At 40.4% G+C, this 72,089-nt stretch overlaps 2 protein-coding genes and 1 long non-coding RNA gene across 3 annotated transcripts; 2 read left to right on the top strand and 1 right to left on the bottom strand.

Annotated features, from left to right (window-relative positions):
* The first annotated feature begins 19,673 nt into the window (after window positions 1–19,673).
* On the top strand, window positions 19,674–35,369 carry Ifngr1 (interferon gamma receptor 1). Its single transcript, XM_005389280.2, has 7 exons — window positions 19,674–19,853; window positions 23,399–23,513; window positions 24,349–24,509; window positions 26,466–26,626; window positions 29,102–29,282; window positions 32,575–32,699; window positions 34,099–35,369. Exons 1-7 carry the CDS (start codon window positions 19,769–19,771, stop codon window positions 34,645–34,647), a joined length of 1,377 nt encoding a protein of 458 aa, XP_005389337.1. The 5' UTR covers window positions 19,674–19,768; the 3' UTR covers window positions 34,648–35,369.
* Window positions 35,370–36,781: 1,412 nt separating this feature from the next.
* On the bottom strand, window positions 36,782–46,199 carry LOC102020283. Its single transcript, XR_261808.2, has 3 exons — window positions 45,650–46,199; window positions 44,617–44,771; window positions 36,782–39,765 (listed from the first exon to the last, which is right to left on the bottom strand). It is a non-coding gene; the product is annotated as an uncharacterized LOC102020283 (long non-coding RNA).
* Window positions 44,623–56,023, top strand: Il22ra2 (interleukin 22 receptor, alpha 2). Its single transcript, XM_005389281.2, has 5 exons — window positions 44,623–44,755; window positions 47,601–47,736; window positions 49,984–50,162; window positions 53,877–54,046; window positions 55,175–56,023. The coding sequence occupies exons 1-5, from the start codon at window positions 44,647–44,649 to the stop codon at window positions 55,322–55,324; spliced, it is 744 nt and encodes a 247-aa protein (XP_005389338.1). The 5' UTR covers window positions 44,623–44,646; the 3' UTR covers window positions 55,325–56,023.
* The last annotated feature ends 16,066 nt before the right edge of the window (window positions 56,024–72,089 follow it).

A 72,089-nucleotide genomic window follows, 5' to 3' on the forward strand; every position in this document is an offset into this window, starting at 1 on the left:
TAACAATGAGTATCTTTTAGAATTTTCATATAATATTTTTGGTTGACACAATAATTACACATATTTATGAAATTACAGTACAATGTTTTGATTCATGTAGATATTGAGCAGTGACCAACTCGGGGTAATTAGCGTTCATTTTTAATTAATCTTTTAGAAATCTTTAAGACCCTGTTTAAGAAAAAGTTATTAAAATTGATAGTGTTACAGCAAAAATTCAGGCTGTATTCCGCAAGAGACCAAAGAGAACAGACAAAGTTTTTAATTTAGACCAGTCACCACTCATCCTGACTTGCAAGTCCGGGAAGTGGGCGTGGACCTGTCTTTGTTCCCAGGTTATATACATTTTTGGTTTCCATGGTAACAGAAAGGCATGTTGTAGCCCTGGCTACATGTTGTTTTCCTTGTGCCATGTAACCGGGTCAGGCTCCGGTCATGAGCCCAACCACAATGATATATACTTTCTGTACTCTGTTCTATATGTCCCCCTGTAGATAACCACACATTTACTTTATGGTTATAGTGTTTACCTAGGGCCAGGAGATGGCACTGCCCAGGCAGGGTCATGGAGGGTCAGCTAGGCCTAGGTGCCCCCTTATCTTGGGGAGACATTCCTGGGCAGTGTTGATCTGGGGAATTAGCTCTTACACTGTCCCGGGAGGCTTCCCAAGGCACCTGTAGGCTTTTTCCAAAACTATTTTATTCAAAATAATATGCTAAGATTCATTGCCCCCTACAATAGGAAATGTAATAAATGAAATATGTAGTAGGAAAATATCCACCAAAAGGAAGAGAAAAGCAAAAACTTGAGTCTCTTTTCCTATATTTACCTGTTCTTACCATCAAGAAACACAATCCTCTTCCTGAAAAGTCCCCAAGATATGAATTTTTGCTTCTTTAACCTTGGAACAGTGACTCATGTATTTAACCCAGCTGGCCATTTTTCTGTCCCCAGGTCCGAATAAATGCCTTTTTTTCTGCCTTTGATAGAAAGCCAGTCGAAAACTAGGTTTGTTCTTAGTCACAAAGCTGAGAAGGAATTAGAACTTGAAGAAACAAACTTTCTTTGAGAATCCACAGCCAAGGGGATTTTCCTGAGGAAATTTGGCAGGAAACGTGCGAGAACAGAAAGAGTCCTGGTGAAATTTCCAGGCTGAAAGATAAATCGTCCACATCACCTGGCTTGGGGCTTTGGGACCTGCCTCTCTATAACCCAAATGATACTCACAAAATGATGATCAGCATTGGTGCTAAGAATCAAATAATATTTTGTAAGGGCTTCTTGTTACTGTATCAGAAGTCAGTATTGATAAATAGCCCATATGGTCAAGCCAGCTGCAATGTGAAGAATTAAAAAGAAGTATTCAGTTCCTGGACCAGAGTATCAATCAGGTTGTATCCGATGTCATTCCCTACATGTACATGAGCAAAAATGAAAGCCATGCAGTGACTTCTTTAACCATGTGCACAAAACAGAAAACAAAGAAATAACTTTTTCCAGCGACCCATGGTACTTATCTCTCTTCTTTCATTAAGATTTATTTTTGTGCCCCTGAGAGGCCCTCATAACCTCCCAGCAAATTGCCTATTTCTACATAAACCAATATACCCAGAGATTAAAAACTACAGTGAATATTTTTTTAAAATTCAAACTTATTACAGTAGATGATACATTGCCAAAAATGGTGGGATAAGTATGTTCAAAGTACAGGTAAATATTTCAAGGGGGACTAATGGCAATATGTCTTTTACTGTAAAAATTTTTTGCCCTTTAATCATTTTGTTCACACCAGGCATAGTAGTGCATGCCTGTAATTCTGCCAGTCAGGAGGCTGAGTTACGAAGACCACGTGAGTTCACTGTCAGCTGGGGCTACATAGTGAGTTCAAGTCCAGCCTGAAATACATAGCAAGACCCTCCCTATCTTGAAAAAAAATTAATTAATTGTTCTGAGCACCCTGCATATAAATTTCAAGGCTTCATAGTGATGCAAAGGAAAGCCAGACAGAGGAGGTTTAGCAGGGTAGAGTTATTGTCGATATTAAGCACAATCTAGAGGCAGAAAAACTCTATCCATCCCTTGATCGTGGCAACTGGCCAGATAATTCATTGACATCTTAGGAGACGGAGTAACAGGAGAGTGATTAAACCAATTAACAAAACAATTGATTGACTTACAAGTTTACACAGCTCAGGAGCCCTCAAAGGAAATGAAGACCAAAAAAGTAGTTGTAGTCAGTTACCTATATACTACTGTACAGAACAAAAATATTGTAAAGAGGCAACAAATCAGGTGAGGGAGCTTGAATGGTAAATTATTTAAATAAGTTCACTACAGAATTCTCTAAATATTGACTTTTCTTGTCTTTGAGAATCAGGATGTCCAATCTTTGTAGTACAGGAAAGGTGTCTTTCAAAGGGAATTTCAGCTTCTGCTTTTAAGAAACAGCACACAGGGCAAAGTGATCGTTCTGTACTTGCTATTTTTTTTTTTCAGTATCTTTAATTTGAACAGTTAAGATGCTGGAACAGCATATTTTAATCCCTTCAAAAGCAATAACATATCGGTGGTGGGAGATCCGACCCATATGAACAGATAACGGAGTTGAGGTGGAAATGAATGTAGGGTCAGATGCCGGGCAGACTGCAGGAGGGTCCAAGACCAGCAGTCACCACAGATACACAGAGAGAAGGAAAGAAATGAAGGGCATCATTTTCTAGGTCAGCAGACTTTAATGTAAGGCATGTGTGTTATGTAAGGTTTTCTACAATCACATTAAATTAAGTATTAAAAAGGCATAAAGTGCCTGGCCCTGGTGGTGTACCCCAGTAATTTCAGTACTCTGGGAGGCTGAGGCAGGAAGATCACAAGTTTGACCCCACCATGGGCAACTTAATGACTTACCAAGACTTAGCAAAATGTTTAAAAAATATTTTAAAAGGGCTGGGGAATGTAGTTCAGTGTAAGACTCTGGGTTCAATCCCCAGTATTGAAAAAAGGTGTAGAAAAAGTGAGACTAATTTGGGTAATATATTTTATTTATTTCAATGTACTAAAAATTAGTCATTTAACATGTAATCAGTAAAATAAAATATTAAGGAAATGTTCTACTTTTAGTCCAAAAACTAGTTATGTGTTTTACATTAACAGCATCTTCCCATTTTTCTTTCTTTTGTAGTACTGGGGATTGAACCAGGGCCTCAGCACCTGGTAGGCAAGTGCTCTGCCACTGAGCTACATCCCCAGCCCTCTCTACTTGGAGTAGCCACATTATAAGTGCTGTTGGCACAGATGAGCAGTGCCAACTTGGACTGAGCAAGTTTAGACTATCAAAACATCTTCAGATATTTTACTTTTTCTTATTTCCTCACCTGCAAACTGAACAGAATTTACTGATTTTTAAATCCAAATACTTTCCTTTTAAAAACAGGTTGAGTCTGGTGGTCTGAGCAACTGATTTGAAGGTAACAATATGCAATAGAATTACAACAGTGAACTCCTACCATCTTGTTTAGTGAAACTCCTTATTATCTCTACTGTTTTATCGAAGAATTATTTTCTTATTCCCTATAATGATTTGAGCAATCTTTCATTCTTACATCTGGTAATCTGAGCAATGTAGTTGAGGATAGCGATATGTAATGTAACAACTACTGTTGATTTGTATTAATTTGTCTTGAGACTCTATCACTTTGAATGTTCTTGCTTTGATTTGTTTATGTTTGTGGTACTGGTATGCACTACTGTTCTATTTCTTTGTTTGTTTACTTCTCATTTACTACTCTCTTCAAAATAATAAATAAATAAATAAATAAATAAAAACAGGTTGAATGTCCAACCCTTTTTTTGTTCCAAAGTCTTTCACTTGGAGAGAAAAGTCCATTCTTGTATATTTGACCTAAATCAATGTTTACAGGTGTTCTGATTGAAAACCACAGGTATAGCTCACAAGATCCCCCAGCAACTCTTTAATATAGACACATTAACACACACATCTCAAACCACAGTGTTGAAAAACCAAATCTTTTGAAATGATAATGAAGCAATGATTAAAACTGAACACCTTCTAAAAAGGAAACTCACTGCTATCATTATGTAAACTTCCAGATTCCTAATTCAAAACCTCCCTAATTTTTTTATTTTTTTTATTTTTTAATTTTTGAGACAGGGTCTTGCTATGCAGTTCAGTTCATATGAGCTCACTTTGTAGCCCAGGCTGGCCTTGAACTCGCAACAATCCTCCTGCCTCAGCCTCCTGAGTGCTGGGATTACAGGCGTGCACCACCACGCCTGGCTTCCCTAATTTTTTTTGACAGAGAAAATGCAAACAATTTCTACCATCCAAACATTAAAATTTCCATAATTTCATTCCCTTTTCTTGAAATAAATATAAAAATAATAAATTTAATATAATCATCAAGGCTGGGGATATAGCTCAATGGCATAAGCACCTACCTGGCAAGCACAAGGACATGACTTTGATTCCTGGTGCCAAAAACAAAACAAAACAAAATAATAATAATATAATCATCAGTTATAATAACCAGTTTGTAATAAGACTACTAAGTAACAAATCATTTTAAGGGAATGGTTAGAGACGAGTACTGTTTCTTATCTGTTTCAGGGAAGTTGGGCATAGGCCATGATGGCTTAGGGCCGGCGCTCTGTCCTCACACTCACCCAACGCGACACTGTGCTGCTGTCCTATGAGGCAAGATCAGGACACACCTCACCTCCCTTCCTAAACCTTTTCAATAATTCCTCTTCCCGTAGGTCCCAGACTTTCAGTCTTCCTAAGGCACCAGGCTTCGGATGTATATCAAAGCTATACTGCACACCAATTATCTTCTTCTTAAAACACATCTAAGAAATTGACTTTTTCAGGATATTTTGTCTCCAAAGGCTGCTGGGACAAGTTCAGCTCTGTGGCTAGATAGTCCAGCCTTCTCTTCAGCTACCAAGCCTCCTTCTGGACGCTTGGCCCTGTGTCAGCCCCTCCCTCCTTCCTCGGCTCACTCAGAGATATAAGGTCCTGGAAACTGTAGTGAGAAATGCAGCAGGAGAAATTCTGCCAGCAGACAGCCTTCAAACTTGGACTGTGACTTCAGCTGTTCCCTGGAGCTCTAGGCCTGAGTCCCTCCATCCACATGTGCCCGGGCCTCCAGTCTGCTGGTCTACCCTGCAGATTTTGGACTTGCCAGCCACCATTATGTGTGGCAATTCCTTAAAATGAGAGAGAGAGAGAGACACAGAGAGAGGGAGACGTAGAAAGAGGATGTTTATTGGTGCTATTTGTTCTGTTTTTCTGGAGAACCCTGATTGGTACAATCATGTTTGATATATCAAAGTTTAGCTGGTGATTTGGTGGACTATGCTGCCAGTTATATCTGATCACACCTAGGAGAGTTTGAGGACCCCCTCTGAACACTTAGGTGGGCTCTGACTACATCCATCCCACCACACAGCCCTCATGAAGTTGGGAGAGAGCAAACCCCACCTTCACACCCAGGGTATCATGATTCAGACCTAAGCTATTTCTTCCTTTTCTGCTCTGTGCACAGAAACTAGTTGGAAACAGCCTGCTTAAATTTGTAGAAAATACCCTCTCTCTCCAACTAAGTGGGGAGGGGGAATCTCGTGGCTCTAGCGCTTCTGCAATCCACCTTGTGACCATGAGGGAAGTCAGCCTTAAGAAGAGGAAGGACCGGACAAGACAAACACAGAAAAGTAGAATTGTGTGAACCAGATCCAAAACTAACCCCACTTTCAGAATGTGTATTTCTGTGACGCAGTGGACCCTCACTGCTAGATGGCAGGGCCTGGTCTCATCTAAGGTCTTGGAAGCCCGTGTCTACTACTGGTGAGTGTGACTGTGGATTTGATACCCTCAGTGTGCTCCCTGCTTTGCCTCCCTCTAGCACTGCTGTGTTTACCCAGTCTTTCAATAATTCTCCATGGAGAGTGACTGGTCCTTAAAACAATCTTCTCTAGCTCATTTGACTTCCTCATTTTCAACAGAACTGCAGCACTGCCCAACACACCTGCCACCTGATAGCACACCTAAATCTTGTGTTCTCTCTCTATTGATGGGAAAATAGCATCTGACTTCCTGAACAACAATATCAAAGAAGAGAGCAACACCCTTCCACTCACTCCTTCCAATTGCTGCCACAGTCCTTTTATTTACTTAGGAGTACACCTGATGATTCCTGAACTAGAGATGCTGCTTGGTCAAACATTGTTTTTCTACCTTCTGAAAAATTTCTTATCTGCCTCAAAGTCGCACCCCTTAACATGTTTCTTTTTCCAGCTAAGGATCCAGCACACTCTGTTAGCTCTTATTTACCAAACTTGTGATACTACTGCCTCTGCCTCAAGACTAGGGCCATCATGTGACTAGAACCATAGCTCATCTTTGCAGTTGCTAAATTACTGGCATATAGGAGTCAGTATGTCTCCCTTGGGGAGGGGAGCGAAGGTGGCCTGTGTGGAGAAGAAAGAACGCAATCCGGATCTGGCAATCTTGGCCACCAACAAAATGGCAGCCTACACCAGCTCCCTTCCAAATGAAGACTTCCACGTATATATTTGAAGACACTTAATCACTTGCCAGTACCCTAGGGAGCCTGGGAAATATAACACTTGTTCATTTTAATTCTACATTAAGCAAGCAAAACCTAAGGAAACATTACACTGTGAAGAGTCGTCAAAATATATGGAAAGGAAGTTGTTAGACCATGGATGAAAATATTATTTGCAGCTGTTATTGAAGTGCACACACACTTAGGATGGGAAGGAAGGTGAATCAATAGAAAGTTGAGTTCAACTTCTCACATTACTATAACCACCTACTTATCCTCAGCATGGATCACCCTGACAGGCCGCTCTCTCGGTGACTTTCTCTCACAGGCCGACTGCTCCTCCGTACCAAACCTTGCATCAGTTTTCATGTTCTAGACTCCCAAGGGCAGGAGAGGTTCAAGGTCATTTCAAGAGGTGTCCAGTCCCCTTTTAACCAAGAGATACAGCTTAGAAAGTATTTAAAGTTCCTGACTACTTCACAAGAGTTAAGAAGCCCCAGAAGTCCATGACCATCAACAGGTATGTGTGTTTTTTGCACTGTAAGGAATTCTAGCAGGTAATCTTACAGAAAACTACAAGTCAGAGTCTCGGGCTCAACTGCATAAAATAACCAGCGTTAAAGTCAAGCATGCCAAAGTAGAGTGGGCGTGGACAGAGAGCTGGAGAACAAGGAGGAAATATGATAAGATGATGCTGAGTAAAGGGAAGCACTACCTGTGATTTATCCAGCACTGTCTATCTCCGGGCTCCTACATAACTCTTACACACATGCAAGTGCTTGTGTCTACTCAAGTGAAGTGAGTACGACTGTGCTCTGCCTTTCACAGCCGAGAAGCATGGCTCACAGGGAGATATAATACTGTGCCCAAGGCTCCAAAGCTATTAAATGAAAGGCTGGGATTGAACCCCGGCTGTCTGGTTTCTTCACCCTTACTGAATTCTTCTGGCGAAGAGACTAGATACACACTCCAGCAGGAAGGGACACCCTTTTCCTTGACCTCTGCTGATGAGACACAGAAAATTTTGCTTCCATGACCTCTACATTTTTACCATATTCATATCCTAAGTATTACTATTCCTTTGATGTAGTTTTGTTTAATGTTTATATCCTCACCTAAATCCCGGTTAAATTGTTCCTCCCTCTTTTGGCCTAAAAGAAGCATTGGTTTCACTTTCTATCTATCTATCTATCTATCTATCTATCTATCTATCTACCATCTATCTATCTATCTACCATCTATCTATCTATCTATCTATCTATCTAGGATTGTTTTCTTGTTTGTGAGACAGGGTCTTGCTATGTGACCCAGTCTGGTCTCTAACTCTTGAGCTCAAGCAATCTTCCTGCTTCAAGCTTCTGAGTAGCTGGGACTGCAGGCAATGCCAGCACACCCAGATCATTGTGTCTTGATTTTCAATAAGCAAGCTCTTTTTACAGACTTCTACCAGACTGTTGGTATATTTAAACCCAAAATGAATAACTAAGGAATGGGATAAAGGCACAAAACGCATGGGATAGGCAAATATAGGAACCAGGAAAGGCAAAACAAGAAGCTCACAAACAGATGGTGATTTATCACTTGCCGTAACTCGAAGAAGTAAGCTTGCTTTTCAAAACTGCAGTCATTGATTACCAGTCTATAGGGAATACAGACACCAAACATTTCTTTTCTCTAGCACTATTTGGGGGTTGCTAGGAGCCCAAAGTAAGAGTTCAAAGTTATTACAAAGAATTTCTTCACCACTTCCCACCCCTTGGAGGAATAGAATGATATTTTTCCACAGTACCAGACCTGTAAGCTACAAGCCAATTTTTAGTTTATAAATTCCTCTCTCTCTCTCTCTCTCTCTCTCTCTCTCTCTCTCTCTCTCTGCTTTGCTCTCACGCTCTCTCTGACTAAGTTCTCTTTAAATCACTGGAAGAGAAGGAGTGAGGAATCTAGCAAATAATGACATACAGCTAATGTTTACCTATTTGTCAGGCAGAAGACTAAGCATTTTTCACAATTATCTCATTTAACCTTCACAAATATCCTATATGGGATCCATTATCCTATCTCCATTTTACAAGACACAGAGTAGTCACAGAAATCAGCTTTCCCGTTACTGGGACAAAGCACCTGACCCACAATTTAAAGGAGAAGAGGTTTACTTGACTTATGGTTTCAGGAGTTTCAGTAAATGGGTTCATTCCAAAGCAGAAATATCATGGCAGAAGAACATGGTACAGGACTGCTACTCAATTCATGAGGGCCACAAGCAGACCCTGGGGAGAAAAGGGACCAGATATACAGACCAAGGCCAGTTCTTCATGATCTACCCATACGTACACACAGAAATGTGCTTTATTCACCCCCTAAGCACCTTCCAAGCCAATCAAGTTGAAATAATGAAGCTTAGCTGTCGCATTAAGTGATGTGCCCAAGATCACATGACTAATCAGTAGTTGAGGGGTACTAAGTCCCAGTGATGCAGCTTCAGCAACTTCCTGCTTGATCACAGCACACCACTGCCTCCCTCACAAAATATCTAACCAGCTAAAGAAAAGACCTCATGGGTCTCACTCCTAACCTACAGCTATTTCTGTGACACAGTTAATACAGATTTCTAGATGATAAGATCCCATATGTAGATAAAATTGTCCTCAACATAATTTGGAGTAGTAAGAGATCACTTTTTCATTTTCTTTTCACTTCTAGTCCAAAAATTCATATTATAAATGCTTTGTTCACACAAACTTAGTGTTTTTTAATTCATTTGAAAGGTCTAGCTGTTAGCACATAGACGTACATTCTTTGATCAAAGTACTGATTACAAATTCTCTCACCCCTAAAAAAAATTTCTCACATTGTCAGTTTCCTGCATAAGGAACCAATAAAAGAGACAGATCAATACTATAAAGCATACAAATTTATTTAATCAACTTTTAAATGACATGGAGACATCATAAGAAAGACCCAAAGAAACAGAAACTTGTGAATTTTTATGGCAAGTTTGTTGAAAAAAAGAAACAGAGGAGAAATATTGAGTAAGATAGAAGAAATATAGACCAGTAGAAAGGAGAAGTAAGTTATAGTTTTAAAATTATAATTTTGAGAAAAATAACAGCTTTAAGACATGATCAAAGCTCCCCAAGTTCACAAAGTGCCCTTCACACCAGGCCTGTTGTTTTGTTCTTGTTTCCTGTCTATGTGCCTAGCCCCGAAATACCTAAAAGTCTTAAATACACAATAAATTCATAAAGTGGGCCTGTGTTTGTCTTCTGATACTATCCACCTATAAATTCTAGAGACCTTCACCCACAAAGATACACTATTAATTGGGTATATCTCTAAATCTCAACACACACAAACCATAACCTAGTTGATAAGCTCAGTTTTTGGTCTAGTCTCTGAGTCATCTCACAAACACTACGTAAATGATATATAACTCAAAGAACAAACATCCTAGATCACCTGTCCTGAGGGTACCATGTAACACCAGGACCATGTAAATACTTGCAACCTCAGACCACAATGCACTCACCCATTCTAGAACCTATGCATTTCCTCTTTGAGTGTGTACCCTTTTTGGTTCTGCCTAATAAATCTGTCTGGGGCTCTCTCTGATACATCTTAGAATACTTTTCTCTCAGGAGAAATCAAGAACCTACCAGGAGTACATTGAGACCAGCATCTTTTCTATAGGGGTATACCCTCAGATCCTGCCCCATCACAGTATTAGACAAAGGGATCTGATCTGCAGTAATAAGTTGGGAGGAGCTTAAAAAAGCCTGTTCCTTCTGATCTACTCTGTGTCTCTGTGGCTACAGATAAAGGACATTGTTTTCCTCCAGGTACACAAAAGGTAAAAAGGTAGAGACTTATTTCAGAAGAAGGTCAGAGAATGCTTTCACAGGCTTACTTTAGAGGAGAAGAGGAGGAGGTCAGAGAGACCTTCCTGTTTCTTCAAATGTCACAGTGCCATGCATTGGAGGTGTGAGTCCTGGGCCCATCAGTGATAAATGCCTACAACAAAAAGCAAGAAAGTAATCCTAAGTCCAGTAGCACCACTGAGCGGTGAGCCTGAACCTGAGACTCAACTGTGGAATACAGAAAAAAAATCCTTTCATTTTTTTTTCATTTTAAAGAGACTATTAAAAAAAAAAAAAAAAAAGAACAGCAGCAAAATACCAACATCACAGACAAAAACAAAACAAAGCCAAAACATTAAAAACGATACGGGATTTCAAAACAAAATGATAGGAATTAGCAGTGGTTGCTATATTACATAGTGTTATCTTCAATGAAGTTGCTCAGATTATCAATCTTGTATGGGATCTGAGCTAAATGGGCAAGCCTGGAATTTAATTGAAGAGTGATTAGCTATGAAACGTCCAGAGAATTTATCTTGCTAAAAGTATGTGTGTGTTCATATCGAAGAGGAGTGGACCCCAGGGTCATGCAGCACCTCCTAGGTATAAAGGAGGGGCTTTGGGCTTAGCTAAACCGGCAGAGAACTTTATTTTCATTCCAAAAGATAAACACTTGGTTCCTTCTTTATATTCCCAAGGAGAATTTGTTTATACTGGCGAACAAGAGATTTGTCTTCAGACCTCAGAGGGAGTGAACATCTCTTTGTCAGATATAAACGCATAGATTCATTTTGGGGGTGTCCTTGCCTGTAGCCAACACCAGCACATGCAGGATGAATCTGGTGCTCAATGCATGGCCGCTGGATAAGAACTGTGACAAAAGGGAGCAGACATAATTATTTACTGTAAACCAATAATATTTGAAAGGTACCCAAAGACTCCTTTGTCCAAGGCAAAACATTTTTTTCTCTACTATCTGTCAAGACCTCCAAAGACACCACCAGAAATTCATTGTTTAGCTAGTTAATTATTTGTTAGTTGACATTGTTTGCTAATATTTTTTGTTAGTTCAAAATTGATACAGTGCCCAAATATATATAGTTGGAGTGCTGAGCCCCAAATGATCATCAAATACTGATCTCAATAAATTAAGTTCTTTAACTATCATTGCCCAGAGCCATCTAAGAGCATCTGCCTACAAAATATGGAACCATTTTACCTAAATGTTGATAAGAGATCAGTGTGGTGGGAGGCATTAAGCCAAAGCCTTGTGAATCAGGACAGCTCTAGATTTTCTCAAAGTAGCAGAGCCCTGGGTGTTTCCACCCTAAGCAGGCCCAGGGCACTAGAATGGTGGTTCCCTTTGCAATGCTCAGACTGGAGGGGAAGAGACACTAAAAGAGGAAATGACAGGCACCGAGGACACACTGCATGCTTCTTTAGGTTGCTTAGTTCCTTTTAGCAACAGCTTTATTAGTCCAGTGTGATGCTGAGAAATATTTTCTCAAAGAACATGGCAGCAACACTTTTTTCAGACTGACCACACAAGACTAGAGACTGTGTTTTGGGCTCTTTCAGTTGCCAGAAATAGAGACAGTCTGCTTGCCTTTACTGACAAGAGACATTGTAAAGATGTGTAGGAGAGTCAGCAGAGGGAAGACTGGACCAGGAGCTGGTGTCCAGGGAGTGCAGCTCAGGGCACACAGCACCCCACCAAGCCCTGGCAACTGCTGCAGCTACAAGACCTCAACTTGTCCTTGTTTTTGTTCTCCCCTCGACAAGGAAATTTTTTGCTTACTCTTCTAATCTTACACATTCTGCACATATGTTGGTGGTTACTTCTTTTCTCATTTCCTCCTTTCCCCAACCACTCTCTTCTCCATTGTGGTATATATTCCATCTCTTTGAAAGGAACTTATTTAGCCTGACATTGAGTGAGAACAAAATTTCAGCACAATTAACAGAAAATCAAATTGACGGTGGCCTAAATCAATAGGGGTTTATTTTTCTTTCTTCTTGCATAACAAGAGTCTGTAACAAGAGGTATAGTAGGTTATGGGATGGGAGGTTAGCTCAGCTGCTCAGTGTGAGTGCTGATGACTCAGGCTTTCTGTCTCCATATTCTTTCCCTTTTAGCTGCTGTTTTCCTCAGTCTTGTCTTCTGGCGGCAAGGTGGTCATTGCAGAGCTAGATATCATGGTCTCTACATTCAAAGCAGGAAGACTGGAAAAGGGTCAAGGCAAGCAAGCTCTCTTCTTACACCTCTCCCTTCTATGAGATGAAAAGTCCTACCAGAATGCCCTCCAAACCTCTCCCACCACATGAGTGAGGGAGACATAGCGAGAGGGACAGAAAGAAATCTATTACTATGCAAAGGACTACACCTAGCTGCAACAAAGATTGGTAAACAGTATTGAACTTTTACAGTCCCTGTAGAAGAAAAGTAGAGAGGTAGCAAATGGAGAAAAGCTGTTAGCCGTAATCTAGTGAACTATGTCTGTCATTGTGCCGTGCAGCCGTACTGCAGGCAGCTCTTAAAGACAAGTCATCTACAGGATCAGCAGTCCTCAGTCTTTTCAGCACCAGGGACTGTTTTTATGGAAGACAATTTTTCTACAAATCTGGGGGGTGGGGGAGCATAGTTTCAGGATGATTCTAGTGAATTGTATTTATTGTGGACTTTATTTCTATTACTATTGCATTGTAATACATAAAAAGTAATTGTACAATTCATCACAATGCAGAATAAGTATGATCCCTGAACTTGTTTTCCTGCAAGTAGTAGTTTCATTTGGGAATGATGGGAGACAGGGACACTGGAAGTGTGTCACTTACGTCCACTACACTCTACAATCTTGTTTTGTTTGCCATCACTGTAGCAAAATAGGACACTGGAAATGGAAGCCAGCTTTTAAATGCTTTTGTGGCAGTCTCAGGATATTCCACCTTGACTTTAATCCACAATGTGTCAAAGTTGTCTCAAACATATTTTTAAGGCCACCATCACTTGTAATTTCAAGCAGTTGATCCTCTTTTAGCAGGCATAAAGGCAATTCAACTGGCTTACTCACTAGTGGGTCATGGGCCCATTCTGTCTCAGTTCAGGAATCTTTTCTGGTTGGAAGGTAATGCTTGAACTCTTTTGAAAGCTGAAATGGGTGATCGTGCACCAGCTAGGTGAAAGAAAGACCCTGGTTCAGTCTCTTTCAAAATCTCTGCTAATATTGAAACACATCAAAAAATCCCAGTGTTCATTCATCACCACCAGAATTCCAATTTGGCTCTGAATGCATGCACTTTATCTACGGAATTGAACACAGTCATCATTCTCCTCTGAAGTGACAGATTGAATCCACTGAGCAGGTTCAATATGTCACACAAATAAGCAAATTTTGTGATCCATGTCGCTCCTCGCAGAGCTGCGTGCTCCAGTCGGCTCCTGGCAGAGCTGTCCAAATAGGCGTGAGTAAAGGGTGTGTTCTCTAATGTGCTTGATAATTTTAATCACATCCTGCAAAACATTCTCATATTTAGGTGGCTTTTTTGGCTCACCCACATTTCTGGACAGATGACACACTACATAGTCTCACATTCAGAAGTAACCTCCCTGATCTGAGTAGTGAAACCAGGAAGCTGTCCGATCATGGCAGCCACTTCATCCATGTATGCACAGACACAAAATGACCAGTGTTATTGATATGCAGTCATTCAAAGACTTGAATAGCTCTGTAGCTGTGGTGTTGACAGCAGAAATGCACAGAACACATCCTTACACACATTCTCTAGAGAAATATATCACACAAAAGCAAGCATTGTTCCCTTGTCAACATTGGTAGACTCACTAACCTAGATTGCGTAGTATGGTGACTCCTTAATCCTTTTTAATGAATGTGCCTTAATATCCTCTGGAATTTCTTCAATTCATCTACTTAGGGTGCTAGCCAGAAAAGGAACATGTAGCACCTTTTGAACTGTAGCCTCTCCTAACAGTTCATGATAAATGTGCTTAGCAGCAGGCAGGATCTACTCTTCACCAACAGTAAAGGGCTTCTCTTCTTAGCTTTAGTAATGTGGTTAGCCACCAAGAATGATGCTCTCAGTGTAGACATATTTGATAAAATGATGACCTTCAATAATGACTCTTGTTTTTTGTATTCACGTGGTTTCTTTTCCCTTTTGAGAAACTCCAAAGGCTTGTCTTGTAATGCAGGGTCCTTGTCTTGTAATGCAGGGTCCATGTGGTAGAGTAGTTTTGAAGGTTTCATGGCTTCATTGGACAGGAGAATGGAGTCACTTCTTGCAATGAACCTGTAGTTTAAGTAGAAGGCTTGGTATTTTCTTTTAAATGCAGCTTTTTCTGTTATTATTGTTGTTGGTACTCTCACAGTCTTCTGCTTTCTCAGCACTGAATCATTTCCCTTTTTCAGAGAGGCTCTCCAGTGATGTTTGTTTGGTTTTTACTCATTTTGGCTAGAGTAACCCTGTGGGCTTATCCAAACTGAGCTAAGGGCACAATGCAAGAGATAAAGCTGAAAATGGTAAATACAATAATGGGCACTCCAAGCACAGACTAAAATTAGTGTTGAATTGATGTACATCAACTCACTATAAAGTCTGCCACCAGATGCAGATTGTCACTTGCCACTCCCTGATGGATTTTCTTTCTTTCTTTCTTTTCTTTTTTTTTTTTTTTGTCTTTTTGAAATAGGGTCTCACTATGCAGTTCAGGCTGGTCTTGAACTTACTTTGTAGCCCATGCTCGAACTCACAATGATTCTTCTGCCTCAGCCTCCGGAGTGCTAGGATTATAGGTGTGCACCACCATGCCAGGCAAACTGATGGGGTTTTGATATGAGTTTGCATGTGAATGATTTATTATGGTCTCCCTACAGTCAAACCTCTCTGCTAATGTTAATCTGTATTTGTAGCCACTCCCCAGTTCAGGCAACACTCAGCTCTGCCTCAGATCATCAGCCATTAGATTTTCAAAAGCATCAGGCAACTAGATCCCTCACATGTGCAATTTACAGTAGGGTTCATACTCCTATGAGAATCCAATGACACCACTGATCTGACAGAAGGTGGAGCTCAGGTGGTAATATTAGCCAGTGGTGGAAAGCATCTGGAAATTCAGATGAAACTTTGCTTGCTTGCCTGCCCACTACCCACCTCTTGCTGTGCAGCCTGGTGCCTAATGGGTCACAGCAGTCTGTGACACAAGAAGTTGTGACACTTTTACTAAAGGCTTCCTGTCTGTGAATAACTGCCGTGAAGTAAGGGTTGGTCTGATATGACCAGATGTCAGCATGAAAGCTAACAAAAATGTACAGGAAAAGAATAATTAATGCTTTATTTAGTACCAGTACAATGTCCAAACATCTCTAAATTCTCATCAGTAACCCACTAATAAATTAATCCATCATAAATTTAACTATATCTGCTTTAATCCCAGATTTCTTTATAAGCTTGTTTTATTTGTTTATGTATTTACCCAATAAATGTTATAGAATGACAGGTACTTGTTTAGGTGCAGGGAGTATGGCAGTTTGAAGAAAATAAGAAGCTTATTTTCTAGTAGAAGAGAGACAACTGAAAAAAATTTATGTGCGTGCTTATGCACATATTATTTATACACAAATAAACACATATGAAGTTCTTAAATTAAATGCAATTGTGTATAACCTATAAATTGAATTTATAATGATATATCTAATTTATCATTTTATATTCCTGATGCTGTATTTGATGATTACCATAATTTTCATAATGATTTGTGGAGAATATATATTAGAGATACATATTCAGGCATATATGTATACTCATATCCATATATATGGATATGCACATATGCCCATAAATATGTGTGATTTCCAATGAAATCTCCAGATGGCGATTAATGCTATAACAAAAACAAAGTTAGGTATGGGACAGTGTGGAGGCATAGACATAGGTAAGTGTGGGAAGGCAAGAGTACTGGTTATAATTTATAAAATAATCAAGACAATCAAGAATTATATGCTTTGTATACAATTTTTTTTTTTTGTACTGGAAATCAAAAACTCAGGACCTTGCATTTGCCAGGCAGGCACTTGTGCCACTGAGCTACATCCCCGGCCAGACACAATTTTTTGTGTTGTCTCCTTTAAAAGGAAACAGGAGAAATTCTGCCCCGGAGAAAGAGGAAGGAAATACACCATGCCAGATCCCAAATGCAGTGTGTACGCCATACCTAGAGTCTGTTTTCATTGGGTCATATTGTATTTGTGACTTATTTTACTTGTTCTGTTAACTTCCTCTAAGTCATGTTGAATGTGGCCTTCAAAATGTAGCCATGCTTCTGAGCAGCACTTCAGTGGGCAGTTGGTTTTGGAACAATCTACTTCTCATCCTACACTTGATTTCATGGTTTTAAAAACTTGCTACAGGTAATAATGGGACCAACATATACTAGGATATTCTTTGGGCATTAGACATTGGAAATTTACCAAGGAAGCTGGCACACTGCTCATTTTCTTCTGTTCTGGCTTTACAAGATTTTTGTATTGCATTTTAAAATATTTACAGTATATTTTATTGATCTTCATCCTACTGCTCAGCCTGTGATTCCCTTATTTTCCAACTTTACCAGGCCATAGCATAACTATAACTTACTTTATACACAGTGGAGTGTTTTGTTTTGGTACTGGGAATTGAACTCAGGACCTTGTACTTGCCAGGCAGGCACTTGTGCCACTGAGCTATATCCCCAGCCCTATTACTTCCTCTAAAAATGATTTACTTAAACCTTTTACTAAGTCAAGTCTCTGTTTATGCTCTTTTCATCTTGTTGCTCACCTTGCAGACCACCACCACAATTTCTGTAGTTATAGATGAAGTACCTATGTGATGCCTGTTATGGTTTATTATCTAGATGTTCGCCCAAAGTCCCAGGCACTCATAAGTGGGGCATTCAAAAGATGATGGTATTATAGAGGTGGTATAGTGAATTGCTGTTAGGAAGGATCTGGTTGGTAGAGGTAGGTCCCTGGGAGCATGGCCTGGAAGGGTTTATCTCCCTCCCCGACCCTCCCCTTCATAATCTCTACTTTCCCAAAGCCAGGTCACAAGCACCAATTGATCTGCTAGGTCATCCTGCTAGGAAGTCATCAGACTGTGGACTGAAACCTCTACAAACTGTGAGCCAAAGCAAACGTTTCCTCCTTATAGGTGTTAGGTACTATACGGCAATGGTGAGAAAGTGTCTAAGACAGATTTTGATACCAGAGAAGTGAGATTGTTGCTGTGATACTGCCTGACCATGTATTTTAGAAGCCTTTGAATGATTCACGAGAGGAGTTTTGAAAGGTTTGGAAATGCTGGCTAAAGGAGCAGCCTTAGAATGCTATAAGTTGAGCTTGACGGGAGATTCTGGTTGGAGCTGACTCGAAGGCTGATAGAAACGCAGCTGACACCCTCAGCTGCCAGATCGCCTTGGGAAATGCCTCCTGTTAAACAGAGTCGTAAATCATGCCCTATTCCAGGGCCAGTTTGCATTCACTGCCTAATCAGTGCTGGGTTTAAGGCCCAGCCTCTCATATCAACTCAGCACAGTCTCTCTGAGGCCATCCCAGCTTCAAAGTTCTGTAGTTCTCCTGAAGACTGTTGGGACGGTATCACGAATGAACTTCTTGTTCTCTCTTTCCTCCATCTCCCTTTCACAAAAGCCTATCCCAACAGTACCTCTAATAAATGCCTTGCACCTTAATCTTCATCTCAGAATCCTAAGTAACCCAGTCTATGATGCATACCACAAAAGCGTTTACAAACAGTATTATGATCTCTAGTAATCCACGCACTCCTCACCAGCAATGATATTATATGCCCTTCCATCTGCAACGATTAGAAGTTGCCTTCCATGTAGCGGACACCACAGGCACACCAAAGGAATTATTACCCTCGAACGTGGTCTAGATTCAGCCACAGCTTTCCTATTCAAAGTGTGGTCCTACAGTCAAGGGCACTGCCGTTCCCTGGGTACTTTGTCAGAAATGCAGAATCATATTTCCCAACCTGAATCAGACCTGCTGAGTCGGAATCTACAATTTTCTCAATAGCCCTAAGGTTTGCATGCGCAGTAAAGTGTGGGAAAGACTGAGATGGTCTAGCTGAGAATTCAGAATTCTCTGTAGTTTGGGCAGTCTCTTGATGTGTTTTTGCCAAAATTCTGCTTAAAGCTAATGCAGTTGTGCATCCCTTCATTCCACAAATACTAATTGAGTTTCAAGCACACTTTTCCGCCCTGCAGAGATACATTCCAAGCGAGAGATAATAAAATCAAAGTGCATATTTTAGTGTGTGGGAAGATGAAAAGTGGGATAAAAAATAGGACAGGGTTAAAAAGAGATCGAGGAATTTAAAATATTTTCAAAAGACCATTTTAAACATGGAAGCAGACGAGGTAGTTAGCCATGAGCACATTTGAGCACAGGTTTGGGAGCTGCAGTAGATAGATCCAAGGAGACCAATGTGACTCCAGGGAAAGGGGCATGCCAAACATCAGAGAGGCGAGAGGGCAGGTGAGAGCTGCTTAATGACCTGCTATTCGACATTTCACTCCTAAAAAGGTAAGGCAAGTCGTTTTCTCTCCAAGAATAAAAATATCCTCGGCCAAGTTCAATTGATGTGGGTGGTGGGAGCTTGCACAAACCGTTTCACTAGCGCAGTCTTAGGTTCCCCGAGCAAAACTGCTGCTATCAGAGAAGATTTTAAGGGCTCGTTCTGTTCTAAAATCTCATTCTGAAAGACGCCTCGATGTGACGTCTAATATAGTGAAATAAAGTTCCTCGCCAGTCTGTGAACTAAGGCAAAGTTCTGCAACCCCAGGGCAACGCAAACAGGAAGAGGAATTGCGGAAGGTGATGCCAGGAAGGTGAAGCCAGGACCTTCGGACTCAAGTTCCTCATGTAGGCAATCAAATCTTAGCCACACGCTATGCACTCTCGGTCCCAGCTCCGGTCGGAGCCGCCCCTTTCCGAATAAACTCTGCCCTCCTCGCCCACGCTCTGCCTCGCGGCCCCGCCCCCGTCCAGTCCACACGCTCTGTTTCTGTCTGGGTCTTAACCCCGCCCCAACGGCCCGCCTCCCCGCGTCCCGTCCACTCAGGGTCTCCCGGTCCACCCCTGGCCTTCCAGACAGAGGGTCGGGCCCGCCTCAGCCCCAGGCCCCGCCTCCTAAGCCCCGCCTCCTGCTGCATGCTAATCTCGGGCGGAAGTGACATAAGGGCGAGGCCGCAGGCCGCGCCTGCGGCGATCTGCGGTCTGTCTGATCTGGGTTCCCAGGTTCGGAGTGGCAGCATGGCTGTCCTCGTCCTCCTGATCCTTCTTGTGCAGTGCGGGAGCCTGGCTGAGATGAGCACCGCGGAACCAGAGCCGTCCTCGGGTACTGTCGCTTGCGGCTGAGTCACGGCCTTGTGGGGTCGGCCGGGCGCGGGAGGGGAAAGCGGGAGCCGCCCCAGCCGGGAAGCCCCGCCCGCTCGGCCGCCGCGGCTCGTCGGCTTCTCGGCTTCTCGCGGCCCGGGTCCGGGTCCGGGTCGGGGCGCCGCCTGGACGGCGCGGCGCGGGGTCTCCGCCGGCACAGCTAAGCGCGCCGCTCGGTTGCTTCGGACTCTAGTCTGCGTTTATTGTTCGTTTTTCAATAAATGAGTTTCCAGGTCAACATTGGGCAGTGCGTCCGCTGCTCCTGGCTGAGAATACTTCAGTGTCAGGGTGCGCTCGCAATCCTTGGACAGGGGAGAAGTTTTCTGTCGTCGGCTGAGAGATTTTGTTTGTTTGTTTGTTTTTGGTACGGGGAATCGAACTCAGGACCTTGTGCTTACCAGGCAGGCGCTGGTGCCACTGAGCCATATCCCCGGCCCAACGGCGAGATGTTAAGAGGCGGTAAATTGTTGGTCTTGAGTTTCAGTCTGGAAGCGGTGGGATGCGCACGCTCAGTAGCACATACATCCGCGGGTCTCATCACATAGTTAGGTCCTCGGAGCGTTTATTTCCTCCTGTTTATGACATTTCCCAGGAAACGGATGCTGGAAATAGCTTTTATAAAGCTCAGAGGAATCGTGATTAGGAGGTGCAGTGAAATCAGTAAACCTGTTCACCTAACCCTCCGGCCCCCGTGTCTCGCAGTTTTCAGTTTAGCTGCTGCCTGGGAGGCATAGGGAGGCCCAGCTTCCTTAACCGGTAGTGAACTTGGGCCTGAACCTCTGTATTCTAACTTCTTCCTTGAGTTCCTGTTAGCTGTGCTCCAGTCAGTGCGTCCCTCCTTCGGCTTGATCTGCAGAAGTCAAGCTAACAAGTATCTATCCACTCCTTCCTTTGGGGCAGACATGGTGTCAAATTCTGGGAAGACAAAAATCGTAGTTATTCAGTTTCTGCTTTCAAGAATCAGGGTAAGATCCGTGATAAAAGTTACTAAGAGCTGCACACTGTTGTAAGTACCAAACATCTCGTTTTCACAACACCCATACAAAGTAGATGCTGTTGTATTTCTGTTCAGGGGTGGGAGGTTGATGAGGCAAAGAGGTCTGCTTACTACTACTAAGGTCACTCCTACTCAGTAGGGAGCTGGGCCCTTTGGCTCTGGAGTCCAAGTTCTTACCCACTCTAATTGCCATTACCTAGGGCGAGGGCAATCAATTGCAGTTTGCTGTGCAAGAGCTTGAATTTAGGCTTAGGCTACTGCAAAGCAAGATATGAATGCCGGCTCTGTCCAGGGCAATCAGGAAAGACTTTACAGAGGTTACCCCAGGTGCAGAGGCAGAGATGTGAAATACTGTGAACTTGAGGACTAAAGTGTTCTGTCCAGACTATGTGTGTGAGGGTACAAGGGCAAACAGAATAGATGGAGAGGTAAGAACCCAGTAATGAAATGCCTTGCCATGTATAATGTAAGGCATAGAAACAAAGCTTTGGATTACTTAAGCAAAAAGGAAATTAATGGCTCAAAATATCCAAGCAACAGTTAAACAGAAAACTAGAGATATCTGCTGGATCTCAAGAAGCTAGAACGAAGAGCTCAGGCTGTTAAAACTTGTTGTTTTCTTTATTCTTTTTGGACCTGGACAGTTTTCTCACCTTAGCAGGAATTATGGGTTTTGATAACTTTTGAGTGTTAAAATTGTGCACCTTCTCCAGGCACAGGGGCATGCTGTACTCTCAGCTACTTGGCAAGTTGAGGCAGTAGAAGCCTGAGTTCAAGGCCAGCCTGTGCAATTTAGCCAGACCATGTCTCAAAAATTAAAAAAAAATATGGTTTGGGATGTGGCTTATTGGTAGAGGGAGTGCTTGCCTAGCACACTTAAGGTTCTGAGTTCAATCCCCAGTACTGCATTCTCTGCCCAATCCTGTAGCTTCTTCATCCTAACAAAATCTCAGGGGAAGGGTCTGATTTACCCAGCTTGGTTAGGTGCCAGCACATATGGGAAAGCAATGGTCACAAGGAACAGGGTGGGAGCATTCCCAGAAGAAGTAGCATTGTGTTCCTGAAATCCAGCAAAACTCTATCTAGGACATAGTTTGCTATATCTAGAGCTCAGACTTAAAACTTGTCTTTTCTTAATTCTTTTTGGACATTGACTGCTTTCCCACCTTAGCAGGAATCATGGTTGCTGATAACTTTTGAGTGTTAAAATCATGCTAAAATATATGTTAAACTATATATCAAACTACATATAGCAAACTATATCCCTGGCTGAAGTCCCTGGGCAGCCGCTAGATTACATTATAAAGGGAGGTGATTTTATGCAGGATTAAGATTAACTATGCAATTTCAAAAGGCCAGTCTTATAAGAGTTTAGGGGAGGAGATCCATTTAGCAGCCTGCTGCTTGAATCTGGGGAGTGGTGGATGAGAATTAGTAATGCAAAAGGAGAGGAGAGGACAGGGTAGAGGAACCTTTGGGAAGCAGTGGACAGGACCCTGGGGGAAGAGAAGAGAATGATTCAGCTTCCTGACTGGGACTGAGCACTAAACCAAGTGCATATTATTTACCTAAATAACTTGATCCATGTTCTGCTTTGAAAAGACAGTACAGTACATGTATTAAATAATTGTAAATTTAAAAAATGTATCAGTTTGGACTTTTGGGGGAATTTTTATTGTAGGAATGATTGGAGTTTGGGAATTTTCTTTTTAGAAAAAATATAGTAGGCATTTCCTTTAAGAGTGAGCAGATATTTTGTGTATATTAATTAATGTCTGTCTTGATAGATGAGAAATCTGAAGTAACTGTTTAACAGTATCATCAAATAACCCAGGTTTCTTCATGCCTGACTCCATGAGACTTTTTGTGTTGTTTGCTTTGTCTTGGTTTTTAAGTAGTTCAAGTGAGTGTCATTACCTTCCAGGGTGTCGGGAAAAAATAGAAACTTGGGCTTGGACACTCGGAGAACTTTTGAAGACAATGATGTTATGTTTAGAAACCACTGCACCTGACCACGTTTACCATTCATTTATTTATTTTGATTTTATTAGTGAATCATGCTTAGTGGAGTTTCCCAGCTATAGGATGGATTAACCTTGAATTTTGAGTCATGTCATTAACTGTGGCTGTACCTTTATGTTCATCCTCCTATTCACTACTATGACTTTTTCAAGTCTTACCAACAAATGTTTCCTCAAATGGCTTTGTAAAACGAAGACAGAATTAAGAAAATTAGAGATCATTATTACAATAAGCATTTATTTATCAAAAACTCCTAAAACATTATGGGAATTTATTGCTTCGTGTTATATTTGTATTTCACTCATACACAAGGAGGTTTCCATCATTTAAGTCAAAACCCTTTTGTACCCTTTGAAATCATTTTACTTTATTGCAGAGACTCTGACTTTTGAAATATATTTGATTAACATGACATCTTACAAAAAGGTTTTGTGATGTTAAGATTAGTTTCTTACTGTTGTCCATTTTACTTTTTGAATCTCTTACAGTGCCAGTGCCAAGCAATGTTCGAATTCAGTCCTATAACATGAACCCAGTCCTGTACTGGGACTACCGGAGCATGCCCCAGGATGTTGTTTTTGCTGTGGAGGTAAAGCACTACGGGTAGGTGTTGTTCTTCTCTCCTTTCCATTCTGTTTTTATTTAAGTCCTTGAACATTCCGTGACTGTTTTCCTTCCATCATCCTTCCCTCCTGCATGGCAAACCTTCCTGAACTGATGGTAGATTTTCAGAGATGCTGAGAATGCAAATTAATTCTTTGTAAATTACCTCCTCAGAATAACTGCTGTGCAGTGGGCAGTATGTAGCAGCTGGATTGTTGATCTTTAGAGCAGGCCTTAGAGTTTGAATTGAGCCTCTTTATCATAAGGTATTGTGTAATACAGTTCTAGTATCCTTTATGCTTGGGACCAGAAGTGTTCTGATTTTTACTTCTGTTCAGAAGTATTTCTGATTTTTTTCAGATTTTGAAATATTGGCATATGGATAATTAGGTATGTTGGGGATGGGATCCAAGTCTAAACATAAAATTCATTTATATTTCATATACATCTTATACCTAAGGTATAAATATAAGTATATAACAATATATAAATATAAATTTATAAATTGCCTGAAGGTAATGTGATACACTATAATTTTATGCATGAAACTAAGTTTCGTGGTGCAGAATTTTTCTGTTTTGGCGTCAAGTCAGTGTTCAAAAACTTTTGGATTTTGGAACATCTTGGATTTCTGATATTTTTGGATTAAGGATGCTGGACCTGTACTTCCAACCAAAGTAAGGGTTTCCTGCTTCGTCTGTCTTCTCCATCCTATTCTTGTTTAGCGCTTCCTACCAGCTTTGTGCTGTAAATGAAAAATAAAACACAGAGATAGTTCAAGTTTGTGATAACAATAAAAGTTACCTTTGTGTTTCTTTATTCCTCTTCATTTTAGGAATAAATGGATTAATGCCTGCAACAATACACCTCATCATCATTGCAGTATTTCCAACGTTAATAACCCAGATCTTCCTATCTGGGCCAAAGTTAAAGCTAGAGTTGGACAAAAAGAATCTGCCTATGTAGAAAGCAAGTCCTTTGTCATATGTGAACATGGTATGTAGAATGAATACATGTGAATATTAAATTGGAACATGCATGTTTTCTGTGCATGTTTGCTTTTATTAGCAGTTGTTAGAAATGATCATAATGTGTAGGACATATTGGGAGGAGTTTAGGGTGAGCCAGTATCATTCCTTTTCCTCCAGCCCCACAGAAACAACCATCTCTTCACTGCTTCTACACTAAGTTTCCACTCCATGCAGATCTGGAGCAGCTGCCCAGCTTCGCCTTGCATCACTCTTCCCTCCCCGTGTGGTCTGTAATCCCTTCAGAGAATGTTCACTGAGGGCTTTGGTTTCTGGCTGTCATTCTCCTGTTTACTTAAATCCTTAGTGTCTGTGGGCATTTGAATACCAACTTAATACGTGGAAAAGTTTTAGAACTCATCTGTACACCCCTGTGATTTGTCAGCTCTTCGTTCTTCCAGTGTCTCACTCCAGTAGCACACTTCAGACTCCTGGATTTCTGTGCCAGTTCCTATTTGCTGACTCTCTGTGTTCTCCTTTGGTAGTCATACCTCATTTCTGAGTAAAATAAACCTTTAGGGGGCTGGGGATATAGCTCAAGGGCGCAACGCCTGCCTGGCAAGTGCACAATCCTGAGTTCATTTCCTGGTACCAAAAAAAAAAAAAAAAAGTTTACAGTCATTTAACTCTACCATAGTCTGATAGTCCTTTGGTACCTCTTCTTCTAGCTTCCCCTCCTTTTTTTATTCAGCTTCAGTGCTAGATTACTTGAGCTGCTGCCTTTCCAGTGCTCCCCACTGCTTTGACTCTCCTTCTGCTTTTCATATTGTGCTGTCTTGGGCTCTTTCATAAGTTCTTTCGCTGCTTATCCTTTGAATTAGCCAGCTTTCCCATTGTAGACACAATACCCAACACACACAACTCAAAGGAGGGGAGGTTTAATTTGGCTCATGTTTTACGGAGACTCAGTCTGTGGTCACCTGGCTCCAGGGCAGGAACATCATGGTGGATGAGCCTGGTGGTGCAGAGCTGCTCAGTTCATGGTGGCTGGGAAGCAGAGGTGCCAAAGAGGAAGGGGTAAAGGACCAGACTTTGACCCCAAGGCCACACCTTCACCATCTTCCCAGGCAGCAGAAGTGTGATCCACCAGGCCTCTGGGTAGAGCCCCAAAGCCACTCTAGTTGACCTTGCATCCTAACCACTGTACCCTTAAGTAGTCTATTCTTCCAAATCCTATTTTTGTTATCTGATACATTCTATCTGTTTTGTCAGAGTTTCCCCTACTGATTTTTCAAGGGCCAGAGATGTGCTAGAAAGTGTACCAAGCCCTGAGGAACATTAAACAGATCTTCCTGGCACACAGTTGGTGCGCTGTAAACTTAAAGCATAGTTAAATGGTTTACCAGTGAAGTCTTAAACATCCGCAATGAATGGTTGCTGAATAATTGAATATCTAGGTCTGATTTTCACAGTAAAAATTGAATTATTAGCAAACTTTTATAGAGGCTGCATGCCATTAACCCATGCATCTTGAAGATACAGTTTTTCTGAGGAAAGACAACTAAATTAAATGCCTTTCAGAAACAGGTTTTAGAAATCTACTTTTTTCTTAACCTATAAAAACAAACATAAAAAGTACTTAATAGAGCTTTTTTATGTTAAAATTTTAATTTTTTTTATATCAAGTCCATAGCCAATTTCTCCTGAATTAGAAATGAAATTCAACTGCTAAAGAGTTTGGATAAGAGTACTTCTTGTGTGAGATTTATGGAATATTTGTGAAGCGTATTCGGAATATCCTCTAGATTTTTGTGGAGTAATTTAAATGTGGTCCTACTTAGTCAAGGTATCCTACTTTAGGTAAAATGTGGTCCTGCTTTAGTAAAAAACAAAAAAGAGTGGCTTAGTTGATTGATTTTGATAATTCTATGGAATGTACTCTGAGGTTCCGAGGCCAGTATTAACTATACTGCTCTCTCCCCAGGAAAAGTTGGACCGCCTGAAGTAAATGTTACACGGGAGGAGAACCATATCGCTGTTGATGTGATTCACCCTTTAATGATAGAAGAGCAGGAAAGTATGTATTTTGAAGATCCTTGTTCTGGATTTAACTACAATGTGTACGTGAGAGTGAACAGAAGTGAGGTAGGTATTTCTGTTTCATATTTTTTATATATTTAGAGTGTACAGAGTTGATTATTAGTTTCTTTTTATTAGTAAGTGTTTGCAATACATAATAATTATATTGATCTTAAAGAATTGATACCTATACATACCACATCTGTTTTTCTATAGCTAGTTATAAGTTATTTCTTTATGTTGTATATTGAAAGTGGAATGCTGATGATACTCAGGCAAAACCCCTGGTCATAACTTCTAGGAAGAAAATATGTATGGATGCTCATGAAAGGAATTGCTATGTAATTAATCACTACCACTGACTAGATGAGTACTTCTAAGTTTTTTCTTTGCCTCATTAATAAGATGGCCCTGTATCTCCACACGTTACATGGGATAATGTAATTTTTTTCTCTTCTAGTGATGATGTAAAATAATGTGCATTTATAATTTGAATCATTTTTGAAAAAGAAAATAATATAACTGTGGGGATATCATCATGTTATTCAAGCACTGGTGTGGGGTCCATGCATTGATTGGAACTGTTCTGTATTCTCTACATGATGGCATTTCTTTATTTGATAAATGTAGTATCTGCCTGCGAGGCATATAGGAACACAGCTGAGAGCAGGGTGACCAAACTCAGAGTAACTGCTGTGCAGTGGGCAGTGTGTAGTGGCGGGGCTGTTGATTCTTAGAGCAGGCCTCCCAGGGAAGGTCGTGACTGCTGGCAGGGGAGGTTGGGATGTGAGCCCCGTGGATGTACATGGGAGAGCATTTTGGGAAAGGACGCAGCAGGGGCACGGCGGTCACATGAGGGTAGCAGCCAGTGGGCCAGTGGGGCTGGCAGGTGCGGGAAGCGGCTGAAGGCAGAGGACATTGGAGGAATGTCTGTGACTGTGACAGGACACAGTCTGTGACAGGACATTGACTGTGATCCTTTTATTGCACCTTGGGAAGATTTAAGCAAAAAAGTGATGTCTGATTTAGATTTTAAAATATCTTCTCAGTGGTTGGCAGAGGCCTTTCTGAAATACAGATCTAATGATGTTAGTCCACTGCTTAAAACTTCACGCAGCCCCATTAGCTATAAAATAATGAGTTTCTTTCCATGATGTGGCCCATAGGCTCTTGTGACTTAGCCTTGTGCTCCCCTCCAGTCCCCATCTTCTCATTCTTACTGTTTTTTTGTTTGTTTGTTTTTTTGTTTTTTGTTTTTCTTCTGGTACCAGGAATCGAACTCACGACCTTGCACTTGCAAGGCAGCCCCTTTGCCACTGAGCTAAATCCCCAACGCCCCCATCTTCTCATTCTTTTCAGCATTGTTTTCACCCATGCTTCAGGGAACCACTGGTTCCTTGATCCCTGAAACCGCCATGTTCTCTCATAGAACACCCTTCTCACCCTTCTCCATTTAGCAAATTTCTATCCATTCTTCAGTAGCTGAGGCGCAATCTCTGCTTTAATTCTTTTCTGGGCCAGTGGACTGTTTCCTTTCTGTTGTCTTGGTTCCAAATAGGGTCCCTCTGGCAGTACTTTTCAGTCCTTGCTACATTTCTTTCTTACCTCTCTTCAACTCTAATCATAAGGTACCACCATCCGACCTGCATTTGTCAGTACCATGTCACTGCAGTGAAATCCCTAAGACAACTACCATATGAAGAGGAAAGGGTTAATCTCTCTGTGACCCTTTGCTACTGGGAATTAACCCTGGACCTCACATATGCTAGGCCAGCACTGAGTTATACACCTGAGTTACACCCCTAGCCCAAGTGATTACATCTCAAACCGGACCAGAGACAGAGGGGAAGATTGGGGTCTCATAATCCCTCCCAAGGGCACACCTCCAGTGACCCTAGACCTCCCATAAAGCTCCACCTCTGAAAGGCCCACCATAACACCACCCTGGGGACCAACCCTGTTTTATACATGGACCTTTGTTTTGTTCTGGTACTGGGAATCCAACTCAGGACCTTGCACTTGCCAAGCAGGCACTTGTGCCACTGAGCTATATCCCCAGCCCCTATACATGGACCTTTGGAGGACCCGTAACCAAACCACAGTACTACTTTTGTGTCTTCAGGTCCTAGCACAGTTGACCCACACACTGGCGGATAGAATGAAAGATAAACTTTATATCGATCATTTGTAGGTCCTACTTCCCAGAGATCCTGCTGCCTTTGCACATTACTTTTATCATCCTTCCCATAAAACTTCACTAGCTATGTTTCTAACACCTTAGGAATAGGAAAAATTAACATCTGTTTAACATCTAACAGTGAACATTCCTCTGTCCAAGTTTTTGATAGATGCACATCATCATGCTATGTTGTAACAAATTGACTTACTATTTGATATCAGAAGTGTTTCAGATATGTTTAAGATTCATCATATGTACACTTTATGGTGTATGTGGGTGTGTGTGTTTTCCTTGGTTTTGACCAAGGTAAGGTGGATATATTTTATAGATTAAAGAAGCAATGCTTTTTTTTTTCCATGTAGACCCAAAAGCACACCCTCATAGGGGAGGACTGCCTCGACATTGTATGCCGTTTAAGAATTCCAGTGTCCTCACTGAATACTCAGTACTGTATTTCAGCAGAAGGACTCTTAGGTCACTGGAATGTTAAAACTGAAATGTCAAAAGAAAATTGTATTACCATTCACAGTAGCAGCGTAAAAGGTAAGTTCTTGCCATTTCTTCTTAAATACAGAAAAAGGTAACTAAAAGAGGGTAATGTAAGAAGAGGCTGATTTATTTGCAGTTTCAGAAAAATGTTAAAACATTCAGTAGCTCCATCGCTCTCAGAGGCAGTTTCTGAGGTAATAATATGTATATACAAAGTAAACCATTGGAAAGCCATTTGATAACCCAGAAAAAGATATAATAAATATGTAAAATTGTAGGTATAAATAGCTGCATTCAGAAGTTTACCATAGTTAATTTGTAAGATTAAAAAATCCAGAAGATAATAAAATTATCTGTAATCCTATCATACCCCCAAAATATGCCATTATTCACAGTTCATTGTTTTCTTTTCATTCTATTTTTCTCTTTGGTTTTTTATGTATCCATTGCATTTCATAGTGTATATAATTTTGTGTACTAGAGAGTTTCTTTTTCTTTACATACTCACTGGCATTTGTTCTGTGTTGTTACTGTTTTGATAGTAGCCATTCTAATTAGGGTTAGATGGTGTCTCATTGTAGGTTTATTGTTTTTGTGTTAAGATAATGCCTCACTGTGTGTGTGGGTCACACTTGTCTTGAACTCTCAACCCTCCTGCCTCAGCCTCCCAAGTGCTGGGCTTACAGTTACAATGCCATCCGAACCCACCTCTCACCTGTCATTCTACTTTTGATTTGTGTTTCCCTAATGGCTGATGATACTGTTTTTTTCAAATATTTCTTGACTACTTAGATACCTTCTTCTGAGAAGTATCTATTCAGATGATTTCCCATTTTTCAACTGTCTTACTTTTTTAGTTTGTTTTTTGAGCCTTTTATACAGTATGGTAAGTAAATAGCTGGTAGTTACTTTCCACCATTCTGTGGATTGTCTCTTCACTCGTTTCCATCCTGTGTGTGTGTGTGTGTGTGTGTGTGTGTGTGTGTGTGTTCATAAGTTCTTTCTCAGCAAATTTAATACTGTTATATATGAAAGCTATTTATTTGTTTACAGGTTCTAATAGTTTTCTGGTAGAGTCTTTAGCGTTTTCCATGTATAAAACCATATCTTTTACAAGTAGGGATAATTTATCTTCCTTCCTGTTTATTTGCCTTTTATGTCTTTCTCTAGCCTAGGTTAAAACTTACAGTACTTGTAGAATAAGAGCCATGAGAATGGGCACATTTTCCTGATCTTAGAGGAAATACTGTCAGCATTTCTCCATTGGTATATTGACTGTGGGTTTGTCACATACAGCCTTTATTATGTTGCATTCTGATCTTTCTACACTTGATTTGTTAAGGACTTTTATCATGAGGAGATGTTGAGTTTTATCATATGCTCTTCCTGCATCTATTGAGATGGTCTTTTGACTTTTACTCTTCTTCCTGTTGATGCTGGTGCATTATATTTATTGATTTGTATATTTTGAAGCATGTTTGCATCCTTAGGATGAAACCAAGTTGATTGTGATTAATGATCTTTTTTGGTGCACTGTTGAATGCAATTTTCTAGTACTTTTTGAAAATTTTTACATCTGTGTCCATCAGATGTATTAGCCTTTAGTTTTCCTTCTTTGTTGTGTCCTAGTCTAATTTTGTTACTAGTGTCAAGCTGGCCTCATAAAATAAGTCTGGAAGGGTTTCCTTCCTGTCTTTCAGTTCTTTCGATAGTTTGAGAGTTGGCATTAGCTCTTTAAAAGTTGGTAAACATTCAGCAGTAAAGTGATCCTAAATTTTTCTTTGGAGCCTAATAGTGATTCAATCTCATTATTTGTTTTTCATCTGTTTTCTTTTTTTCTTTCCTTTATGTCCTTATGGTTCAATTTTGGTAGGCCTGATGCATCCAGAAATGTATCTATTTCTTCTAGATTTGCAGTTTGCTAGCATGGTTTATTATAATATTCTCTGTTGATCTCTTGTATCCTCTGATGTTATTTACAGATACTTTTTTGAAAACTGGAAATCAAGGATGAAGTGTTAGACCTAATATGTATTGCTAATAACTTCCAGGCTCTTATATAAAAGTTTAAAGCAGGAGACTTAGAATAATGTAACAGATTTTATATTATGCTGTTTGAAAAATAAAATGCAGCTTCATGTACAGAATGTGAAACAGTGTAATGCACATGCTGAGGGGCTGTTTTCTTGGAAACCTGAATTATAGCCAGGTAGTGCACACGGGGTCCTGATGCTGCGGGAGGCTGAGGTGGAAGGATTGGAGGTTCGGGCCCAGCTTGGACAGCTTATTAACCTAGTGAGACCGTTTCAGAATAAAACATTTTAAAAAGGGCTGCAGGTGTCGTTCACTGTGAAGGCTCTGGGTTCAGTCCCCACAGTACAGCCCCCCAAAATCCCCAACCCCAACGAAAAAGCCTGAGTTATAATAGGATATTACGGCCACACGGTGGCAGCACCACGCCTATGAGCGGCACCCTTCGCGTCCGGCCTCTCAGGCTGCGCTTCCATTAGCCCAAGCACTAGAGTTCATTTGGTGGTTGTTTTGTCTTTTACTGTGTTGTAGTGATTTAATTTTGTCACATCCTGTATCGAGCATATTGTAAGCACTAAGTACTCATTTCTACAGTTCCTTTCCCAAACGATCAGCTTTGGAACAGAAATTAGAGAAAACACCACACACAGGACCGCACGTGGCCACAGCACGTGGAGTACTGTTCATGTTTCTTTACAAGAGAGGACTGTGAGAAAAATGCTAACGAGTGTGTTACGAAAATTAAAGGCACAGTGCAGTAAAATGCACAGTGGTGATTGTGTGTTCTGAACCAAGTCTTTCCCGTTTTTTGTGTTTATATCTGGTTTAGTGTCCTGAGGACTTTATTCCTCTGTGTGTGGGCATTTGTGTATTTTATAAGCATTTGCACTCTTGAAATAAATATAACAGAAGATTCTGAGGAATAGAGCTAAGTTATTTTAAGAGTTACGTCACTAAAGTTTATTTCTCAAGACAGATATTTTGCAGTTCTTCTTTCCCCTTAACTGAAAGAAAAGCATGGCCCTAAAAACACACTGTGTGGGAGACTGTAAGGAAGCCGCTGTGAAAGAGCTATCTGACTCCCTGATGTGAGGGCAGGGTAGGCCCAGGCAGTTCTCGAATCACAGAATGGGGAAGAATCGTATCGCACTCTAGGTTAGATACCTGTTTTTTGCTCAGATTGCCTGTTCTTTAAAACTCGTATCGTATTTATTAACTAACGTATAAATCTATCAAATAGTAGTGTTAAGACATTTGCTGCATAATAGCAATATGACACCTTAATGCTAATTTGTGACTTTTCTCTTTGTTTTAGATCCTATTTGGGTTCCAATTGTTGTTGCCGTACTACTCTTTCTAGTCGTTATCCTAGTAGCTGCTGCCTGTCACTTTAAGAAGAACTCATGTAAGAAGAACAAAATAATGCTACCCAAATCTTTGGTAATTTATTTTTATATATTTTTCTGTAGTTATTAATGTTCAAATGTTAATGCTAACCTTTTGTGACAGTTTCTTCACATTGTTTTTAAAATGGAGTGATGTTCAGCAAAACAATGTGATGTGATACGATGATATGATCGTAGTATTATAGTACTTTTCGTTTAGAAAAGCACTGACCACTCACACAGTCCATCACACATTCAGAACCACAAGCATCTTTATGGTACACCAAGGATTTTTTTGTACTCAGGACAGAAACACAAGTCTGGTAAGGAGCTTAGACTCTGATGGGAAGCAAAGATGAGTTTGTGATGGGTAGCTAGTCAGTGTGATTGGTTCAGAGGTAGAAGTTTATACCCAGCCAGAGAGGACTCCGTCCAGCGCTTGGGCTGAGGATGTTGGGGCTGTCCTGGAGCCCATGACGCCTGAGCAGTCCTGAGGGACAGTAGTTTATCCAGGTGCTAAGGGGTAGAATGTACTAGGCCAAGAGTCTAGAAAGGCTCGTTTTTGAAGATCTGTAAAAATGGAAATACTTTACTATGGTTGGAGTATATAGAAGGAAAGAGAGAGAGAGAAACTTCACATTTAATTTCTAAAAGCCTTTGAAATGATGAGAACATTTAAAGGTAATGTAATGGTAACTATTTGAATTGAATATGACAAGGATAATATCTGTGATAGTCAAAGGGTACATTAAAATTTGTTGTAAAACTATTGTTTTTAAACTAGGTAAGAACTATCAACAGTTAGTAGCCTGTTCCCGTATGAATTATAACAGGCGTCCTTCCCCTCTTGAAGCTCTGAGCTCCTTACAGCTTGTCCCTTCACACTCTCTAGAGAAGGAAAGCTACACCTGCACGCGCAGTAGTGCCAGTGCCGGTGTCAGTGGTGCGGACCAGTGGAGAGGCGTAGAGCCTGTGGGAGCGGCATTGTGCGCCATAACCGTGCCATGGCCTTTGATACAATCATCTGCCCTTTTATTCTAAGGAAATCACTTCATAAATGAAAAGATGTGTGAGAGATGCAGCACATTGTGTAGGCGGTAAAAATGGGAAACACCGGCATCTTTTAAAGATGCATCAGTAAGTAATGTGAGGCACTGAAAATGATGATGACGGAGGCAGATCAAGAAAATACTCAGTAAATAAGCTTCCATTACGTACATAATGTGTGTACACGGGCGGGTGGTGTACAGAAAGCGACGCGGACTGCAAGTTACTAGGTGACTGTCCACAAGTTTGTTTTTAATTTTATGAGAGTATTGTTCCGAAAAAGAAAAGCAAAAGCAGCCACTGATTCAGTTATATTGCCGTACATGTGTCAATTAGGCTTTTTTTGTTTGAAAAGAGGCATTTAAGCTTAATAATTCACTGTCTCCAATCATTTTCTCTTTCCTTAGCTCTCTGTGGTGAAAAGCGCCAAAGAGACAAAACCTGAATCGAAACACGAGTTACTCACATCGTCATACCAGCCGATCGCCATGGAAAATGACATGGCGGTGTCTGCAGAGGAGGTGTCTCCAGTGACAGTGTCAGGCACATGCCCCGAAGGCGGCCCCGGCAAGGAGGCGCGCGGAGAAGAGCCTTCCACTGAGACTGCCTCGCTCACCCCTGACCTGGCTTCTGGCAGCTTGGCAGCTCTGACAGAGAATTCTTTGCATTCAGCCAGTGACCAGTCAGAAACCAGTGCCGTATTCTTAAACTCCTATCAAACCCGAAGTGGGTCCAAGAGCGGCCTCGTGGATTCAGACAGCTTCTCAGAAGTCCCCTCAACTGATAAAACCGAAGCAAAGACAGAAAGACAAGAGCCCATCGTGCCAAGAAACGCCCCCACCTCTTTCGGTTACGATAAGCCGCACGTGCTTGTGGATGTGCTTGTGGGGGACGAGGGTGCCAAAGAGTCTTTGGTTGGTTATAGACTTCCAACAGATTCCACAGAGTTTTCCTGAGGTGACTGAGACGCCGCCCCTTAGCGAGGACAGTGATTTTCCTGCTTTGATTTTGGGAAGAGATCATGAACTCAGAAATGGTGTCTTAGTTGACATTAACTGACTGGAGTCACATGGTCTAGACAGATGTGGAAAGAACCTATTAATACTGTCATGTTGAGTCTGAAAGCTACAGAGATTTGCTAGTTAAATGATAATTCAAGGACAAAAAACCAAACCTAAGCGCACTATGGCTTACGCACCTTCCCATCCAAGACGGTTATAACCATGCACGCTCTCCTCCGGCCAGCACTGCGTCCTGTGGGGAGGGGATACTCACCCCTCCTTGCTGCAGAGATGTAGTGAGGGTTTTCTGCCTTTCTGTACCTCGATAGGGCCTTTGTTTTTGTAAGTGTATTGTACATATTTGGTTTTATTTTTGTTTTTAAACATTTTTATTTTGAGACAAGGTCTTGCTGTATTGCCCAGCAAGCTGACCTTGAACTCCAGATCTCCTGCCCCGGCCCCCTCAGTGGCTGGGATTACAGACATGTGCTGCTGCACCTGCTGTATATGATGCTTGTAGTGCCTCATTTTGGAGGAAACTCTGAAAGCTGTTCAAAACTGGATTTAAAACCTAAGTGCATACTAATAGTACTAATGCAGCATAGAAGGAGAAATGCGTAGATTTTTAAAATGTACTATTACATTGTTATTTTGAAATAAAGTACTTTAAGAACTTACTTTGATACTCATTTATTCCACCACTTAAGCAGTCTTTCTCAAGTAATCAGAATACTTTTATCATTTGTTGCTAAATATTAATGCTATAGAATTATTGTCTAATTATGTCTAAAGCTTTAAATAATCGTAAAAATAATCTCTTCAAAATGGTCCTTTATCTCTACCTTTCAGTATTTGGCACCCAGTGTGCAAAGCCGGTTCTGAGCAGATTTCCCTGCAGGGCTGGGGCCTTGGCTGCCCTTGAGTGTGTGGTGCTGAAGAGATGCCCCGGAGCAGCAGGCGGTCCAGGTGTAGCTGTGTCACAGGAGCGCTTGAGTTACAAAGGGAGAAATGCTAAGACTCAAATGAGTTAATGGGGCAAAACACAGTTAAGTACCATTTATGTGAGGAAATTAGCAAATGAACCACTGGAAAACATTCCTCAGTTAAAAGTGAAAATTAAAATGAGGTATTTTATGCTATGGGGGCGAGGTGATGGTAGTAAAAACACAGTTTTCAGTAGAACTGGTACCCTCTCTTGTTCCAGGACACTTGTTTTGTGAATAACTTTTCAAACTGCTATACTGGTACATACTACACTGTAAAAAATTCATATCTTTCAATAAACCTCCTTTGTTCTTGTGGGAAAATTATTTTACAAATAAATTCTTAGCCAAGGAGAGTTGTATGTGCCTGTAATCCCAGCCATTTTAGAGGCTGAGGCAGGATTTCAAATTTGAGTCCCACCGGGCAATATAGCAAGACCTTGTGTCAATGCAAAAAATAAAAAGGGCTGAGGATGTGTTTTAATGCAAAGCCCTTGGGTTCAATCCTAGTACTGCCTCCTGCAAAATAAAAACCTTAAGTGAAAAATATATTTGAATGGGTGAAAAGCAAAAATACGAAAATAATTGAAATAGAAAAGATGACATAATAGTTACTGACTGCCAAAAATATACCAATATGTAGACCCTCCATGTGTGGAGGAAGGACCTGTTTTTATGCCCTGGCCGATTTCTGACCCAGAGGCTGAGCCAGCAGTGAGCTGCTGCCACACAGGAGCCTAATGCCCAGACTGGCCCTTGCGTGGGAGCTCTGCTGACACCTGTGTTTGCTGGGGTGACCGGGGACGGGCGGGCAGGAGCCCTGTGTGTTGTGAAGGTGGACCCCTGTTTGAATGGGTTCAACTAAAAAGTACAGAGATCCTGGAATCAAATGAACTTGAGTCCTCTGATTTGTGTGGGCTAAAAAACAATTTTTAAAAATTGGTAGAGATCAAATAACAGGTCAGGACCGCTTTGCCAGTAGAGAAAACTCAGAAAAGTGTTTTTAAGGGATTTGAACTCAGGTTTCACCTTCGTTAAAGACAACGTTTTTTATTACTGTGGTCCGATGTCTCTAACTTTATGTATTAAAAAGAAAAACAAGGACATTGCCATGAACAACACAAATATATGTCATGCTTTATTTAATTTTGTCATCGGGAAGTGACATCCCAAAATAACCCCAGGGTCATCTGGAAATAGAATGTCATAAATTATAATGATTACATAGTGCTACACTAAAAACAGGCTTCTAGTCACTATTTTAAAAGGCGAAAGGTGTTTTCCTTACTAAGAAGTTCATGCAAATTTTCAGTTTTCATTTGCAAACTGCGTCTTGTTGGACTGACACTTTACCTTTGTTGTTTTTGTATTAGGTTTTCTGTCTTGTTTTCCATTATCTCTGTCCTTGAGTTATCAATTAACTAGCAAATCAAATGATGTTAATCTGTCTGTCTGTCTTCAACTCCCAGAAATCAAAGCAGTAAGATGAGATTTCCAAATTGGGAATAGTGGTATAAATCAGCCTTTTTTGCTTCTCTGGAAATCATGAAAAAGCAACAGTGAAAATTAAAAAATTAAATAGTTCTTCCACTTGGAAATTTTGTTTTTAATTCTCTACTTAAAACGCTTGAGTCAGAAAAAAGAATCCAAATTGTAGAATTGATAAAAAAAAAAAAAAAAATAGTGAAAATACAATTCAGAGCCAAAGGAGAAGCTGTGGGGTACGTTTCAGACTAAATTCCCAGTGTGAACACATATTGGAAAAAATCAAGTGAAGTAAACATCTGATGAGAGTTTTACTTAAACAAATTGGAAGGAATGTGAAAAGGTAAAGGATAAAAGTGATACATAAATTTTTAAAATTAGAACTCATGAATAATTACAAAACATGGCTCCTTGAAAACATCTTTAAAAATAATTCCTACAAATAATAAAACACGAAGAAAATATCATTATTCAAAATAGGAAGCCAAAAGAGAAACCACAGAAATGAGAAATTGATTAAGGACCAATTTCTCAATTCTATGCAAGTAAATGTAACCGCATGTAAATGGATGAAGAAAGTACAATTTGCAGAAAGTGAATCTAGATGAGACAGAAAATCCTAAAAAAAAAAAAACAAAAAACCCTAATTACCATGGAAGAGTTAAATTGAGAAAATTACCAAAGAAATTCTCCCATGCACCCCACTACCACCACCTACAAGACCACTCAAGTGATTTCCTGGGGAAATCTCTCCAGCTCTTCAGAAACAGGTAATTCCTGGGTCACACAGATTAAATTGTCCAACTGAAGAGTTGGCTGTGCAGCCACATAACTGCAGAGGCCAGTGTTGCCCATGAAGTTGCTTTCAATGTCTGCAAGAACCTGGTGACCTGGGCCAGAGAATCTTAGCCCCTTCCCTTGGAATTCCCATCAGATCATGAAAAGCAGAGAAGCACCCTCCTGTTCTACAGCGTCTGGCATGCAAAGGTTAACTTAGTGAAGCTCTAGGTCTTGCAAATGGAGATTTTTAATGGATAGCACCACATTCCCGTCCACGGAGGCTCTGGATACTTGCCCAGCACAACCTTCGTGGCAAGCTCCTCCCTACATGGGATGGGGGAGCTAAAGCAAGAGACATAATGTGCAAGGTGCCTGACCTCCTGCAGTTTATATTCTAATGGAGGGCACGGACAGTGGGAGTAAAATCAAGCATACCCTCTCAAATGATGGTGTTACAGAGACAATAAAGCAGGTAAGGCAGATGGGTGGTGGGAAGAAGTGCTGCTATTTAGGGTGGCCACAGGGGATCCACTACTAAGGTAATATTTGAATAAAGATAAGGGCATGAGGAGGAACCTGGGCATCTCAGGAAAAGCATTCAAGCAGAGGGCACCGTGCTGGTGTGGTACAGGCCTGGGATATTCAAGAAATGTGCAAAAGGCCACCCAGGCTGGAGCGATGCAGGTTAGGAGTGTAACAGGGCCCAGCAAGAGACCATAACATTTTGACTTTCATTCTGAGTGAAGTGGGAAGACATGCAAAGGTTCTGAGAAAATTATCTAATTTCACATTTAAAGGGAACGTTCTGCCTGTGGCGAAGGCCAGTGGCAGAGACAGGGAGACCAGTCAGGAGGCTGTGGCCACAAGCCAAGCAGGAGATCACGGTAGCCGAGACCCAAGTGACTACAATGGAGGAAGTGACAGCTGGTCAGACTGTGGTTCTTCTCTGAAGGTCTCCCCTGGGCCTCAAGACACATGATCATGGCCTGTGTGTGGGCCTCGGGACCCACGACATCCATAGGGTTTTCAGGGTCAGCGAAGCACCTTGGTCAGGAACAATCAAAATCTGTAGCCTCTTTCATTCAAAAAAACAGTATGAGCAAAGATCAAGAAAGGTTAACTTAGTGAAGCTCTAGGTCTTGCAAATGGAGATTTTTAAATGCAAGTTGAGTATCCCTTTTCTGAAATGCTTGGGAGCAGAACAGTTTCAGATTTTGGAACATGAGCATATACATAATGAGATATCTTTGGGCTAGGACCAGAGTCTAAACATGAAATCCATTATGTTTCATATATACGTTATATACATAGCCTGAAAGTGTAATTTTATCACAGTATGTGTAGCACACCTGTGTGACCCATCGCATGATGTTGGGTGTGGAAATTTCTACTTGTAGTATCATGTCTGTGCTAAAGAAGTTTCAGATTTTGGAACATTTCATATTTCACACTTTTGGATCAGGGATGGTCCAACTAAAAGTGTTCGTGGTCCACAAATTTAACAAAATTAAAAGACCAGTTATTATGCTTATTGCCCATGTCTGAATAACAAAGTTCCTTCTTTTCTGAATTAGAGTCCACAAACTATTTTGAATTGCAAGCCAATTATTTCCAAAATGTAGAACTGCTGAAAGGTCATGGTCCTTCTTCAGGAAAGTAAAGAGCTCCTCACCAATAAGAAGGGACAAGTAGCATCCCTATTGCTGGGACTGCAGGTCCATCCATACAAGCGTACGGTTTTCCATAGGTCTGGTGTTCAATTTGGAATTCAAGATGAAATGTTTGAAGATGTCCAGCTCCTTTCTAAACCACAGGAGAACAGGGTCTGGGGGAGAAATAGGAAACACAATCAGTGGAGGAACACCGTCAAAGTCACCCTAAATACCAGTTTTAAATACTGTTCTCAAGGAGGACAAGGGATATGTAACCTTTCCTCTGACCGAAGAAAATGATGCTGGCTCTACCGTCTTGCTCAACCCTTCCTCCCTGGTGCGTAGCACAGTATCCAGCAGATTCTCCATAAACGGCTGTGTGAGTGAGTGAATAATTAAATTTCTAATCTGTGAATGATTAAAAAGACACATCTTCTTTGATATCATTCCATTCCCTTATGGAGTGAATATCACATGTAAAGAATACGTCATCATTTTCCACTTCTCCTCAGGCTTGAGGTGAACATGTCTGATCTCACCCTCACTTTGGGGCTATTTGCTCCAGAACCTTGGTCAGGTCCTCTTATTCTGTGTTTCAGTTTTTCATCTGTGGTACCAGGATAATAATAGCAAGCTCCCAGGCTTGTTAAGAAGATTCACTAAACTGATCTATGGAAAGAACTCAGTACAGTACTCCATAATTATTGCAGCTTCTTATGGATCCCAAAATGGCACTAAAAGTATAAAGAGGACTTTTATAAAGATACTATCTTATAGATAAAAGATTTTTCTTTGTTATGAAAAATAATACACAAAAGTTAAGAATATTGTGGGCCTCCATGTACATAATTCTGAGCATTAATAATTATCAGGCTGTGGCCATTCATCCCTTTCTCCAGCCCCTCGGTATTTTGATACAAAGGGCAGACATTATGCAGTTTCATCTGTAATACTCCAATGTGTATCTCTAAAAGAATGAAAATAATAACCAAAGAGCAGAGAGAGGACTGTCTGCCTGGTGTGGATGGATCTTTGGTCTGCTGGAAGCCACAAGGACAAAGGGCAAAGAGCATCAACTGTCCAACGCAGGGACTCGGCCAGGTCCTGCCCAGACCCAAAGCATGGAGGAATCCACTGTCACAGTCCAGGTGGGCTCTCCTCTGAGGGGTGAGGGCTGGGGCCAGCATTTTATACCAGAAGAAAGGGGAAGTACAAATCCCCCATGGTTATCATACTCTTCTACATCAAGTGCCATTTTATTGGAAACAACTCTGTACAAATGTTTCTGCTTCAAAATTAGTGGGAAAAATAGAATCTAATCTTATCTTTTCATCTACCTAGAGGCACCACTGGCAATGCTGGCTCTCACACTGACGATATTACACAACTGGAGAGCTCATTGAATGGTGACAGGACGGGTTTGTTTTCTGAAATTTAACATAGCAAGAAAGTCCATATCTTTGGCAGAACTCAGTTCTTAAAGATTCTACCCTCTTCCTCCTTTTTCCTAATTTCCTCTTATTCTCCAAAGCCAGTAAGTCAGGCGGAACTCCAATTTCATTACCTGCTGCTCTACATTTAACAGCTTGAGTTACATTATTTCCCTTTTCTTCTGAACTGGAATTTGGAACACTGTGACCACTTTAAAATAAGATCCATTGCTGTCAGGGATAATGAACACTGACATGCCAAACCCAGGTTATGATCCACGTTTGCATTTAAAAAGCAAGATCAGTGCTCAGTCTAAAACTCAGTGGGAGCATGAATTAGTAAAGAGTGATGCTAAGAAGCTTGAAGACAGGGCACACCAAGGAGGTGGAAAGGAGAGAGAGGGGGTACTGCATATTTCTTCTTTTAAGCCTAAGTTACCTTGTAAGGGGCTGAAGATGTAGTTCAGTGGTACAGCACTTGCCTAAGTTACTTTATGAGTAATCACAGCTTCTCTTGGAGGAGACAAGAGTCTGGACTCGGAGGTTGGATGCAGCGTGGAGCTGCCAGAAACCCTGGTATTATCTTCACAATCTTTCTGTACACCTTTCATTTCAGAAAGCATGCAGCTGTCGGAATAACTCTGGAATTCACGATGTGATGATAAAGGTAGTCTTGCCCATAGTCTCTGAAGAAAGTCCCAACAGGCTCTGTTTCAAGACCACTTGGTCAGAGATGAGGCCTTCCCTGCATGGCCCCAGCTCCTCACAAGGCTTCAAGTATCCAGCATTGCTCTCCACAGATGCCGAGTCCTGGAGAGGGGTGATAGCACCTAAGAGAACAGCTTTCCTTCTGCTCCTTTCTTCCTGCAGAAGACCTTCCTGCCCTCTGTCTGTGAGGACTGCCTGCCCTCCAGCAGCACCACTCACCTCTGTGATGGCCCTCGCGCAGCTCCTGCTAATCTTTATGGTGGAGGACAGGGGAGTGAGGTAGCTTTGCAACCACCTCTGAAACACTTCGTCTCCCATTTAAGAAGGGGAAGAAACAAATGGGTAAAACTCACAACCCTGCCTTCACTCATTATTATCTCCATCCCTGCCTTCTTCTAGAAGGAAGGTTCAGGAAACTACAGTGCTTAGCTTATGGTGGCACAGCAAATATGTGCTAAATGTGAATGAATGAATGAATGGATGGATGGATGGATGGATGGATGGATGGATGGATGGGTGGATGAATGAACGAATACTGCTCAGCAGCCATCCCTATTCCTCACTAATGGGAAAATTCTACTAAGAACTGGACAAGGATAATTGCACAAGAAGAAAACACCAGAATGCATTTCCTCCTCTGACTTCAAGATTCCCTCTCATTGACAACAAAAAAAAATTTGCTTTATGACTTTATTGTACTTCAGTGTGTAATTGTAGTGATTCTAAAACCCTGTGGAAAATTGTAAAATGATACGATGAATCACGGGCAAAGAATAGATGACCTAGTTTGACCAGATCTAAAGGAGATAGGGAAAAGATCTAACATGGTCCAAAAGGATTGTCCTCCAGATTCACATTTTAATACATTGTTTGCTTTGCTAGGTTCAGTCATCTCTTTTCAGATTGTTGTTCACTGAGGTGGGAATGGAAAAGAGAGAGGAATTAGCTGAGTGGGGCCAGAGCCCTGAATGGAGAAGGGGCAAGAGAGCCTGAGGCACACCGTGGCGGTTCGGTGGGAAGTCACCCAAAAAAGGGACAAGAAAGAATCAAGTTTTGACCAACAAAGAATCAAGTTTTGTCCCTGGGTGGTGTAACTGCCAAGCACATTACTCAAAATCAGCCTAGCACTGGTCCCTGGCGGCCTTTCTTTTTCCTTAAGGCCGGGTGAGTTGTTTTGTCCTTGTATAAGGTTTGAGGAGGAGACAGAGGACCTGGACTCACTGTGGAGGAAGATTTTAACTCATCATCATAGAAGAGCATTTCAGGACCCATCAGTGAAAGACACAGCCAGTTTACTAGGAAGAATCAGAAAGTGCACTCAGAAAGTTCAGGTTCTTGAGAAGTGAGGTGCACTATGGTTTTGTGTTGGGAGTGTTTATGTGGTCTCGGGGTACCCTGGGGATTGATGCACTGCGATGTTTATTTCTTTGAGTTGTTTATCATTTATCTAGTGTCTGTTTCCTTACCATCTGGTTACTCAACACTGTACTAAAGCAAAAACTGGCTTCATCAACTACAGGTTAAAATGCAAACCGTGGGTGTCTGTTTGCTGTTTGGACATGTGGCACCCAATTCATAGTACCATTTCATTGAGGGTGGCGGCTTTTGGGGCTACAAAGGGTATAGTATCAAGCCAAATTTATGGACTTATTTTATCTCTAAGATTCAGGGCTTTACAAGTAAGGAGCCAGAAAGAAAAACAGGCCTGAGGCACAGAAGACAGCACAACTTAAAAATTACATTCTCCTTGTCTCTTTTCTACCTACTTCTCCCAGCCTGACTGATTCCAGCCCCCCATCTTTGTGCTATTTCCATAGCATCGGCCCTACCCTGCCTTTAAGGTCTACCAGCCCTGCCCCAACCACAAGCTTTCCACACACACGCAACTTACAGCAACTGTTTGTTTTTTTTGAGTGACTCTTTTTTTTTTTTTTTTTTTTTGTTTTTTCTCCGGTACCGGGAACTGAACTCACGACCTTGCGCTTGCCAGGCAGGTGCTTTGAGTGACTCTTACACTTTTATAAACATGATAAAATAATGCAGTAAAACAAAATTATAGTGGCTTCAAGGAAACATTTGCCATTAGTTAAGCAAGAAGGGGTGCTCAGCTTGAGTAGTTCTTTCTTTATTTTTGACTATGTACCTAGATTTACTTATGAACCATACACTTGTGAGGTGAAAATCCCTTCATTCCCTCCTTCTACAGCACAAACCCACTACTGTGCATCTTTTGAATAAACTTTTCTATTGTGAAGATTCAAAATTCATAGATGCTGCTGGTGTTTCTATTAATGAAAACAAAATGACTGGTACTTATATGCTCAGCAAAACTTTGACTCCTTTAAATTATCTTTAAGAATTCTAAATAGGTGCCAACCCATACAAAGCACAGATTGCAGCTGTCAAGCAGCAAAAGAAAAAATAACTTACTCAACTTACTAAGTTTCAATACCAAAAAAGATTAAATTTGGCTTAAAGTCCCAAAACAGATATCAAACCAGGAAGTTATGACTTATACTCAAATGTTGATACAATCTTAAAAGCTGTTATAGCTATATTAAAATAAGACTTCTGCAAGGCTAACTTCCTCTGTAAGGCAAGAATATGAGCATAGCAATAATATTATGCACCAGTATCTCTCTTCAATGTATAAAGCCCTACAAGACAAATACCTATAACAATTTTTCAATTCAATTGACATAAATCATAATTCTTCTATACTATTTTGGTCTCAGTCATTTTAAAAACATCAGTGAATTTTGAAAATACACAATTTAAGGATCCCATAATTAACAAGCAGATTTTGTAGTGAATTACACACAAATTCAGCCATCCGTCCAGTGTTCAAAAGTATTTAGTACCTAAACAATAAATACCAATGCTGACCTTGCATATTTCATAGTTCCCTCTTCTGGGATGAGCTTGAAAGGAGCTCCAGTTGCCTGGCCAGTTGCACTTGTGACCATGATGCTTAAGCGCTGCTTTCTAGGCTTCCTCCTCAGCCTCTTCTTGACTGGTGGAGTAGGTAAGTGCCTTGTTTCCTTTTAATGACACCACAGCTTTGTCTTAGAGTCTGATCAAGAGACTGCTAGAAATGGTATTGATGTTTTTCTGGGCTTTGTTAAAATTTGAACTTTCTGAGGTCATTAAATGCTAAAAGTGGCCATGGGGTCAGTTCCTATCTACAGCCTGAGTGAATCCACAGATATCTAATGAACACCTGCTAGAGAGGACACAGACTTATGGGTGCAGGAATAAATGTGTGAGGTCTCTCTTGCTTTAGGATTTCTTTGGCTTTGCAGAGACTCTGCCCACAGCAATTGTAAGCATGAGCCCCTAAGCCAGACTGTCAGAGTCTAGATTTCAACGCAGCCACTTACTAAATAAGAAAACTTGTGCTGTTTCTTGAACAACCTGTGCCTCAATTTCTTCATCTGTACAATGGAGATTGTAGCTCACTGTGAAGATTCCATGAGTGACTGTCTATGCCAAGTTCTTAGACCAGTGTCTGGCATAGAACAGGGACGTACACAAGTTGCGAGAATTTGCTGTTGGTGTTTGCAGAGAGCTCTCCAGGAACACAGAGCATCTTGTCAGGACATACCTCTGATCAAAGCCACTGGGACCTCAAGTCAACAGATGAGTATTTCTCAGTGCAGAAGGCTTGAATAAATTCCCACAATCCCACAGTTTTCCAGTGACTGATACATGAAAGTAATTCTAGCCCCTATCTTCTGGAAATCTGTGAGAAGAAGCTATGCTCCTGGTCCTCCGTAACAAGGACTCATTTAATAAAACATGGTGGGATCTTACCTGGCCCCTCACCTTGGGCTACACAAGCAACTTCTTTGGGGCTAATTACTACACAACTTCTCAGCCTCCCCATCCAAATAACACAGTGTGAAATGATCTACCTTACCTGTTGGCGGTGGAAACTAAACACGTTGACAAGAATGAACGAAGTGCCTATCGTATGTTGAATATTCATATTTGTTCAATGTTCAACGAATGCCAGCCACAAGAGGGAGGAGGAGTGGAGAAGGAGAAGGAGAAGGGATATTCTCAGCTTCTAATAGCTCTGCCTCTTCCATTAGCTCCTGTCTCCTGAGGCTTTGCTCTTGATTTTCTGCAGTCGGTAAAAGGCAGCTCTGGCGTCAGTGAGCCGAGGTTAAAAAAAAAAAACAGCTTCACTATTTCCTGCTGGGCAAGTTCCTTCACCTCTTCAAGGCTTAGGTTTTAAGTCTATAGGAGGAAGCTGCAATCGCACCTGTTCACACAAGAGCAGGGCAAATCCAGTAAGTGAATAAAACAGTCCCTCGGTGCCTAGCACAAGGTACATTGGTGGCAGTAGCAATGGTATTGCTACAAAAACAAGCCAAGAACTCCAAAGACAGAGAGATAAAGAGCCTGCAGACATCTCTCTTCAGGTTAGCAAATCAGCTTTAGACAGGTCTTCAGGAAATTGCCTGTCATCTCCTGAGAAGCTCGGAAATTTTTATGTTCTACATGTAATTAATGAGGTAGTGATGGGGCGGATGCAGTATCAACTGTGGCAATAGGTTCTTTCCAGCTACACACCGCCATTTGGTACAAGACAGGAGGCCTCCCCAAATACAAATAAAAGCAAAAAACAATGTTAACACAGTTTGGTGGGTAAGGATAGACACTCAAGGAAACAGCACCATTCCTTAGAGAATAACTAACTGTGAAAGTTGCTGAGATCATGAGTGCAGAAACATTTTCTTTCCCTCAGTAATGTAGTATTTGAGCAAAGATATAAAGAAGTAGAGAAATGGGCCATGCACAAATTCAGAGAAAGAAATGCAGGGGAAGTGTAGCTCAGGAAAAGGGCAGGGATAATACAGCACACCTAAGGTTGGGTCATTGCTGGCACAAGAAAAGAAGACCACTCCAGAGGAGAACGGTAAGAGGTAACAGAAGAGGACAGGGAGAAAACAGAGATGCTTCTTGTTTCCTTCTCCTTTGGTCCAACTTCTCTTTCCTTATCGGAATCTTTGGAGCCTAAAATAAAATGTCCTTGCAAGTCTCTTGGTGCCATAAGAACCAAACACAGGTGAGGGTGGGCCACCCGCATCATGTGATTAGAGGAAGAAGTCACAGCCATTCCAGTGCAAACCCCTCCCTCTGCTGTCAGGATCACTATCCAGAACCCTGGGCCCTATGAGGCCGCATCAGTGTGGGCCAATTCATCTGAGCGATCCTGCTGGATGCTCAGAGCCAGGAGGCAGGCAGTGAGCACAGGCCTTCAGGGAGGTTCTCAAGGACAGAACAACCTGAAGCCAGAACTGGAGATTAAACAATGAAGCAACTGAGTCTTGGGCTGAGGTCCTGGGACCAAAACGATCCCAGGCAAGTTCTGACTCAGACTGGTGGTTGAATAGCCTCCTAGGGGGATAGGTGACTTTGGCGTGGGTCTTTCATCTCGGTCATTGTATCCCATCACTACCTGGGCAAGAACTAAGGACCATATTCTTTCAATCAGATCTCCCTTTGAGTGTGGGTTGAGAGCACATCACATGTGTTTCTGTTGTCTGGAACTCATCATTCTAAAACTTCACTTTGGGCTGGAGATGTAGCTCCAAGGTAGGGCACTTGCCCAACATACACAAGGGCCTGGGTTCTGCCTGCAGTGCTCCAAAAAATTTTTTTAAAAAAAGAATGAAACTTATGTCCATGAAGATCATCACATTAAAGAGTCAAAAATGTTTCATATCTGGGCTCCTCTTCGACTACCTGCACTTCGAGCAAGTGCTTCCAGAAATGCTGATGCAGGTACTACGTTTAAAATACCTGCCAATAGCAACAGACCTCATTGTTATCTTCCATGTCTTTCCTTCTCATTGTTTTAGGACCTCAGCCAGCTCGTGACTCTCTGAAGCCTCAGAGGGTTCGATTTCAGTCGCGAAACTTTCATAATGTCTTGCTCTGGCAGCCTGGGTGGGCACTCAGCAGCAACAGGAGCGTCTATTTTGTGCAGTACAAAGTGTAAGTAAATTGAGCTTCCTTCAGGTGACAGGAAAGGCCGCAGGGATGGCGCAATCTGGAACACCATGGAGTATTAGTAGCTGAGGTTTTTTCTGAGGAGTTTCAGAAGGGTTTCAGAGGAGCATAGACAGGGACAGAAGTGACTTGATTTCCTGAAAGGCTGCTTGGGGATTTGAAACACTTCAGGATACAGTCTTTAGAGCAGACCCTTCAGTCCTAAGAAAGCAGAGACCTGCGGCTTGGGCACCTTTGGTGCCTGGCCCTTGGTGAGTTCTCAGGACACATTTGTCGAATGAATGGTGGAAGTGCCTTGCTTTACACATAGCAAGTACTATGAACACCTGAAGTGAACATGTGACAACACTGAGTGTATAAAATTCATTTCTAAACCTAAAACTCATTTTTTACAGTGGCACTCCTGTTTGCATAATTCTTTTCAAATGTCAGTGACTCTGGTAGGCGTGAACACATACTGGGACGTGCTGCTGAGTGTTCTTGCGGGACCCTCACACAATGCCTGCAGGACCAGGGCCAGTACTCAGCTATCATTCACTCTCCCTGGATCGAGGCTTGGAAATACACACTGCTGATTGAAAACAGCAGGCTTTTCTGCATTGCATTCCCTCGGGTTGTTAGAGGCTCTGCCTCCCCTGACATAGTTTGAGATGTTGGCTGAACACAAGACAGGAAGTATTGCTACTTAGTTTTTGTGCATTCTTGTTAGAAATTCAGAAAATCAGAGATATGCATGAGGCAGAGTAGCGATTTTTTATTCTATGCCCCTCCAACATGGGGTAGACCTTAGTTCAGATTTTCTTATTAATTCAGAAGGATTAACCCCAGAAGTTTCTTAGCCTTTAACTGTCCCTGTTCTTCTCTATACATTTTGTTTAGCAAATGTAAAACTCCCATATCTTTACAAGAAAGGAGCTTCATTAGAAAAATAGATTTGTGCATAGCTAGAGATCCTCCATTATAGAGGAAATAGAGATCAATACTCTTTATATGTCTTCTCTGGCAGCCTAATGGGTCCAAAATGTACCTCTTTGTGAGCAAAGTGATGAGGGGATTAGAAGCTGTTTCATGATGAAGATTAAACTTCAGGACCCCCATGGAATAATTTTAAATTTATAATTCTTTTCCTTTAAAAGGGTTCCCATGGGTTATATAAATTTCAGTTCTCAGAATACCTGGAGCCATTGCTGTCTCTGTGGTATTTTCAGTTGCACCATGCAGCTCTATAATTTTGAAAACTTTCACTTTGGTTATTCCTGATTCCTATCAGTCTAAGGTTAACAGATTGGATTGGACAAAAACCTGAGGTTTCATATTAAAAGAGAAGTCAGTCATTACAGCTAAGGTCCAGCTCACAAAGACAATGTCTCATCAATAAATAGCTAGAAGTCATCCAATTGTGCCCCAGCCATGCTGTTGGTTCTGCTTTAACACTGATATAATGAAACTGTTGTCATTGTATAGATCACAGAGAATTGAGACCAGAAATACTCTTCATGGAATGGCTCCAAAATTAGATTTCAAGTCCTTCAACAAAGGAAGAGCCTTTCTCCCAGCCTCCACTTCCTGCTCTGCTCCCTGCTAGCACCGTACTGTTTTTGCTCAGATTTGTGACTGAAAAGGAAGTGAAGTCTTAGTCTTCTCTCTGGCTCTTACACCATCCTCTGGCCTCAGCAACTACCTGTCTGCTTCTTTGCCTCATCACCTTTTATCCCTCTCTCTCCCAGGCCCTAATCACAGGGCTCTCTATGGCGCCATCACCACAACTTCTGCTTCATTTTCAATAAAGAGATGAGTCATGTGTGTTCAGTAAGCATCACCTAGGATAACAAACGGTAGCAATTTCTCAGAATCAACCATATTGCTCAATAGGAAGCAGATGAGAAGCGGAGGAAAACCACAGAGTTGAAACCTCAGAAGCATTAAGGATTAGAGAGTGAGTATTTAAAAATGGAAGTCAGTCCCTGTACCAGAAGGATTGGTTTGACAGATATGAACAAACTACAAACTACTTATGTTAATGATACAGAAAGTGTCAAGGTTGAATTGCTCTTTCAGTTGGCTAGCACTTTGGTTAACGAGACAGAAATCTTCACAATTTTCAAATATTGAAGATTGCAGTAAGTGGCACTGACGACAGGGCAGATTTCAAGCTTTCTAAAGAACACACTGGAAAACCTGAAAACTTCAATGGAGAAAAGAAACAGATGTTTGTACTTTTGCTTCCTTTAGGTATGGTGAGAGAGAGTGGAAACATAAGGAGGAATGTTGGGGTACTCAGGAACTCTTTTGTGACCTTACAAACGAAACCTCAGACCTGCAGGAGCCTTACTATGGGAGGGTGAGGGCGGCCTCGGCAGGGAGCTACTCGGGCTGGAGCATGACGCCACGCTTCATTCCCTGGTGGGAAAGTGAGTGAGTTCATGGAATTCTCTGTCTTGTCTCTTTCCTGCCTTTGAGCTGCCTCGCAGGGCCAGACTTTGTGCCTTGCTGGTTTTAAAAATGTTTTATAGGATATAAATCATACTTCCTACAATGTACTTTTACAACATATAAAGTTTAATGGTTTTAATGTATCCGTGTATCTATTTAAGAATCACCCACAGACAACTTTAGAACACTTTTGTCACCTCAGAAAGACACTCCATGCCCTGTGGCTACACCTTTCTCACGCCTGATTGCCCCAGGACCCCCAGCTGTCCTCCCTGTCTCCGTACAGTTCCTTGTTCTAGATAAAATCATAATATGTGGTCTTTTAAGACTGATTTCTTTCACTTAGCCTTGTTTTCAAGGTCTATCCATGGTTGTAGCCATATCAATACTTCATTCTCTTAAATGGCCAAATAATCCTCCATTATGTGGGTTTTCTACCCATCAAGTAAGAATAGCCAAACATTTTGGTTCAGATGAGAGGAAGCTTTGGCTCAATCTTCCTATTAAAATTGGGACAGTGCTAAGAAGAGTTTAACATGTGTTTATATTGCCACCCCCTCTATAAAAAAGAAAAGTCCTTAGGCAGGGCTCTATAAGAAGCCTTTCTTTTTTTTTTTTGGCCAGGGCATCATAGGTACAAGACTTAGAAATGCAGTTCATAGACCAGTTGAAATTGGAGCTCCTCCCGTAGAAGCAATTGTGAGGAGCCTTGCCCACTCAGCTGTCCCAGCACCTTCCAGTGTGGTTCCCTCCTCCAACAACACCTGAAGCTTTTCTTTTAAACAGAGTCTTGCTACGTAGTGCTGGCTGGCCTTGAACTCACTTATGTAGCCTAGGCTGAACTTGAACTCATGGCGATCCTCCTGCCTCATCCTCCCTAGTTCTGGGATTACAGAGGTGTGCCACCATGCCCGGCTTCCTGAGGCTTTTTTGAAAAACCTGTTTGAAAAATAGGCTTCTAGGATCTTAGAAGCATGTTCCTAGAGTCTACTGTATGAGCTAATAAACCACCTATCTGCTTTGGCTTACCGGAAATCTATTGCTCAGGACAGGATTGTATTTTACATGAAAAAGTTCTGGTTCCTGATCCCTATTTAGACAAGAAGCAATAGTTCAAATAACAAAAAACCTTAAGTGGAAATCAGAATTTGATCCTTTGTAATTTCAATATTATCTGAACCTAGAGTTTCTTGGATTAAATATAGATATGGATTTTTAGAATAGTACCAATATTCTAATGGGGTGGGCTACATTCAGATTAAAGAATCACCCTACCTATTTATTTATTCAGCAATTATTTATAAGGTACTTACTATGTTCCAGGTATTTTATGAGGTCCTAGAGGAAATCTAGCAAGCACAGCAGACATAGAGAAGTCTCTTTCTTCCTTGAGCATTCTGTTTAATAGGGAAGACAGATAGCAATGAAAGAATCACACATGCATAAAATGTTATTTGTGACAGGTGGTACAAAAGACAGAGGCACAGCGCTAGGAGAGCCGGGCCAAGTAGGGAGCTGGCTATTGATGTGAGGAAAAGCATTCCTATGGAAGTGACACTTGAGCTGATAGCTATAGATTAAAGGGGGCAAATTGGACAGAGGGTAGAGCAGAGGATTCCAGGAAAAGGAAAAAGGATCTGCAAAGACTTGGTGGCGGAAGGGAGCATAATAATCCAAGAGACTAGAAGACAGCTGGTGTGGTAAAATACAGCATGCAAGGAGGGAGGACGGAGTGAGGGGGATCTGGAAAGGTAGGCTGGGATGAGAATTTCCTGTGCAGGAGTTACAGTTTCCTCTAGGAAATAAATATACATAACTTTAGGGAGGTAGGCAGTTTTGGGAATTGAACCCTGTGTCTTGCTTATGCTAGCCAAGAAGTCTACCATGAGCTACACCTCACCCTCCAAAAAAATGTAATTTGAATTGCAGGAACACATGATCAGACTTATGCATTGAAAAGATCACTTTGATTACATTTGGGGAGACAGACTGGATGTAAGCTGTTATGGTTTGTGTCTAGACGTCCCCCCAAGGCCTCATGCAGGCATAGAGTTTTTTTCGGAGGTAGCTGAATCTAGAGTGTGTGCTTGATCATGGTTCAATGCTAGGATTAAGGGTGCTGGAATTAAGGGTGGGTGATTTCACACCACTGACTGGATGGGCACCACCCTAGGCCCAGTAGACTGGATAAGATAAAGAGGAAGAGAGAGGGTTGTCTCCCCTTGTCCTTCGCTTGTTGCTTTCGCTGTCTTCTGTCAGCCGTGAATTGCTCTCTTCTGCAAAGCCACTCTGCCTTGGAGCCAGCCAATTATGGACTGAAACCTCTACAAACTGTGAGCTAATTAAATCTTTTCCTCTTTAACTTTGCATGCTGGGTATTTTGTCTCAGCAATGAGAAAAGTAACTAAGACATAAGCAAGTGAGGTTACTGTAATAGTCTACAGAATACAGACCAGCCTGAGTTAAGAAAATGAAAGGGTTATGGAAAGTTTATCATTGGAAGGCTATTTCACAGGAAAAAATGGCAGAACTTGATAATAGGATAGATATAGTAGAGAATATGTCTGAGATGATCTCTAAATATCTTTCTTACATAACTAGATTGTTGAGATGTTTTTGGTGGAGTTTCACCAAAAAAAAGGCCAGTTTGGTGAAAAGTAGGGTAGTTAAGATTGTGAATTCAGTTCAGATGTTGAGTTCAAGGTATTTTGAGAAGCAGGGTGTGGAGGTACATGCCTTTAATCTCAGCATTAAGGAGGTTAAGGCAGAAATATTGCCACAAATTCAAGGCCAGTCTGCACTACATAGTGAGTTCAATATCAGCCTGAACTACATATCGAGACCCTATCTCAAAATTAATCAATCAATCAATCAATCAAAACAAAGAGGATGTGAATCTATAACCTAAAAATTATAATGAATACCAAACAGCAAAACAATAAGAAAATCCATACTTAGCAGTGTTACAGTAAATCTGGGGATAATTAGTTTCTTTCTTTTTTCAATTTCTTTACTTTAAAGAGAATAAAAGCAATAATAAAAAAAAACACTAGAAAGGATACAGAATTTCACAAAACAAGATGACAAGAATTCAACAATGGTCATTATATTGCATATTGTTGTCTTCAAATTAGCTGCTCAGATTACCAGATATAAGCATGCAAAATTGGTCAAAAAAATAAAGCATTAACTGATTTTTTCAATAAACCAATAGAAATCAGCAGTACAATTATCTTAGCTATCTTGTGTGCATATATATATATATATTTTTCCTTTCCTTCCATCTTTCTTTTCTCCTTTCTCTCATCCCAGTTGTTCCCTCCTGAGCAGCCTTTTCTCTTTCACAACATCCACTATACCTTCCAGACCCCACTCATTTCCCCAGGTGCCCACTCCAGGGAGACAACACAATGTCCACACATGTGGGTCTGACCCACTCCACCCACGAGCATGGTCTCCAGCAGCATCCATCCACCCACAGAAGCCCCAAGTCCATCCTTCCCCATAGCTGAGCAATACTCCACCATATAAAAACATAGAGTTTCATATTCAGCAAAGATCTGGTTATTGGGAACAAAATGTGTGAACCAGAATTCTCTCATTTTGTAATGATTTATCATGATGCATGGTGTGTCCATGTGTCAGATCTCATTTTTTTAATGGTTTGTCAAAATTTCCTATGCTTTCTCCAGCAACAATTGAGCCTCCAGTCATAAATATAACCAGAGTTAATGGATTGTTGTCCGTGGTTCTCCATGCTCCAGATTTCCCATATAGACACCTGAAAGGAAAAACAAAATCAATGGAAAATTACTATGAACTAGAATATCGAGTTTTTATAATGAAAAATTCACTAAAAATGGTAAGTGCAGATGAGTATGTTTTCCATTTGTTAAATGTTAAATAGCATTTTAATCATATTGAGTATCCTCTCTTTTGCTGCTCTATCTCCTCTTGTTTTTTCCCCCACCTTGTTTGTTTTGTTGTTTTTTTGTTTGTTTGTTTTTCTGGTACCGGGAATCAAACTCATGACCTCGCACTTGCCAGGCAGGCACTGTGCCGCTGAGCTAAACCCCCAGCCCCGCCATCTTGTTTCATTCTTCCTTACTTTCACCCTCGGTGATGAACAACTGTGCTTAGATCACCAGCTAAGCTTGTGTGTCCATATGTGTATGTGCGATTGGTGTGTGTCAGTGTGCACATGTGTGTGCCTATGTGCCCTTTGGATCACTCGACTTGCCTCTGTCTGGTCTTCTCGCATATCTAGGAATTGGTAACAATATTCCATTCCATTTGACTGCCACAAACATTCAATTTGTATGGGTTTTCCATACCTTATTTAGCTTAGTAGCTTTTGAATCACAGCACTACGTATTTCCATCAGTTTTGCAATGGTAATCTGTAATTTGCTATCAGAAAATCCACCACCACTGCCTTTACCTGGGCTTGGTGGTGACCTGAGTGTTCTTTTCTAATGTGCCTCTTAGACAGAGTTCCTCGGGTTGTAAGGAAGAGAAACTCATTCACACTCCTTTCAGTGCAAAAGAGAAGGGGGAAAGTTGCATTCGGTGCTAGCAAGCAACCTCATGGACGCCCAGAAACAGGAAACAAGAGCTGCCTGGCTTTCTAAGGACGAGAGGGGGGAGCAGGGAAGTGAGTTTTCTGGGATTCTCCTCTGTCTCTCTGACCTTCAGTATCTCTGTGGCTGCATATTGCATGTCTACATTTATCTCTTCAAGTTCTTGTGAAAGAGACACTGACCCCTGGGTCAGTCATTCAACAGCGCTCAGGGGAAGCCAGGTAGCACCTGTGGGGCCCCTGACTGTTACTTCACTGGGTGTGGCCCAGGAGTGGGGAAGGAGGCTGTGTCTATGAAGGAACCTGACTAACCATCCACTCCCATGGCCGTCATAACTTCCTAATCAAAAATTGAGCAAATTGGTGAGTTTCTAGAAACAGGTACCATCTGATTTTTTTCTCTTGGGTACAGGAGCAACAACTCTATGAAGGGCCTCGCAGAGTTGTTGAAGTTGAAGCACTCTTACCTCACTCTGGAGCCTGCCTCATGGCTGAAATATACATACCCAGGCTTGACCGAGGAAGCCCCAGGAGTGCAAAGACATGCGTGGGAGTTGCATAAACTGGAACAACGTGCTCTGAAGGATGAAGAAGTCCAGCGGCTTGTCTTATTGAAAGTCATTTTTTTATTTTCTTAATGCAGCATTCACTGTTACATTTCAGGGCCTTCTTTGTTTATCCATTTTTCTTTTTTAAAAAATAACATGCTTTTTGATCCTCTTCTTTTATTAGTATGTGTGAGTAGTACAAAATACTAGTATTCCTTGTATGGAATTGGTCCATGTGAAGAGCACATCTTAATTCCCGTTTTCACCCACTTCTTCTCCCCCCACATCACTTGATCCTTTTCCATTTGACAAAGATCTATCTCACTACTTCCTATTATCAATCTTTTATTTTGCTCTTTATTTATATTTTGGTTTTCTCATCTAAGAGAAAACATGTAATAATTAAGCTTGTGCATCTGATTTATTTCACTTAAAACTAGGGTCTCAAGGGGTATCCAATTTCCTACAAATGACTCAAGTTTATCTTTCTTTATGGCAGAGTATTACTCTGGATTAATATCTAGATTAAGGTTACCACCAATAACATGTAAATGTTAAATGAAGTCTACTCAATATAACTTCCCTTCATTTAGTACATACCCACATGAAGATTACCTTTTCTATTTTTGCTTTTAATGTTGCCTTGTATGAATTTATTGTTGGTCTCCAAATGAGGTATATTTTTCAGCAATAAAGAGAAAAAGAAACCTTAACCCTAAGTTTATGCCATATTAGTAACTCAACCTTCCTAGCAAAGGGCCTCTTGCCGGTTGTACCGTCACAATTTTTATGTAGGAGGATCATATAAATGACAGCTTGATTTGGGACAGTCAGGGTCCATGTAGAGAACTTGACTCAAAGCTGAAGGCACTCAGTAGGTGGCAGGTTTGTTGGGAGAAGAAAGCATGTGAACAGGTGTTTCCAGAGCTTATATGGCTACACAAACCCTCTGAACCCCTTCTGCCTCTCCCAAATCAAGACCAGTAGCATAAGGCTCAGTGTAGCCTACAGATAGCTGCCTTCTGCACCCTGGGCTAAGTCCTTATAAGTGTTTAAGGTTGGTGTCTTGCAAGGAGGTATATATCAGAACATTTGTACAAGGCCTTAGGAGAATTACCACTCTTATAGCTGCTTGACCCAAAAGCTCTGGGGCCAGCTTTGCTTCCTTTCTCTGACATTGTACATTCAATGCGTCAATAAATTCTCTTGGACCTACATCAAAATATGACCCTTCTCACAAACCCTGTGTCCTAGGCACCACCATTTCCTATCTGAACAATGATTCCAGCCATCCCAGTCTCCTCGCTCCACCTGCCTCACTAGTCAAATCTTACATGGTAGCCAAGATGAGCCTTCAAGGACATGTCAGATCCTGTCACTTTCCAATGGCTTCCTGTCTCATAAGGGTGAAAGCCAAAGTCCTCATAATGGCCTCCCCACTTAGAACCCTGCAGTATCTGCTTCACATTCTTGGTTTCTTTCAGTCTCCATTCTCTAATTCTCACCTTCCTCAATGTGCATGGACACCGTGGCTGGGCCTTCGCACCAGCTGTTTTCTGGAAGCTTGTATCCCCAGCAATGATACTTCTTTCACCATTTGACTAAAAATCACAGGCTGCATCCTGTCTTGCAACTCTCTGTACCCCTCATTTTTCTCAGAGTACTTTAACTACCCAACATAACTATAGTTTATTGATCTTGTTTGTTTTTTATCTTCTCCTCCTCTACTGGGATGTAAAAGCACCCTTTTCTTCTACAGCTACATGTTCACTATCTAGAACAAAGGTGGTACACGTAAATACTTAATTAATATTTGTTGGATAAATTAAAGAAGCAAGCTTAGACCTATTGAGAGCAGGGAGGAACAGACCAGGGACACAAGGGGAGGATTTTCTTGCAATTTTATACAACCTGTTACCTCATCTTCCTCATAGATTAGTGTGGGAGAATGAGCTATTCTGTATACAGATGATCTTTACAGACCAAGATAGAAGAAGACCAGGTCTTAGGCAGTTCTAATTCCACAGAGAAAAACTAACTGGACTAGTTGTCCTTTCTCCAGCTATATAATATTTCCTAGATGTTTTTTGTCCTTTCCAGCTGATGGTCAAGTCCAGAAGTCCTGTCTCAGATGTTCTTCGAAATGGGAGAAGAAATAAAATTTAAAATATAAAAAGGACACATCCACATTGACAAAAAGGAATTAAATATGTCCTCATGACAGGGTTGAGAAAAATGAATGAAACCAGAAGTTAGGAAGTCTTCTAAGCATGGAAGCCTGTTTCACCTTGCGGTGCATCAAAGCTGTTAGAAGGGAGCTGACTTCTCTCGTGCCAAGCACTTCTCTGTTGCGTGACTATGGTGATGGTGACTATGGGATGGTGATGAGCTTGATAGAAAGATTCTAATGGACACCCAAGAAATGACTTTTCTTTAGAGGCAGAGGATATGGAATTCTGGGGAGATGGTTAAATAATAGAGGACACACAGCTCTCAGACAGATGTTAAGCTCCCCAGATCCCTGCATCTCTCTACTCCCCTGATCCCTCTCTATTTTTCTGTGGCAGTAGCACCAGCCAGTTGCTGTTCATAAGCCTCCCCAGGGAAGAGGCCTTCTCTGTTGTCTCATCAGGACTGGGCATCTCTTGTCTGTCTTTGAAGGAGGCTGGCAAGGGTCCTGCCTGCTCACCCGGACAAGCAAATGGTGGAAAACATCCCCAGCCCCAGCCCGTAACTTGGCTGAGAGTGGATGGAGTCGTGGTCACTTTCTCCAGCAAATCTCTCACAATGCCAGCTTCAGCTTGAGTTGGTCACTTGTATAGACACTGTTGCTTTAACCTCACATTTGCCTTCAAGGCAGCCATGATTACTTCTGTTTCACAGATCAGACCAACGGTTAAGTGATTTATCAATGATGGGAAACCCTATCAGTTTACTTGCCCAGTTTATGCTTTTAACCAGGCCCTCCACAACTCCCTCCAGTTCTTTGTACATAGAGAATTTCCTTTACTCTCTTTTAAATAAAATTTTTTTTTAAAAGTGCCAGCATGGCCCTACTGAACCTGGTGACTTTTTGAAATGTCAGTATAGTAAAGGCCTTGTGTTGACCTTCAGAACAAGAGAACATGGGCCAGAGCAGTCTGATGGGGCAGCGGGACAGCTGGTGGGTGGCCACTGCCTTGGAGGATAAACAAGAGCAGCACCTGAACACCTCTTCACGTATTCACCAGAAAGATCTCTTAAGCCCATATATTTATTGCCATTCAGTCCTTCCTCAGTTTCCATATCGAAGTTGTTTTTAAGGTGTGTGTATGTGTGTGTGTGTGTGTGTGTGTGTGTGTGTGTGTGTATTTCTGAGACAGGGTCTCTCTATGTAGCCCAGGCTGGCCTTGAACTCTTGATCTTCCTGTCCCAGCCTCCCAAGTGCTAAGATTATGGATGTGTGCCACCGCACTTGGCTGTCATTTCAAATAAAACTCAGGAGCATATTTTTTTCATGTAAGGAGAAAACAAAACATCATGAGGTAATACCTATTTCGCAAGTGAACTCTAGACAAGATCTTTGAAACTCTTGAAACATTTCAAAATTCTTACAACAAACTACTTGGCTCCCTTAACGATATGACTGAGAAATGAGTAAACTGAGAAAACAGAATTTTTGTCATTGTTTCGGGAGATTTTCTTGGTTTGATTTATCCTGTTGGTTGAGACCCTGGTCCTGGGAAAAGAAAGTAGGCGTTTGTGTCTGAACAATGGCAGAACTTGCTACGTGGCCAATTCTGATGTCATCATGGCTGAACCATGTAGACTGATCTCTGCAGAACACAGATTGCCTTGGGAAGGGCCTCTGTTCCCAGCGTCCCAAAAGCATAGTCTTTGTTTTGTTTGGCTGAGACCTCAATCCTTTCCAACCCATCTTCAACAATCCCTGACCTCTTTTTGCCCGCAGCTCCTGGTCTAATGTGAGCAGGGCATGGTCCACTGGGCCCTCTTTCCCTCTCAGAATGTCCTCCTCGTCTCCGATCCCCAATTAAAATATAGAAAGAAGCCAGTAAGTTTACCCAACACTTACAAATGAGTTAGCTCTGCCAAATATTTGGACTTGGAGATTTTTTTCTGTAAAAGATTAATTTAGAACAAAATGCTTTGCCTTGAGTGAAACTGCTTCTAGACCATGCTGACAGCTAGAATGGTATGTTTTAGGCACAAAGGCCCTTCACCTTGCCCTGAAACCATACTGTTCCCAAGGCTGATGGCACTGGGGATAGGTCTATTTAATCTTTCCAGAGGTTAGAAAGCAGGGAGCTGGTGTGGCACGCTGTGAGACCTACTCTTTTTCCCTCACTCACTCCTCATTTCATCCACTGACATTAAGACTTCCACATGACATCCCCAGAACCCTGCCTTCTTGTTTCCTGTCCCTGTCTATCACCTCATCCAAGGGGTCTTCCCTCCTCCACACCCACACTGGATCATGTGGTGGGGCTTGACTTGGGCAGATCAACAGAGTACTTTTCAATATTAACATCTCCAAGTGCGGAGAAGCCTGCAGCCCCCCCTGGAACCATATGACACAAGCTTTGACTAAGCCTGGAGCTACAAAGGTCAACCTTCCTGGAAGATAGAGAAAGCCCAGGGGAGAACGGATGGAAAGAAGAGCAGAGTGGGAAGAGACAGGTGCCTGATGGTATGCAAGTAAATCCAGCTGTGCTGAAAGAGCCCAGCTTCTGAACTGTGACTCTAAGTGAACAGATAATTCCTTTTTTCCCTCTTTCGTTTGACTTGAATTTCTATCACTTTCAAACAAAAGATCTTTGGTAAGTAGAACAAAAGAGCATGTTTGTATGGCATGAGTTATGTACCAAATTAACTGATGTAAAATTTTCCCATGTCTCTCTCATCTTTAACTACTGAGAACATTCCTGGTAGCTTTTGTTCTGCACACATACAATCAATGCAGTGTGAGCCCTGGAAAACCCTACAGAGATGTGCAAGCCTGCTCTGGTCAGGGCTTTGGTGTGAGTCAAGGTCCCTGTTTACAGCAAATTCTCACTTGATTATATCACTTGGTTCAATTTGCAACTTTCTAGCCACTGGAACCAAGTGAAATTTTATATCTATTCATTTTTATAGCAGCAAATCAAGATCCTATGTGATATTCTTCCAAGGTCACATGGCTACATAATCAAAGAACCAATGTCTCCCTTTTGCTTCATCAATATAATCTTCAAGGTCAAAAAGTCATTTTTTTAAATGTTCCCAGTTCAGGTCGGAACTAGTACTGACATCTTGATATATGGCTAGGGTAGTGCTAGAGAATGCAAAATATTTCCTGGGCCACATCCTAGTACTTCCTTCATATATTCTCTCTCTCTGTCTCTGTCTGTGTGTTTCTCTGTCTCTGTCTCCATCTCTCTCTTTCTCTCTCTCTCTCTCTGTTTCTCTCTCTGACACACACAGAGCGTCCGCTGGTGCAGGCTCATCATCATAGCAAGCCACCTCCTCATTTTGAGAAGAAAACTTTAAAGCAAAGAAGTGGCTGTGGTTTCCAATATAATGTATAGTTACAAAGAAGATTGGTTCTTTAGATGAGTCCTTAACACAAATACTCACTAAGAACAAGTTTTCTTTCCTGCGTAAAGCCCAGCCAATACCCGACTTCACTGCCATCTTTCACATTTGTGTAAAGAACTGTTTTTGCATTGTTTAATTAATGTTATTTTGTTTTCATTGTTTCTTCTCAAAACAACTGCAAGGCATAAGTGGGCCATCCATGGTTTCGCAAGAATGAGCTGTAGAGGCAAGATGTTCCCAAGCAGCCAAAGCCTTCACGAGCTGGGGCCTGTTGCTACTAATAAGCAGAGTATTCTGAGAGCTCAAGTTCATCTTTAAAAGATATGCCTCTCAAGTCTCCTAGGGACAGGAAGTTGTGGGTGTTGGGTATTGTGTCCAGGGATGGGAAAGTGCTAACACATTTTTCAGATTTATAATGGAATTCATATAGTCTGGTGATGGACAATAGCCCTCTAGTTTGGGGCTATTGCTAATAGCTTCTAAAGCCCTTCTTATGGTTATTTTTTGGTAGATACAGAACAAATTTCTGTTACATGTACAGCCAGAAATATGTCATTGGGTTTGGGTATGTTTAGCTTTAGTGAGTACCAGGAATCATTTTTCTAAAGTGATTGATTCAATTTATATTCCAGCCAACTATACAAGAGAATTTTACTTGTTCTGAATCTTTGTAAATATTTGGCATTGTTAATATTTTTAATTTTAGTCATAGTGGAGGGCAGTCATATTTCATTGAGTATGTTTTTGTGTATGTTTAATATATATTTTGATTATATATTTAACATATATGTACCATAAAATCTATTTATACATTTTTAATATATATTAAAGATTTAACTCATAAGTGAGGAACTCAGGGGAAAGGTAAAATATGTTGAAATATAGCCCTTAATTTGATAGCGATAGGAGGGGGCCTCTAAGAGGTGATTTGGCCATGAGGGAGGAGCCTTCAAGAATAGGATTAGTGCCTTTATGAGAAAAGAAACCAGAGAGATTATTTTACTTTCCACTGTGAAGTGACAATAAGAATATGGAGATTTATAAAACAAAAACCAAACTCCCACTAGACAAGATCTAGTGGTTTGATCTTGGACTTTTGCAGCCTCTAGAACTGTGAGAAATAGATGTTAAGTGATCCAAGCTATGGTATTCTGTCATAGCAGCCTGAATTGACTCAAAATATCCTAACAGATAGCAATTGGTGAGGCAAAAATGGGCCTTTCTGACAATGAAAGAACAGATAGTCTTATGGAGTGTATCCAGATATCCTCCCCAAAACTTCATTCCCTCATAGGTGGGGCTTTTCATTGTTGACTGGATCTAGGGCATGTGATCCTGGAGTTAAGGATGTGTGGCAAAAAATTAGTCTATCAATTAGCATAGTTCTAGGTGTGGATAATGGAAGCATCACCCTGGTGTGGGTGGCACTAATCAGTAACCTGGTTGGAATATAAAGGGAGAGAGGAAAGACAGGTTTGCAGCTGCTGCTTGCTGCTTCACTGTCTCCTGCCTGGTTTGCCATGGATTACTTCTCCCCTATGATGCCTCCCTGTCATGCCACTCTGCCTTGGAGCCAGACAACTACAGACTGAAATCTCTGCAGATTGTGAGCTGAGATAAACATATATTAATTTATAAATATTTGGCATTGTTAATATTTTTATATTAAGATATATATAATATATCTTATAATATATCTTCCTATTCAGCATCTATCTCACTGGCTCCAACCTCCAACTCCCTGCCCATACTAAAAAAAAGTTTAAAGGGTTCTACTATAAAAAAAAAATCATCCCTAAATACGGCCTACCCTTAATCATTGGTAGCAACAATGGACCTCCATTTATAACAAAGACAATTCAAAAACTAAATTAAATAAAAGCTATATACAGTTTATAACTGTTAAAAACCAGTTCTATCTCTAAATATTGCTGCATACATATATAACCCAGGTACATATTAACTACCTTTATGGGTTTCAAAAATACAACCTTAAATCTGCTAAAAAATTATCAGGCCAGGGATGTAGCTGAGCAGCACAGCACCTGCCTGGCAAGCACAAGATCCTGAGTTCTATTCCTGGTGCAAAAAAAAAAAAAATATCTAAACAACTCTTCCAAGTTTCACTCTAAAAAAAAAAAATACATATACAACTAAAGCCTGAGGACATCACTCACAGGATTGGTCCATACCTATTCCTCTTAATTTTTATGTCTATTCAGGCTGCTTACCCCAGTCCTTGCTTCCCTGCCCCCATGCTGTGTTTTTTTGTTAATTAACTTGGATTCTGCTTACCCCAGTCCTTGCTTTCCTGCCCCCAGCTAGAAGTTTTTCTTTTTGCCTTAAACTGTACAAACGGTTGCCCCAAAATAAAACAATTGAACACTTAACCAAAATTTAATAAGCGTTCAAGGCACAGTGAACACTCTCCTAAATAAAATTAACTCCCTCACTACCTTGCCAAAATAATGTTACAAAACAAACAGGCCTAAATTCTAATTGGGCCTTATCTCAAAGAAATCACACATAATATGCCCAGCAAAAATTTGCAGGAAAACTAAAAGAAGAACTATACAAAAAGTATCCTCCACCCCACAGTTTCTTCTGGTCTCTTAGAAATGGTTGGTCACTGTGATGCACATTACATTAACCAATCTCCAGTTAATAAGCCATTCTGCCTCTGTACTTCCTGCTTGCTTATCCTATATAAGCCCTAGACCACCAGAAATCAGTGTCTGATATTTTGGAAATAATCCTGATCAATGCCCATCAACATAAATAAATCTGCCTCCAAATTCTGGATATCTTCTTAGTGTTTCTGCTTGGTGTTGCAATACCACATACAGTATATGTTTAACATACACCACACACACTCCACTTCACAGACATATACACCCTACATGCACACCATATGTAGGTAAATACATTACATGCCACACCCACATACCACATACACACCTATAACACCTATTGATTTGTAGTCATTTCAGTTTGTGTAAGTACATTTTACAATGTTTATACAATGACATTTCTTAATGACAGACTTTCCAGAATAGGTCCCACTGGTGCACGACTGTACATGACTTTTTAGTGTCCTTATGACAGAAGAGAAATTAGGCTAAGTTAGAAGCATACTATTTTTGTCATCAAGCATCAGGGACAAATCTACAAGGACCAAATAGAAAGCAACCTAAAGGGATTCACAACAGCCAAGTGAAGCCAATTTGCAGAAGGGAACTTTTTAAAAGTTCAAAGAAAAAAATCAGTATAAATGCATAAAAATGGTTGTGATACCAAAAAAAAGAAGAGTAGGCTATTTTCATTTTCACTGACTTTTAAATATAGGCAAGTGGTAATATGCATGAAGGTTTCTTTTCTTCAGTTGACTATATACATATATATATGTATATTTAAATGTGCATACGCATTTGTTTCTACATAAACAAAATGGTGATGAGCCGCACAGTCCCAGAAAAGCACAGACAGTACCCAGAACAGAACAGAAATGTCTCATTGGCTCTGCTGATTTCCTGCTGTAGGGAAGTCAGGCCCAGCACTCATCAGCACTGTGCTTGCATAGGAAGATGAACTAGAAAGGTAGCCAGATGAGGCTTCCAAGAGGGTATGTTCACCAGGTATCCCAAGAGAAGAAAGCTGCCCAGGGAAACTCAATCTCCATCGTCTAGGAAGGGAAAACTACTAATAAAAATACTAATAATACTTGTATTGTTAAAAATATCAGCAGTTTATGTCTATATAATATATACAGTTGGTCTCCTAAAACTTAAAGAATACTCTATTTGAAGAAAGACCTTGTTCTAGAACAACTTGGTCCCAGGGCATGAAAACCAGCCCAAGGTGCTGTGAGACCAAAGAAAGAGGCAGACAGATCCGGGAATGTGGAATTCAGTTTACCAGGGACTCACCACCAGAAGAGTGGTCCTGGGAGTCAGCAAGACCTGGTGATCCCCCAGTTTGGGTCAGAAGGAGGGGTGCATGGATATAACGGTCAACATAAAAATGATTTTATCCAAGCTGGACTGTTTATTTCCAGCTAATACCAAAGACTTTGGGCATAGTCCTGGCTCAGGTGGTGCCAGACACTAGTTGAACTTTAATACTTTTGTTTATTAATAGTGAAGCAAGGAGATAGGAAAAGTTAGGGAGACAGGGAACAGGTCCTGAACAGTTAGCCTACAGTCAACCAAAAGTCAGGTCTTGAGTGAGTTAACATAGCAAAGAGCCCTAAAAAACTAATTTAAGCAAACTATCAGAGCCTAATGGAATCCAAGGAACAAAGAAAAGGTCCCTAACCAAATGAAAGATCTTCGAAGTGAAACGCAAAGGAAGCTGCTTGTATTCCAGATATCAAAGTTTACTTACAACCAGGAGCATCCCTGCTGTCTGTCACAGTCACCCCTCTCAAAAACTGTATAAAAGACCTCCGGACTTAAACATATAGGAGTCCACTTTAATGGAACACACCTCCAACTAGTGGGTAGCTTTTCCTTTTATTCTTTCTAGTCAGCATGCTTCTGGCTATTCCCCATTACTTGCAGCTTGCTGTTTTGTGAACTTCATTCTTCCCCAGAGCCAGAGGGAGCTGGTTACCATAGTATACTGGGAAACTATGTGCAGAAAACCAAACAGGATTATTCAGGACAGTCACAATGGTTACAACTCAAGTTGGTGGCAGGTGAAACTGAATCCATATATCATGAACTGAGAATCTTCAAGTCAATCTTCAAACACTGAATAGAAAATCCTACAATGAAGCAAGTGAATATGTTTCCTAAAACAGGCTTCACGTGTGACTAACCCTTGGTTTTGAATTATTTGGATAATATAACTCAAGAATCTGTGATTTCTACCCAAGCACCTCCTGCAACATCAGCTGTTCTGTGATGATTTTCTTTTTCCTTAGGTCTGGCAAATTCACTAGAAGCCTAAACAAGGAATGAAACAGACTTGCTAAATTACTGAAACCTCCAGAAAAGATTTTTTTAAAAACCTCAGGAATGTAAAGGATGAGAATGGAAAGCAATGTTTAATCTATACTATTTGCAAACATTTTGATATGATAGCTTTAACCAATTTTGTAAAGTTTATAATTTTTTTATTTTAAAGAGACAAAAAAAGAGAGAGACAAAAAACAATACAAACAATACAGAATTTCCAAATGAGATGATAGGAAATTAACAATGGTCATGACATTGCATATTGTTATCTTCAAGTAGTTGCTCAGATTACCAGGTACAGGCATGCAAAATTGATCAAACAATATATAAGCACTAACTTTTCTTTGTTTTATGTGTCTCTTAGGAATTCAGAGCATGTATGAGTTGATTTTAATAAAATTATGATTAAAATTTTGAGAAATGTTTAATGTTTGAACAAATCTATTTAGTTAAACTCAGGATTTTAAAAAAACTTTTGTAACTATTATGCAGTAATTTATGGAAATGTCTTCTTTTGTATAGAGGATTTTTATTATAAACACTAAAATATATACAACGTCACAACTACAAACCTATCATGCAGAAAGGGCATCTAATGAGTTGTCTCAGTATTATGAAGCAAAAGGTTCAATATCAAGAACGTCACTTTGAAACAACCCAACACTGACATCTGTGGTGATCAAAGACCCTCTCTTTTAGTTAACATAAAACAAGGACAATTCATAATTATGGGGAGGATGTCCTAGCTGGGAATATTCTGAGAGAAGCCAATTTTCCAATGTGATGAATAAAACATTTATTAACTGAACACTGAACCATCTATAACCATTTAAAAACATTTTCTTCATGTGCTGAGGCTCCTGGAACATTTAAAAAACCCATAGACTCTTTTTTGCTCTGAGTTCCACAGCCTCAGCAGCACTAGTTCCACTTGTAGTTAAAGTGGGCCAATTGCTATAGAATACTTAATTCAATAAAAATAAATTGAACATATAGTGTGCACTACTTCCACTAATACTAATACTAATACTAATACTAATACTAATACTAATACTAATCCACTACTTCCATTACTACTAATACCACTTAGACCACAGCGAAACACCTCTTTACATCTCTTACCCAATGTCTGGAAACAAAACAAGGCATAGAATGATATTTTATGTTATTGATTATGCTAGAATAGGTAGCTGCAGATTTCCAGGAGAGTCTGAGAGGCAAAAGTAGTAAGAGAAGAGGCAAATCAGTGTTTCAAATTCATCTTTCCTCATAGCACTAAACTAATAAATCTTTATATCACAAAGCACCATTTCCAGAAACATCCTTTTGCTTGCTTCTGTTCATGCTTCAAAACAAGTTTCTAAAGCATTTCACAAACAAGTGTGGGATGCACAGCAGTTATGCAGAATAGCTATGAAATTTCTTGCAATATTGATTCATTTTTTTCTTAAAATTATTTCTGATACATCCACATGTAATATTTCAAAAGATAATACCAGTTGCTTATCTAGACAAGTGGAAGGAGGTGGAACACCAGACTAGTGAACTGTTGTTTTTAGAAAAATATTTAAGAATTATTTTAAAATATTTAAGTATTTTAAAATATTTAATTAAAGATACCTAATTCAAATTGTAAAACATTGTTTCACCTTGATTTAAAGACTTACTTTTAATCTCATTGACAATAAATATAATTTTACTAATTATGTAATAGTTGTTAATTATAATTTTATTTTACTTTTTATTTTAATAAGATATTTTGTTGAAAAATAACTTTTTAAAACAATACTATAACAGTTTTGTAATTTTATATTATTTATTTCAATTATAAACAAAATATATTCAAGTTACAAACACTATAAACACAAATATATTTTATATTGCACCACTGACAATACTCTCAGCCAAAAATGTAGTAGGATTTGATTAATATGAATTTCACAGTATAAAATAAATATATTTTATCTGCCTAAAGATGAAACGACTTGGTGAAAGATATATAAAAGTAGGAAAGTGGTGAAAGAAAAGGATATAGCATCTCTTCAAAGAAATTATTAATTAACTTTTAAAATATGGAAAAGTAAGAGAAACTACATTTTATAAATTCTTTAATAAAACTTTAATTACGGGTCAAATCAACAAAAATAAGCAAGAAAACTATTCTTATCAAATGCACAACTTAATTCAAACAGACTCCTTGTGACTTCACATTGTTTTCTTTTTTTTTGGTACCAGGAATTAAACTCAGAACCTTATGCTTGCCAAGCAGCCACTTATGCCACTGAGCTATATCCCTGGCCCCACATTGTTTTCTAAATGAAGATTTAATTAATAATCATAAAACAACATTTGTACACATGTAATTTTTAAACTGAAAAGATTGAATAAAGAACAATCAATAGGAATTAATAAAAACAAACACCAACAGAGAATATCTATGTGATGTTTTTAAATTAATAAGTAGATAATAATCATGGACCTATTTATCCAAATGTATTGATATTTATCTGGCTGGAATAGCAATAGAGTTAAAGAAAACAATGGAAATTTTCTAGGCTGTGCAAAAATTATTTTAAAGTCTGATGAAATACTGGCTCAACATGTCAGATTGTTTTTCTAATTGCAAAAAAGCACTCCTTTTTAGAGTAGAGAATTCAAACTGAGATAATTAGCTAAATGAGTAACGACTAGAGAGAATGAAACATACATGATAACTTAAAAAGTAAATATTATAAGCTTACCTCCAGAAAGGACAAAGGGCATAGCAGCACTATGCCTGTTACAATATCTGTTGTAAATATTTCTGAGCAAACAGAAAAGGTATTCATGAAAGTTGAAATTAGTGATAATTGTGTGAAATTTGTTTTAAAGTTTAAGTTAGAACTAAAATTGTTTTTAAATTTGAAATGTTGGCCACTAATTTAAAAGACTATCAGCAAGAAGTTATAGTAATTGTGTTAACATGTAGGCAATGAAAATAATATCACTCAGAATTCTGGCCAAAAAATTTGTGTTCTCTGTGCCATATATAACATGGTTAGAATCTATTACCAAGAGACAAGGCCAAGCTGTCAATAGAAGTGGCATTCTTTGAAAAGATTTAAGGATTACATTAAGTGTTTTCATCTGCCTAAAGATGAAACAACTTGTTGAAACACGTCTTACAAACCACTCTTCGATAAGAGTGAGCGTGCTGAACAAGCAGTATTAAATCACTGATTTTTAATTTAGACTAGATACAAGATGTCCTAAAAGAGCATTGTGAATCAGTCTGGAGATTCCTCAGTAAAATAAAATTAATTTGTGTATGGCATAGGTTTTAACTTTGTGCTATTGCATGTGGACAGTGAATTTTCCCAACATCATTTTTTAGAAGACTATCTTTTCCCTCATTGAATGATCTTGGCACGCTTATCAAAAACCGTATGACCATATTTGTGAGGATAGACTAGAGGTTTTAATACTAAAGTTACCTGGGACACTACAAAGTTTGTCTGCGATGCCGTCAAAGGTTGGAGAAGGAAGATTAAATATCATCTGAATGAAAGCAATGATGGGATTTAATTAAGGCTTTACCCTGTTTTGTTTGTTTCCTCATCACATTCGGTTCCTCCAGATAGCTTTGTGTACCCTATATTCTCTGTCACATATTTTTTTCTGTCTCTTTCTTAAATTTAAAAAAAAAAACCCTTGAAAAGTATGAATATCACTCTTGGCTAATTGGTTGTATGAAAACAGGCTGAGAGCTGTGTTTCGTTCCTGGACAAGAGTTTACTGACCCTTGAACTACAAAATCTAGATGACAAAGATTGATTGATTTATTGTGATTTCTATGTAATCAAACTTCTCTGCTAATGCTAATCTGTATTTGCAGCTTCTCCCCAGTGCTAATATCACTGCCTCAGCTCTACCTCATATGATCAGGCATTAGAATATACTAAGGATAAAGCAACCTAGATCTATCCCATGCCCTGTTCACAGGAGGGTTCACACCCTTAAGAGAATCTAATGCCACTACTGATCTGGCAGGAGGAGGAGCTGAGGCAGTAATGCAAGTGACAAAGAGTTGCTATTAGTGATGAAGTTACTAAAAGCTAAGGAGGAAATGGGCTGATAAACCAATCTTTATTGAATGGAATGAGCAATATGAATCTAAAATCTTAAAGATTTTCCAAACATTAACTGTATTAGAGTTTTGCAGAGAAACAAAATCAATAGAACATATAGAGATGTTTAAAGATGATTCTCTACAGAAAATGGCTCACATGGTTATAGAAGCTAAGAAGTCCCATGGTTTGCTATCTGCAAGCTAACGGACCAGAAAATATAAATCTAAAGGCCTTAGGAGCAGTGATGCCAGGAATGCCACTGTGTGGGGGGCTGAAGGCTCACAGCTGATTGGTCCACTAGCCTAGCTCCCAGAGCCCAAAGGTCAAAGAACTGGAAGTGCTGACATCTGAGGACAGGAGGAGAGGAATGTCCTGGCTCAAAAAGAAAACAACTCACCCTTCTCCGACTTTTTCATTCTATTCTGGCCTTCAAGGGGCTGGGTAATGCCTGCCCATACTGTTGAGTATGGATCTTGTTTACTCAAATCTATGGATTCAAATGCTAAGCTCTTGTAGAAACATTCTTACATGCGAACCCAGAAACATTATCTTACCAGTTATCTGGGTATCCCTTAGTCCCATCAATTGATACCTAAAGTTAACCATCATATTCATTAATGTCCATTTAATAAAATCAAAGCATCTTCATTGGTTGCACTGTTTAACATAGGGTTGTCTATAGCTTGCACATGAGTGAAAGGCCCTTTTGAAATTGGACATTGGGAATATAATTCCCACTCAATGAACTGGCATGGTATTCATACAGAGGGGGCTATGGCCAGGCTACCAGCTTCTACAGTTGATACATTCAAACCCAGAAATCTTGTGGAGCACAAAATTATTTTTTGAACAATAGTAATAATAAAAATAATAATAATTCTATTTCTAGAAAAATGTATTAATTCCATAATAGAATGTATTATTTTCAACATAGGCATCTATTAAGTGAAATATAGTCCCTAAAAAACTTTGGCACTAAAAATGTCATCTAAAAGAAAGTATCAGTTCCGAACCCTAAGCTTGTGAGACAATATTACTGCCTTTATATATTTTATAAGTTATGAAGCAGTGTGAAATTCTAATCCACACACAAGAAAATTCTAGGCCATCAACACAGCATGTAAATATTTTCCTTGTCATTTAGCAGACAAGATATATTTCCATTTAGGGAAAAAATTTTTATTTATATTAGCTTTTACCTGAAATTCAGTGTGGCAGTGAAATAGATTTCCTGAGAAATAGAGAGAAACCAGTACAGAAAATAAATGCTGTTTTTAATAACAATTGCTCACCATCCCTGCAGTACTTTGTTTTTTTAGGAGCAAAACTCGACTGTACTTTGGTGAGGAAGAGTGAGGCTATATCCTTTAAAGAGGATTTAATAATGTTATGGAGTCAAATGGAATTTCTTAAAGAGCAGTAGGATAGTTCAGATGTATCTCTCAATTCTGGGACTGACATAGAAGTAAAACCATTGCTGAATGATTATTTCTTGTGCATGAAAGCTTTAGAGAAGCTTTGTCCTTTGGAGCATCTCTCAGAAACAAAAGACTGGGCTGTCTGAATAATGAGTTTGATCCCAAGTAGTACTTCTAATAAAAATGTACACGTATGTATGTGTCTCTGTGTGTTAACCACATAGGGGCACAACACCATTATGCAAATACATTCATGTCTATGCATAATTTTGCACACTGAATTCTTCTCTAAAGAGAATTATGTTTTCTTTTGACATATGAAAAAATGTCAATTTCTTGGTTTTGCCCCAAATTTTAATTGTTTAAGAAAAGCTGCACCATGTATAAGGAGTTTCGTAGAGCCTGCAGAATCAGATACAATTACTTGGAAATCCCCTTATGTTTCTCTTGAGACTTTGGTTTTGGAGTGGTTGGATGTGGAGGGAAGGGGCAGAAAAATGCAGAAGAGGTGAAAAGGAGCCCAGTGGGAACCTACAACCTTCTGTATGCTACTACAAACTAAATCACGTTTCTCAGATTTGGGTGAACTTGAAAGCCCCCAGGAGTGTCTTTAAAATATAGACATGTGTCACCCAACACTGGAGATTATTTCAATGGGTCTGGGCAGGGAGCAGCACCTCCTGTGAGTAAAGGGTTAAAGGGTAAATATTTTAGGCTGAA

This window comes from Chinchilla lanigera, unplaced genomic scaffold (genome assembly GCF_000276665.1).
Source record: "Chinchilla lanigera isolate Chin_1 unplaced genomic scaffold, ChiLan1.0 scaffold00035, whole genome shotgun sequence".
Lineage (NCBI taxonomy): Eukaryota > Metazoa > Chordata > Mammalia > Rodentia > Chinchillidae > Chinchilla > Chinchilla lanigera.

What these genes read in the sequence shown, in the direction of transcription:
- Ifngr1 (XM_005389280.2), top strand. Translation starts at nt 19,769, where the DNA reads ATGGCTGTCCTCGTCCTCCTGATCCTTCTTGTGCAGTGCGGGAGCCTG. An exon ending in GGAACCAGAGCCGTCCTCGG is followed by an intron (nt 19,854 to 23,398) that starts GTACTGTCGCTT and finishes AATCTCTTACAG; the next exon opens with TGCCAGTGCCAAGCAATGTT. An exon ending in TGAGAGTGAACAGAAGTGAG is followed by an intron (nt 26,627 to 29,101) that starts GTAGGTATTTCT and finishes TTTTCCATGTAG; the next exon opens with ACCCAAAAGCACACCCTCAT.
- Il22ra2 (XM_005389281.2), top strand. Translation starts at nt 44,647, where the DNA reads ATGAGCTTGAAAGGAGCTCCAGTTGCCTGGCCAGTTGCACTTGTGACC. An exon ending in TATTTTGTGCAGTACAAAGT is followed by an intron (nt 47,737 to 49,983) that starts GTAAGTAAATTG and finishes TGCTTCCTTTAG; the next exon opens with GTATGGTGAGAGAGAGTGGA. An exon ending in TGAAAAATTCACTAAAAATG is followed by an intron (nt 54,047 to 55,174) that starts GTAAGTGCAGAT and finishes TCTTGGGTACAG; the next exon opens with GAGCAACAACTCTATGAAGG.